The sequence below is a fragment of the Quercus lobata genome, chromosome 5 (genome assembly GCF_001633185.2).
Source record: "Quercus lobata isolate SW786 chromosome 5, ValleyOak3.0 Primary Assembly, whole genome shotgun sequence".
NCBI classification, from domain to species: Eukaryota; Viridiplantae; Streptophyta; class Magnoliopsida; order Fagales; family Fagaceae; genus Quercus; species Quercus lobata.
In genome coordinates, this window is record NC_044908.1 from 12,773,881 (window position 1) to 12,845,969 (window position 72,089).

General features: G+C 34.4%; 4 protein-coding genes and 1 long non-coding RNA gene across 8 annotated transcripts; 3 read left to right on the forward strand and 2 right to left on the reverse strand.

Moving 5' to 3' along the window:
• Nucleotides 1-11,605: 11,605 nt before the first annotated feature.
• LOC115988316 lies at nt 11,606-12,750 on the reverse strand. Its single transcript, XR_004091442.1, has 2 exons — nt 12,231-12,750; nt 11,606-11,844 (listed from the first exon to the last, which is right to left on the reverse strand). It is a non-coding gene; the product is annotated as an uncharacterized LOC115988316 (long non-coding RNA).
• Nucleotides 12,751-20,308: 7,558 nt separating this feature from the next.
• Nucleotides 20,309-21,139, forward strand: LOC115989974. The gene has a single exon (XM_031113837.1). The coding sequence runs from the start codon at nt 20,309-20,311 to the stop codon at nt 21,137-21,139; it is 831 nt and encodes a 276-aa protein (XP_030969697.1).
• Nucleotides 21,140-22,520: 1,381 nt separating this feature from the next.
• Nucleotides 22,521-23,054, forward strand: LOC115989975 (uncharacterized mitochondrial protein AtMg00310-like). Its single transcript, XM_031113838.1, has one exon. It carries the CDS (start codon nt 22,521-22,523, stop codon nt 23,052-23,054), a length of 534 nt encoding a protein of 177 aa, XP_030969698.1.
• An 8,807-nt stretch (nt 23,055-31,861) lies between these two features.
• On the reverse strand, nt 31,862-40,673 carry LOC115988318 (mini-ribonuclease 3-like). 3 transcript variants are annotated; one of them, XM_031111848.1, is made up of 7 exons: nt 40,381-40,673; nt 39,402-39,532; nt 38,477-38,566; nt 37,870-37,922; nt 34,436-34,538; nt 33,680-33,797; nt 31,862-32,094 (listed from the first exon to the last, which is right to left on the reverse strand). In XM_031111848.1, exons 1-6 carry the CDS (start codon nt 40,595-40,597, stop codon nt 33,684-33,686), a joined length of 708 nt encoding a protein of 235 aa, XP_030967708.1. In that variant the 5' UTR covers nt 40,598-40,673; the 3' UTR covers nt 31,862-32,094; nt 33,680-33,683. The 3 variants fall into 3 exon arrangements, with proteins under 3 accessions (XP_030967708.1, XP_030967706.1, XP_030967707.1); XM_031111846.1 differs by having other exon boundaries at nt 33,675-33,797; XM_031111847.1 differs by having other exon boundaries at nt 31,862-32,151; nt 33,675-33,797.
• Nucleotides 40,674-44,104: 3,431 nt separating this feature from the next.
• LOC115988317 (DEAD-box ATP-dependent RNA helicase 20) lies at nt 44,105-57,150 on the forward strand. 2 transcript variants are annotated; one of them, XM_031111844.1, is made up of 11 exons: nt 44,117-44,284; nt 45,203-45,468; nt 52,135-52,314; nt 52,428-52,589; nt 52,783-52,937; nt 54,794-54,886; nt 55,296-55,381; nt 55,484-55,710; nt 56,509-56,551; nt 56,645-56,742; nt 56,875-57,150. In XM_031111844.1, exons 1-11 carry the CDS (start codon nt 44,229-44,231, stop codon nt 56,931-56,933), a joined length of 1,425 nt encoding a protein of 474 aa, XP_030967704.1. In that variant the 5' UTR covers nt 44,117-44,228; the 3' UTR covers nt 56,934-57,150. The 2 variants fall into 2 exon arrangements, with proteins under 2 accessions (XP_030967703.1, XP_030967704.1); XM_031111843.1 differs by having other exon boundaries at nt 44,105-44,284; nt 56,509-56,742.
• The last annotated feature ends 14,939 nt before the right edge of the window (nt 57,151-72,089 follow it).

Consider the following 72,089-nt stretch of genomic DNA (forward strand, 5'->3'; position numbering starts at 1 on the left):
GGGTACAGAAGTCAATGCCAGTTGCCCAGCATCTCATCTGTAAACTGTCTTCCATAATATTTTGTTGGTGTATCCAATGCATTGTTTGTGGCTCTAAACTGTCCTAGTGAATGCTTCCAAAGGCAAAATTACAATTTGCATTCAATCAAAAACTTTACACCAACTTGCCAATACCCATTTACTTCAATTGAGTAATTTCATGACCCATATCTCTTAGTTCTTCTTAGGTGGTTTAGTTGAGGGTTGGTCCAATGGTACCATAATCACTTGACTTCTATCCATTAAACTAGTTACTATAAGCCTACAAACCTTATAAAATGAGTAATTTCAAGTACCCATTTACTTCAATTTGAGCAATTTCATCCTGAAAAGGACCCATATCTCTTCGTTCTCCTTAGCTGGGTTGATGAGGGTTTGGTCCAATAGTGCCATATTCACTTGACTTCTATCCATTATACTAGTAACTAAAAGCTTATAAACCTTATAAAATGAGTAATTTCAACTACCCATTTACTTCAATTGAGTAATTTCATCCTGAAAAAGGACCCATATCAGTTATTTCTTCTTAGAGCGCTAGTAATAGTAGTGCTAATTAGCTATATAGTTATTTTTAGCACCACTAAAACTCAAAATGTACAGTGCAATAGTGGAGTCAAAGTAATATTTTTTGGCTCCATAGCTACAGTGTATAGCTATTTTTGGTTGTGCACGGTAGCTGAAAGATAAAAAAAAAAAAAAAATTTGTGTTCACACTACTTTTCTTATTTTTTATTATGTCTTTTGCATTTCATTTTGTGTTCACACTACATTTTCTATCTCCGTGTCTTTGTGCAATGATTTCTATACATTTCATTTTGTGTTCACACTATTTTTCCTCTCTTCATGTCTCATGTCTCTGTGCAGTGATTTCTATGATTTTGATTGTGGTTGTGGTTGTGTTTTGATGGTTGAATGAAATATATATATATATATATATATATTTTTTGATACAAGATAGAATTCTACTCTAACCTAATCTAAGTGTATATGTGTGTGAAATATTATTTTATTGTTATGGTTACATTATTTTATTGTATTAAAAGTTAAAATAAAACTACTACTATTGTATGTAAAAAGGTAAAATAGATAAAGTGACTTTTTGTGGTGCTAAAAAGCTAAAAATTTGGCTCCATTGCTGTGGATGCTCTTAGGTGGTTTAGTTGAGGGATAGTCCAATAGTGCCATAGTCACTTGACTTCTACACATTATACTAGTAACTATAAGCCTATGACCTTATAAAATGAGTAATTTCAAGTACCCATGTACTTCAATTGAGTAATTTCATCTTGAAAAGGACCATGCCATCTTATTTCTTCGTGGGTGGTTTGGTTAAGGGTTGGTCCAATAGTGCCATAGTCACTTGACTTCTATCCATTATACTAGTAAATATAAGCCTATTAGCTTATAAATTTGTGGACTTTGCTTATGGCTTATGCCCCTTTGACCCTACTTACCATCAACAACCATAACAAATTGTTGAACAAAACATAAAGCCAGCTAATGTCTTTCGTCTCAATCATAATGGTATGTTTGATTTTGAACCAAACTCCATATATATTTTGAACAGCATTGTAGGCACTGGCCACTCCTGTTGTGTAAATTATTAGATGGCTAGTGTAGCGCACATGGTTCATCACTTGCGGAACCATCAGCAACAAATTATTATTTGAGATTTTATAATAAATTAGGACTCAGGATGCAGTGGATAACCTTTTGAATCTGCAAATGAATACTTTGACTTTGTCTCAAGAACCTTGTGACTTGGTAGTATTACCTAATTCACTGTACTTGCACTTATTATATTTAAAAAAAATGAAAATTTGGCAAATAATATAGGATAAATTATATTAAATTTTGAGGGAGACAAAGTGAAAATGTGGAAGTAAAGTATCACAATACATGTTTAAGAAAGAATCTGAACATATTTACAAATTAGAAGCATTTGACACTGCTGAAGAATTTAGAAATGATTGATATAATGATTGGATTGTGTTCAATCTGGATTTTGTTTGCTGGATGTTGGTCATGAATATATGATATAAAAAAAAAAAAAAAAAATTGATAAGAACTTAGGAAAAGCAAGCAAGTATTTACATTTGAAGGAGAATTGACCATATGGAACTATTCCTTTTTATTTTTTTGTTTAGTTTAGCCAATGCAATTACTTGACAACAATCATTTCTATAAAAATTTTACATATTTTTCAGGTTACAGGTTTGTAGTATTTGACTGCCAAGCTTGCCACTATGACATGTTGATGATTTTAGCAACTTTAGCACTTACCTTTTGTCTAGGATATCTCAGTTCACTGCTCACATAATATATTCTCTGCCTTTTAGTGGGTCAATAATATATAGCTGTGTTTGTTATGTTGTGGGTATCTAAGACTAAATCCACATTGGATTGTTGTACCGTATTTTTGATTTTTCACTGCAAGCTGGTTGCATGGTCCCCAGTCTCCAAAAAACACCTGGGCCAAGGCCAAGGTCCTTTTTCTCTAGATTGATTATGAAGCATGCTCATAAACTTTTATATTTCACCTGGATTATTTGGGCCTTTATGCAGTTTGGACATTGTTTTTTTTTTTTTTTTTTTTTTTTTTTTGAAGTGTCAAGTTATCGGTAATTTGTAATAAAATGGTGTTTCCTGTTAATGGTAAATCCATATAAAAATCAATACTAAATTGTTCTATTGTGAAAAGGATAGTATATATAGGTGTAGCATTACTTTTTTTGTTATTGTTTTGGAATGGCATTAATCTAGAATTTATGGAAAAGGAATTCTCATAATTTGTGCTGACCTTCACTTAAATTTGGTTTTGATAAAATGGGGATAACATATCTCTAGCCAAAAAAAAGAATGAGGATGGCAAGTCTGCCCAACAAGTGGAACAATATTAATCCATTAGAACAGTTTGATGTTACAACTTACCAAAAAGGATGGGATTTTTGGCAGCCAAAAGCCTAAGCCAAAGGAGGGACTTATCTAATTATGGATGAGTTTGCCACATATTTTGGCTAGCCATTACAGATTTACAGTCATCTTCTCTGGCTTCTGGATTTGGTGGACCCTCATACTCAATCCATCACAATAGTGTTAATGCTTCCTAGAACATCTGGGCCTCTTGCTTTAAAAAACATAAGCAAAAGAAATATGCATGCTTATCCATCCACATGTGGTTAATTTTTCATAATAGGATCATTTGATATTATGGCCTTAGTGGCATGTGCACATGCTTGGTTTTCACTATCAGGATGAAATTAGCTTTTCAATTCATCTACAAATTACAATGTGTGAAATGAAGAGGAAGTTTGCTGGTTCAATTAATTGATTATCCTTTCATCATCAACTAGTGTCATAGTCCACTCCAGTAGTTAAGAGTCTTGGACCCTTGGTTTGTGGTAGGTTAGAGTTGAATTTTTGGGGGTGAAAAGTGTAATGTTGGTTGGTTCCACTTGATACCATTGAACATAGACGGGATTGGGATTAAAATTACTGATCAACCCATTTGAGGGAGCAGTACACTTAGACATTGATTCCTTAATAAATAGGGAGTTATTATGATCACGTTTAGATAGGATCGTCACGATTGATCAATTATTTACCCTTCTAATTTTTTTTAAAAAAATACTAATCATCCTCCATTTATAAAACATTCTTTTTTTTTTTAAGAAGAAAAAGAGCAATTATAAGACATTCTATTGGATGAGAGTTTAAGAATACTAGAGATAGCTTTGACTTTTGAATTCGGCAAATCCAATGCATGCAACCTTGCAAGATTATGAAAAATTAGATGGTAGATACCACACCATCAATGCACTGCCTATATGGATGCCCCCCTCCCCCATCTAATTGCTCTAATTCTTGCTTTCTTCAAATGTGGTTTTTCAAAAACTTTAATTCAAAGTATACATGCTCAAAAGTGTAGGTCTCCATTGCATAGATCTCAAATAAATTAATGGAAAATGATAAAGGATTAAAAATTTTAATTACTTATTTTAAAAAATTCAATTGATAATTTGATACTATATTTTGACATATAGGGATCGTTAAATTGGCATAGGTTTTGATTTTTTGCTCCAAAATACAATTTGAAGCTAAAGTGCATCTAAATGAAACATTTTCATTTCTAGATAGTGCCCAAACGCCCCTTTAACTTTTTGCCTCTTATATGGTTTCAATTTTTAAAAGAGAAATATTCTGCTCACTATATGCATGCTTATAAAAACAATAAACAAATAAGTAATATTATTTTGAAAATGTGATTCCTTCGAACAAAACTTCATTTGTCTAATGTTACTTTTTGCACGAAAGAAACATTGGGGTTTTAGCTAGAGACTGCCAAATTTCTGGTCTAAGTGCACCTATATATGGCCGGTGAATAAACCATACTAGTTAGTCCAAAGGTCTCTAATAACAAATTGTCAGTGTTGAATACCTAATCAACTTATGCATTCAATTTCAATTAAGAAAAAAAAAAAAAAAACTTACGCTTACAATTGTACACGGCAATCAAATGGTCATAAACCATTAACATGATGGTGTTTGCCACATTATTATATAATGATAACATTAGTGACACATACATAGACCCATACGAAACCAATTAATTATTATTTGTCAACAAAAATGATAGCTAGAAATTTATATTAAACGCCAAGATTGTCTTTTGGGGGACCAACAATTAGTGATTCTTTTGTTCAAACTCATAAAATGTGTTTTCCCTTGTCAGTATCTTCTACTCCACGATTTCTCTTTAAAGTTGTGCATGCATGAACTTTGATTTAATTATGATAGTGTGGGGCTAAATTATAATCAGTAATATTACTAAAAGTGGGAAAGGAAAAATGTTCTATATATCAGACTCCATTTCGTGTACAATTCTCTCTCACCATCTCTTTAGTTTTAATTGATTCCATAATGACTCCATCAAGTTTTTGCTAGTTTTTCTTCCACTCAACTTCAAAAGCCTCATTAGTATGGCTATGGCAGATTAGTTTCTTTGGTTTTACTCAAACGTGTGGTCCAAATTTTAAAATCTCACCAATCGCCCATCATTTTTTTTTTTTTTTTTAAGTGCAAATTTTTGATAAAGTAGCAGCAAATTTGTAATAAAATATACTTTGGAATCATCATTTTTGTTATCCATGACAAGAAAAAGTCTCCATTTTAAAATATGAAATCTCACTTAAGACCCATCTGTTTTTAGACCAATTGAAACATTTGCATCAATATTCAGTGTATTCGGTGTATTATACATTCTTCTTACATAAAAGTAAACCCACGTGTGAATCTTGCACATGGGATCCAAAATTATGTAAGAAAGGTGTAGTACACCACAAGTGCGAAATAATTTCTCCAATCTTCTTCAAAAACTAAGGAACCCAAGTCATTGTTTTCCCTACTAAGCAGCACTTACTTACCAATTTTGACTCTAAATAATTGCTTTAGCTATAATGACATTGACATATAAAGAATTATTCAAACTAAGATTCATTTGAATCTCTCACTAGTTTTGTTTAAACCGCTCTCATAATATCTTTGAGTTACCTATGATAAAGATTATTATTATTATTAGTAGTAGTAATACTTCTGACTAACTAGTCCTGAATGAACAGGTAATCCTCATTAGAAAAAATATTTTGCTTCTTCTAGTTGAGTTCAATATATAATTTCAACTTTTTGGTTGTACTCTATAGGTTGGCTGTACTCTCAAAACACCTTTAGTATTAGTTAAGTTTTTATGAGACCATGGAGTTGCCTTTGGAGACCAATGGTACAAAGTAGTTTCACGCCACCAATACCTAATTTAACATGCATCTTCAATTTCAAGTTTTGGACTTCAAAGTTTAGGACTAAACTAACTGCATAAATGCTAATCAAACTGACCAGCTTTCTTCTCTTCACTCCCTCCTACCCATTTTTTATTGCTCAGGGTGTGGAGTCATCAGCAGCCAATGACCCCATGCCATGTTCAAAACATTGTGCAGTTTTGGTCATTGTCAAAACCATTTGGCCCCATGGTCTCAACCGCCAATAAGCAGAAATAAAACAATATTGCAGTACCCCACCTCCAACACAAGGTTGAAGAATTAGTTTGGCTAAGGGCTTGGCCACCAGAGATTCGAAGTCCTTGTGGAGCAAAGAGGGTCCAACCATTCAGCTTTACCTCCTCTAGGCCCTGATTGGTCCTAATCCAATCCTACACTTTTCCGTACTTTGGTACCTTACAAGAAGAAAGGGGCAAAAAAAGAGTGCATGCCTTTCATTGTCAAACTAGTTAATTTTGTCCCTTGAAACATTTTTTATACTTCTTCTCAATAGTATAAAGGAATTATCCAAGCCAAAATAATTGTTAAAATAAACATGAGTTTTTTGTTAAAAATTTTTTAATTTTATTTATTTATTATTTTTCGAAACTAATTAATTCAGCTGGACAATTATCTTTTATGAATATCTTTAATTGAGGTCCATTTAATTAGAGGATGAGTATGACAACTAAGCTTATCTATATTGCTTAGAACAAGCCTCTACTTCTATTACCAAAAAATACAATGCTTTTGCTTTCATGCAACATGGACATGGGGATAGCTATCCCTTTGAAAACCATAGATTTCAGTATTGGTGCCTAGTTATTAAGATTAAATGATAGGCCTTATCATCCTAGAATGCATGAGAGCTTTGTTATTTTCATTTCTTAAAAAACAAAAATAAATAAATATAGGACCAATTATTTAATTTATTGTGAGAAAATCAAGTAAAATTTTGTCTAAAATTCTAATTTGGAAAGGAACACAAGTTTAAATTTGCATAGATAATGTAGCAGCTTTTTTATTTTTGATTTTTTTAAACTGAAAATGAACAACTTTTAATCAAAACAAAAAAAATGTATATTTTTTCTATCTTAATCTTGTTCAAGGTTCTAATGTCCACAAAAAGGAAAAAAAAAAGCTTTTGTTAAAGGTTGGGATAATGATTCAGAAGTTCATGTCACCCAATTCATTGGATTAGTTCAGAGTCAGGCTGAGTTTTTGAAGCCCAGATATTTTGGTAATGCAAAAAATGAGTTATAGGAAAAGGTTCAGTTCTATCTTCCTTTGTGATCGGATTGCCACATATGAACCAGGGGCCCTTAAAGAAGAGCCATATCCATAACTCTTTTTGCTGGCCCTACATGATCCAATAGAACAGTCAGCCTTGTGTGTGTAGGCTCTTGCTAATCTGAGATTTTTGTTTTGGGCTGTCTTATCCAATTGCCTTATCTGTAATTTTTTTTTTTTTTTTTTTTTTGTATAACACTTTTCTATTAAGGATCTTTGTGGATGTAAATATTAGAAACCACATGCATTTGTTTCACACTTTGTATGGTGTTCATAAAGATAATAATGGACTGATTATGGAATTTTTGTCAACTTGAGCAATTATTCTACTTTAAATATTCTTTTCAAAAAGACAGGATAAAAGAAAATAAAAGAAGGAATAAAAAAAAAAATTCAATAAATGAATATCTAAACCTCAAAATTCTACTGTTTTTTTTTTTTTTTTTTTAATTTATTTATTTATTTATTTTTTTGGGGTTTAGTAAAGATAGTAGTAATCAACTAATCATTGCTGAAATTTTGCTAAATCCGCAAGTACATAAGGTTCAATTACATTAGGCACTTGGGGCAGACCAAATTGTTGACACCTCCAAGATTTGAACGGTAGGTGTTTCTATTAAAAATAGGACAAAATTTAGTTACAAAATTGATTGTAACCTGAGGCTATAAACTTACTCAATAAAATAAACATTACTATATATTTTGAAAATCTAACCGTTGAATTGTATATTCTTTATACTTTTAATACATACTAGTTGCTAACCCGTGTGATGCATGGGGAAGCTACCGAGTATATAACATGTACCCCATATATAATATTATATGAGACATTAGGAAGAAATACAATTCATTGAACAAACCTCCAAAAAAAATCTATAATTAAATAGAAAATTAAATTATTTTAGTAATACAAAACTATTCACTCACTAAAAACCAATTTGAAAACCTTTTTCAAAACCCAAGCCGCCTTCTGATAGAAAACACCATACAAACATATAAACAAAATTTAAACAATGGCTTTAATGAATTTAATTAAGAAATTTTTATTTGTTGAAAGTTGACAGAAGTACAGTTGTAAGTGAGAGTCTTAAAAATTGTTCAAAGTTGTACATAAGCAAATAACCAAATAAGCTAACGGTCATTAACTGCTAATTATTAAATGTTTGTCAGTAACAAATTTTTTTGGAATCAAATAATTTGTAAACACCACATTTATGAATGTAAAAAGACTAAGAATAAAGTACCATATTTTCTTTTTTCGTTTCTCTTTCTTATTCTTACACCACAAAAGGGTTAAAATACAAAATGTCGGATTGATTTTAGGATATTTATGTTCTCAATTTTTTTTTCATCTGTTCGTAATCATTTGATAAATTACACTAATCTTTTTCATTTGTTTGTAATTGTTAAATTACTAATTGTCCCAAAAGCTTAAGCTATTAGGATATGGTAGATTTAATCATTTAACCATATACCTCTAACACTCCCCCTTACGTGTGTGCTGAAACTACCTTTTAATAGGTGAGACCCAACACATGGGAATCTAAATCAGAGGTAGAATGGAGGAGACAGAAATCATACTTAGGACCTCCCACTCTGATACCATGTTAAATTATCGATTGTCCCAAAATATTAAACTATTAGTATAATATGTTAAAACGGTTCACAGATATCTGATGCCATTCGTACTAAAATGGATTTAGTTGGAAAGAGAGAAAGAGAGTGACCATCTTGAAGGAGTTGGTGTTTTGAGCAATATCATTGTCGAGGAAGAGAGTGGAGTGAAGATTGAGGACTTCGAAGTTCAGAAAGAACGGAAACTTTGACTTTGACTCTTTGTTTTCCTCATCAACAGCTTACTCTCCCATATCCTTCACATGCGTGTAAGATGAATTAGAAAAACCTGTTGCGTCATTCAAAGAATCAGAAGGGTAAGAAGGCTAAAAGCAGTTCTATCCATTCATTGTATCTATTGGTTTGAGTTTAAGATAGGTAGAATTAGATTACTAAATTATAGAATGAGAGAAGGGATCTGACCTTTGGTTTTTGGGCTTGCTTTGACAATTTGCTTAATTCTGAGGATTTCTGCAAAATGAGCAAAACTTTTATGAAGTTAAAGTCTCAAAATTATTATTGTAGGAAATAAAGTACAGCGGGAGGCAGAGAAAAGGAGAAGTACGTACAAAGATAGGGAGGAGAGAAGTGTTTGTGGTTTTTTTTTGGAAAGAAGAATTGCTATGAAACCTATAAAAATTAAAACTATCCAGAGCTAGGCAAAATGTTGCGTTAGTTTGCATTTTTTATTTTTTAGTCGTGTGATATTATTTGTAGAATTTAGAAATCAAAACGTTTCACATCAACAACCAAACGAAAAGGCACCTATTTATAGTTAATTCTTAAAAGGAGTATTTAAAAAGTATTGAATTAAACGGTTAGTTAAAAATGTAAAATCTTGAAAAGTCACAATGTTTGGTGTTTTTAAATGTTAATGTGGTTGAAATTTATGTAGCCACTTGGCTAAAATTTTTGTGTGTGTGTGTGTGTGTGTATAGAATTGTCATATCATACCCAATAAATGGAAGAAGTTACAGCAAATAAAGGATGTGAGGAGGTTGTAATCTTTTGGTGACTGTCAGAATTCCATATAATAGCGACATTTGAAGAGTCTTGGTTAATGGAGGGACACATGATAAAGTTGAAGATAAGAGTAACATCCGAATTTAAGGAGATGCTAAATAAATGTCAATTGGTAAATATAAAAAAAGAAAAGAAAAAGAAAATAAATGATGATGTGGTGTTGATGTGGCTTAACTGGAGCGTAGTAATAATAAATGCTACGCTTCATCTTTTAGTAATATATAAATAGATGTCAAATTTTGTGTCAATCAGATATTATTTAATATATGATCTATAAGCTTATATTTTATGTATAATTTTAAAATATAAAAACTTGCAATTTAAACAATTTATTGATAACATAACTATTGATCTTTAATTTTCTAGAAATTTTGCAAGTATGAAGAATATAAGAAGAAGATTTCATCCAATGGTAGATTGACTACAACCAAGCTAAACTTTGTCCTTAAAATTATAGTGTCAATTAATTGAATTACAAGACTCTTGCTCAAAATTCTGTTTTGATAACATGCAAACCATAGGTAAAAAACGAAAAAAAAAAGAGAGAGAAAAATGGTCACAACAAAGTTGATGAATCCAAAATGCAAACCATTGGGGTGGGCCACTTTCATTTTGTTTGACTGCAAGAGTATAAGTTTAACAAAAATAGAAAATGTGTCTCAGGAAAATATTCTAGTTTTGTTCACTTTAAAGAGTGTATTGGATTTAACTTTGAGCAGCCCTATTTCCATTCCACCCACTCGCATTTTGAACAAATTTACTTGAGCAAAAAATCGTTGCTTGTATTACATCTTGGACCAATAAATATTATGCATAACTGAAAACTTATTACGCGAGTATAAACATTTTACAACTAAAAATGAGTTTTTTTTAGTGAGTTGAACCCACGTTTTTAGTTATAAAACAAGTGTGTAACAAACAGTTAAAACACCTATGTAACAAACAGAGTTCTTGTGCATAACAAATTGGATCAATAACATTGTGCCATTCCAACTAAAATTCACCTTTGTCTTTTAAAAATGATGCCAAAACCCACCAAAATTTTTATCATTATCATTAGTCCAGATGCCATTAATTTGCTTTTGATGCCACTCAATTGCATTCATCGAAAGATGATTAGATGAAATAAGCTCCATATATGCCAATCCCAAATGTTTTGCAGCATAACTCTTAAGTTAAAATTTAGGCTAACATTTAATTTAGTCCCTTGATTTTTCCCTTACTTATCAAATTAACTCCTAAGATTTAATTGGTGTGAATGCAATCTCTCATTTTGTCCAAATATATCATTTAAACATTCAATCGCTATTTAACAAATCATGTTGTTGGCTCATTTTGACGAAGTGATGAACTAAATTAAGAAAAATTATATCTTTAAGGACTAATTTGAAAATTGAAATAGAAGTCTAGTGACTAAATTGAATATTAGCCAAAAATTTTTATTATATCCTTAGCCCAAAAAACATAGAGGAGATATGTAGCATGCACACTGTAAACTATTCCATCAATATGCTAATGCTAATAGAGTAACACATACAAGTTTTGCACTTCTTGTCACATAAATGTTCTCCAGGTCCCTATTTATTTCTCTAGGAGAAAAACCAAGTTTAGGACCTCGGTGGTAAATCAGTAGCCAAACTAAGTATATAATTGATTCCCTGTCAAAAGGCAAAATTAGCTGCTTGCAAATTGGATGTCCAAGGGCTCATACAAAAATATTGCAATAACATCCTTGAAGGTTGGCATTAGTTAAGTTGTATTACCCATTCAACTGCGACAAATGCAATTAGTAATTCCAATGAATTTTGGCGTGAATGCATTAACAACACTTCATGTAATATGAGAAATTAAGCGCTTTTCTTTAGATAAAATAGTACACAGAGAAAGTTTGATGCCAAATAAGCAATTTTGCTGGTTACAAACAGGTTCTAGCTCCAAGAGTGAGGCAACAAACTAATATTTTATCTGACCCTCTTCACCAGATGTAAAGACACAAAATGGGGTCTCTCAACATTCCATGTAAGCCTGGCTTCAATGCCATCTTCAAGTACATATACTCCTGGCTGGCCTGGACCAGGAAAGGAAAAAAATTTGAAGATTAGTGAATTGGAGAACTATTGACCACCTGAAAAAGAAAACATAAGACTGATGGAGTAGAACAGCCATGAGTAATAACACATGCAAATTCTCAGAAATTCCTTAAACATGATCCACCTTCTGGGAACACAGTGCAAATTCCATTTAATGTAGTTTTGCAGCTCCTCACATACATAAACTTTAAATAGATAATGCAGATGCAGTATTGTACTATGGTAAGTAACAGATAACATCACGGCTTATGAGGATATATGTGCAATGACGTGCACGAAAGCTTTTGTAAGTTAAAACACAATATTAAAAAACCTCCAAAAAAAGCCTTATCACCAGTTACCAAGATTGAAGAAGGGGGTTAACCTGCCACTGAAGCATCTTGATTCGCAAATCATCTATTAATGATTTTCACAATGTCCCAAAAACGGTGTTGGGAAACATTTTCAAGAGTCGCTTCTCTTTACAGACCATATAAAAGGACACTTTCAAAATTTATCCTCTATAATTGTTGACAAAAGAGGAGGAAAAAAAGAAAGATATAATGCAAAAAAGCCCCATATTTGTTGTGGCAGACACTCAGCTGATCTCCATGATTGCGTAAGCTAGCCATACTTTATCACAAATGGAAGTTTAATCATAACTGCATATTCCAAAAACGGATTTGTTAATATATGCCCTAAGGGTATACATTAACCGGACCCATTGATTTTAGTTGAATTTCCTAATGCAATTCATAAGAAACATTCCATATATTCAGTGTCTATACTCTATACCTCCAACTATGACACAAGGACAACTTAAGGTTCAACAGAACAAGGAAACGGCATCAGGATAGTTTATTAAAAATAAAAAAAAGTGTATACAGGGAGTATACAAATAAGAAAAACAGCAAAGCAAAACAAGAAAAGAAAAGGAAAAACATGAGGCCAGCTGTAAATCAGGAGAAAATAATGGATACATAAACATTAGAAACCCGAAAGCGGTAGCTACTATATAGGAGTATGTGATGCAGGAAGCACAAGGAAAGATTTATTTTAATTTAATTTAAATTATTTTTAGATTCAATTGTATTTTATTTTAGGTCCTGGTATTTAATTAGTTTTATTAGAATTTATATTTAAAGTCAAGGGAATTATTGTAATTTAAAAATAAGTAGGGTCTACTATGTGTTGAGGCTCATTTTTGACAAGCCCATTAAGAGGGAGTTTGAATTCGAATTATAAGTGGTTGCGTTTGCGTTTTCTGACTTTTTTTTTTGTTCCAGCCGCACTATTTGACTAAGTCAACCGTGAACAGTGCACGGATATACTGTTTACGGACCCACAAATTCTACTTTTCAGTCACTTTTTCATTAAAAATGGATCCCATAATACTATTTACACATTTAAAAATTATTTTGCTACAGTGTTTTCAGTTTTCAGTTTCAGCAAAATAAGTTCTATCCAAACAGAACTTAAGAGAAAAGGCCCAGCAACAAGGGCAGACCAAAGTTAACAAACAAGAAAAAGCCATTGAGCCCAAGTGGCAAGAATGAATGGCTCACGGAAATAAATAGCAGGCCCAAAGAGGCCCAGCAGGATTTAGTCAAACAACATTACAGCAGGAATAGCAAAGTGGTACGGCAGGAAAATACTAACAAGGCCATGGAGTGAACACAAAGTAGGCTGGGGGAAGGGAGGCCCATGATCCAACAAGGCCCAACCCCCAAAAGAAGCAAGTCTTAAAGAATGGCAGATCGGAAAACAACCCACGCCATAAGAAGCCAAAAGCACATGGCAGAACGTATAGACCAATCTCTAGATCACGGCAAATGCATAAGCAACAGGCAAAAAAGGTGAAGTACGCGCATGACCCAGGCACCACCAGCCTGTACCCAGCCAATATAGGAAGTGGTGGGTCATGGGTCAGAGGGCATGGTTTGGCAGTGGGGAGAGGGAAAAAACCTATTCTAGGGTTTTTGCTTAGGCTTTTTTGGGGGAAATGTCCTGCTGGGATGACATGCCACCCAAAAGAAGTAAAGATGAGTTGGAACCACCAGGTGCATGCCATGAGGGATAAAGAGCGAGCACACACATTGTAACGGGTAGAAAAGCCATAGCAAAAAAACAAACAAAATAGTTTTCTTTATTTGGCAGAGCGGAGCAGCACAGCCAGCACAAGTAAATGGTGGTGGCTGGACCACTGACGACCCATAAGTGGTCGACAAGGACACCCACACCAGACAAAGGCAATTAAGGGCTAAAACAGTAAATACTAATCATGAGAGGCTCTATGAAGGATCCCTTGCTGTGCACTGAGAAAGGGATTTGAAAAATCACAGTAATATGAATTTCTAGAAAAAAACATAACCTAGAAGTAAGCATTGAGAAGAAAAAGAAGTAAAACAAAAGAAAAAGAAAACTAAGAAGTAGTAATGAGAGGAAAAGAAAAACAGAGTTTAGAATGGCAGACATGCACCAATAGGTTGATTTCCTCTCTCTCTCAATAGCCTTGCTCTCTATAAAAGGCAAAATATCTGTATTTGGGCATAGACCATTTAGGCTTGTTCCCTCAAAACAATTAATTTCTCCTCTGAGATTACTCGTGTTGAGGGAACGATTGTCCTTTTCTTGGTTTCAATCCCGTGTATTACTTGGCACGGCAGACTAACACTTTGATTTTGCTAACTTTGTTTATCCTTCACTTAGCTTACTCTGTTTACAGAGAGCCTTTTGTTGCTCATTTTTATTTATTGTGGCTAAAAGTAGTGACTATATTTCCTTGTGTTATCCGTATTATATCTAGCTGCTATAACTTCTTTATAGCGGCTCTGCTTGCCATGGGCATGTAACCAAAGCCTGGCAGACATGGTCCTTTATCCAGAAAACTCAGGCCTAGTGCAGCAGGAAGCAACCCAACATTACAAACAAGGTCCACCACCTTACACCATGTCAGTTGGGATTAGGATTTAGTAGTCCAAATAAGCAAAGTATTGCACTCATATTGAGGGGGTTTATTTTGAATAAAATTTCTTTTGAAATTGTTCTAATTGGTGGTGTTGACTCCAGCCAACCCTAGGTGTCGACTCTGAGAGTTTTTCTTTTGCTTGGTGCTGACTCCAAGAAGGCCTAGATGATGACTCCTAGCTTCTGTATATTTATCTTCCCATTCTTCAATTTTCCTATTGTATTGTTTTGGTCTGTCTTGCGTTAGTATGTACAAATAAAACAACTAGAGGTATATTCATTGTCTATATTGACTTCTATCCATTATACTAGTAACTAAAAGCTTATAAACCTTATAAAATGAGTAATTTCAAGTGCCCATTTACTTCAATTGAGCAATTTCATCCTGAAAAAGGACCCATATCACTTATTTCTTCTTAGGTGGTTTAGTTGAGGGATAGTCCAATAGTGCCATAGTCACTTGACTTCTACACATTATACTAGTAACTATAAGCCTATGACCTTATAAAATGAGTAATTTCAAGTACCCATGTACTTCAATTGAGTAATTTCATCCTGAAAAGGACCATGCCATCTTATTTCTTCTTGGGTGGTTTGGTTGAGGGTTGGTCCAATAGTGCCATAGTCACTTGACTTCTATCCATTATACTAGTAAATATAAGCCTATTAGCTTATAAATTTGTGGACTTTGCTTATGGCTTACGCCCCTTTGACCCTACTTACCATCAACAACCATGACAAATTGTTGAACAAAACATAAAGCCAGCTAATGTCTTTCGTCTCAATCATAATGGTATGTTTGATTTTGAACCAAACTCCATTTATATTTTGAACAGCATTGTAGGCACTGGCCACTCCTGTTGTGTAAATTATTAGATGGCCTGTGTAGCGCACATGGTTCATCACTTGTGGAACCATCAGGAACAAATTATTATTTTGGATTTTATATTTGATTTTATAATAAATTAGGACTCGGGATGTAGTGGATAACCTTGTGAATCTGCAAATGAATACTTTTGTCTCAAGAACCTTGTGACTTGGTAGTATTACCTAATTCTACCGTAGTTGCACTTATTATATTAAAAAAAAAGCATTGAAAATTTGGCAAATAATATAGGATAAATTATATTAAATTTTGAGGGAGACAAAGTGAAAATGTGGAAGTAAAGTATCACAATACATGTTTAAGAAAGAATCTGAACATATTTACAAATTAGAAGCATTTGACACTGCTGAAGAATTTAGCAAATGATTGATATAATGATTGGATTGTGTTCAATCTGGATTTTGTTTGCTCGACGTTGGTCATGAATATATGATATATATAAAAAAATTGATAAGAGCTTAGGAAAAGCAAGTATTTACATTTGAAGGAGAATTGAGTCAATTGACCATATGGAACCATCCCTTTTTATTTATTTTTGTTTAGTTTAAGCTAAGTGATAGAAGAAATCATATTCCACATAATTCATGACCTTCTGGTCTCTACTCTTACGTGATTTTCTCAATGCTTTAAAGAGAGAGTGGATTTATATATATATATATATATATATATATAAATAAAATAAAATAAAAAATTTCTAGCTGAGGGTCCTAGCCAATGGAATTACTTGACAACAATCACTTATGTAAAAAATTTACATATTTTTCAGGTTACAGCTTTGTAGTATTTGACTGCCACTATGACATGTTGATGATTTTAGCAACTTTAGCACTTACCTTTTGTCTAGGATATCTCAGTTCACTGCTCAAATACTATATTCTCTGCCTTTAGAGGGTCATTAATAAATAGTTGTATTTGTTATTTTGTGGGTATCTAAGACTAAATCCACATTGGATTGCTGTACCGTATTTTGATTTTTCACTGCAAGCTGGTTGCATGGTCCCCATTCTCCAATAGACACCTGGGCCGTGGCATAGGTCCTTTTTCTCTGGATTGATAATGAAGCATGCTCATAAACTTTTATATTTCACCTGGATTATTTGGGCCTTTATTCAGTTTGAACATTAGGATTTTTTTTTTGAGGTGTCAAGTTATCGATAATTTGTAATAAAATGGTGTTTCCTGTTAATGGGGAATCATATAAAAATCAATACTAACTTGTTCTATTGTGAAAAAGATAGTATATATAGGTGTAGCATTACTTTTTTTGTTTTTGTTTTTTGGAATGGCATTACTCTAGAATTTATGGAAAAGGAATTCTCATAATTTGTGCTGACCTTCACTTAAATTTGGTTTTGATAAAATGGGGATAACATATCTCTAGCCAAAGAAAGAATGAGGATGGCAAGTCTGCACAACAAGTGGAACAATATTAATCCATCAGAGCAGTTTGATGTTGCAACTAACCAAAAAGGATGGGGTTTTTGGCAGCCAAAAGCCTAAGCCAAAGGAGGCACTTATCTAATTATGGATGAGTTTGCCACATATTTTGGCTAGCCATTACAGTCATCTTCTTTGGCTTCTGGATTTGGTGGACCCTCATACTCAATCCATCACAATAGTGTTACTGCTTCCTAGAACATCTGGGCCTCTTGCTTTAAAAAACATAAGCAAAGGAAATATGCATGCTTGTCCATCCACATGTGGTTAATTTTTCATAATAGGATCATTTGATATTATGGCCTTAGTGGCATGTGCACATGCTTAGTTTTCACTATCAGGATGAAATTAGCTTTTCAATTCATCTACAAATTACAATGTGTGAAATGAAGAGGAAGTTTGCTGGTTCAATTAATTGATCATCCTTTCATCATTAACTAGTGTCATAGTCCACTCCAGTAGTTAAGAGTCTTGGACCCTTGGTTTGTGGTAGGTTAGAGTTGAATTTTTGGGGGTGAAAAGTGTAATGTTGGTTGGTTCCACTTGATACCATTGAACATAAATGGGATTGAGATTAAAGTTACTAATCAATCCATTTGAGGGAGCAATACACTTAGGCATTGATTCCTTAATATACATAGGGAGTTATTATGATCACGCTCAAATAGGATCGTCATGATTGATCAATTATTTACCCTTTTAATTTTTTTTTAAAAATACTAATCATCCTTCAATTATAAAACATTCTTTTTTTTTTTTATCTTTTTTTTTTTTAAGTTTTTTATTTAGAAGAGAGCGCAATTATAAGACATTCTATTGGATGAGAGTTTAAGAATGCCAGTCTACCAAAGATAGCTTTGACTTTTGAATTCGGCAAATCCAATGCATGCAACCTTGCAAGATTATGAAAAAATAGATAGTAGATACCACACCATTAATACTCTGTCCCCCCCCCCCCCCCAAATCTAATTGCTCTAATTCTTGCTTTCTTCAAATGTGGTTTTCAAAAACTTTAATTCAAAATATACATGCTCAAAAGTATAGGTCTCCATTGCATCAATCTCAAATAAATTGATGGAAAATAATAAAGAATTAAAAATTTTAATTACTTATTTAAAAAATTCAATTGATAATTTGATACTATATATATTTTGGCATAAAGGGATCGTTAAATTGGTATAGGTTTTGATTTTTGGTCCAAAATACAATTTCAAGCTGAAGTGCATCTAAATGAAACAATTTCATTTCTAGGTAGTGCCCAAATGCCCTTTAACTTTTTGCCTATTATATGGTTTTAACTTTTAAAAGATAAATATTCTGCTTACTATATGCATGCTTATAAAAAAATAAACAAACAAAAGTAATATTATTTTGAAAATGTGATTCCTTCGAACAAAACTTCATTTGTCTAATGTTACTTTTTGCACTAAACAAACATTTTTTTTTTTTTTGGTGGAGAATACTAAGTATTTTTAACATACACACGGAGAGAGGGGAGAAGATTTTTTTAAAGAAATTTACCGTGGTGTATATCCAAAAGGGCCTTTAAACAAACATTTGGGATGCAGCAGTCTACGAGCTTTTTCTCTACGTTGTCTCCCTCGTGAGCCACAGTGATGAAACCCTAGTGCCCACTTTGTTGGTGGTCCCTCTTTCCCCACAGAAACTAGTAAACCTCACCCCAGAGATAGAGAATAACAGCAGAATGCTAGTGGCAAAGCTCTTCACCAAGCGTAGGGTCAACATTGAAGCCTTATCACGCACACTTCGGAGTATGTGGCGCTTCGTCCAGAATTTCGAGGTCCGCGACCTTGGAGCAAACACAGTGCTGATACTCTTTGATAGTGAGACCAATCCGCCGAAGATCCTTGCACAGGGACTTTGGTCCTTCGACAAATATCTGATCGGGCTCTACAAACCCAAGGAGGAAGAATTAGTGGACGATGCCACCTTCACCATGGCTTCTTTCTGGATATAATCCACGACCTTCCACTTCAGCTCATGAATCGGGCAAACGCAGAAGCCATCGGGACCACGCTTGGAACACTTGAGCAAGTTGATGTCTCCTCTACTGGTGAGTGTTGAGGCCGATATATTCAGGTAAGGGTAAACATTGACATCTCTAAGCCCCTTTGTCGAGGATGTTTTGTGAATATAGGTGACCTGGAGCCATAATGGATCTCCCTCCAATATGAAAGACTACCTATCTATTGTTACAGATGCAGCTTGCTAAACCATGATGAGCGAGACTGCAAGCTTTTGACTGACAAGATAGGTACATCACACACAGACAACCAGCAATACAAGCCCTGGCTACGTGCCACCATGACAAACATCCAATAGCCACAAGTCGTGTCCAACAAAATTCCACCACCTACCATACCTCCTCGTGCTCCCCGCCTAACACCATTCCCACTACACACCCCACCCTGTCCACCACCACAAAATGCACCACCCTTTATGCCCCCGCAAAATTCCCCACCATCTCCACCACCACCTCCAATACAACCCACCTCCACGATTGTTACACCCATTCCATCACCACAAAATTCCCCACCATCTCCACTGCCGCCACCTCACAAGTCAACTTCGACGCTAGAAAAAGAAACTAAACAAATCCTGATAACTCATAATGACACCCCAAATTTAACGGACATCCTTTCAAATCTGGATCTCTTTAATGCTCATATTTTGGAGATTGACCAAGCGTTGAAACGCTCACCTACGCATAATTCATGCAACACATCCCTAGACGTTACGCACAATGATAACGTCACATCTTCACATTCACTCCCATCATTTACACCACATGACGCTTTCCATGCACATGTACACACCTCCCATAAACATTCCCTCAACCATCCCAACATGTCAGACCCTATGATAACAACAGAAACTTCACTCTCCTCCACCTCAGCACCAAAAAATGACCCAAAACCAAAAACGTGGAAAAGGCTTGTCCCACCGACCCCACTAACTACTACACTACCCTCACAAACCCATGATTTACCTACAAAAGACCTCAAACATAAAAACTACTCTAAAACAACAACTTTGGACAACACCTCTCTTGACAAGAAACTACGCTTGGATGTGGAGACGAAAGCTCTCGGCAAAATTTTTACAGAAAACCTGGGATTGGCAATGTCTGCTACGCAGCACAGCCAGACATAATGAGTATCCTCAGTTGGAATTGTCGGGGGCTTGGGAACCCCTGGACAGTTAACGCTTTTAAACGAGCATGGAATAAAAAAGCTCCCATCTATGTCTTCCTCATGGAGATAAAACTCATCACTGATCAGTTGAATGCTAAGAAACAAGGTTGGACTTATAACCAAGGCATTGCGATCTCCTTTGAAGGCTCAAGTGGCGGTCTTGCACTCCTTTGGAAACCTGATGCAAAGGTATATGTAAAAAACTTTTCTCGTTGGTTTATTGATGCCCATGTTGTGTGTGAAACTACAGGTCTGACATGGAAGCTTACTGGCTTCTATGGACAACTTGACACAAGCAAACGTGAAGAAACTTGGACCCTACTTGAATCCTTGGGCCAATCTAACACTCTTCCTTGGCTCTGTGTTGGAGACTACAATGAAATTGTTAAATGCTCAGAGAAACTAGGTGGTGCTTTAAGACCAGCCCGACAGATGGATCGCTTTTGTACAGTCATCCACCATTGCCGCTTCCTCAAACTAGGCTATATCAGGTCTCATTTGACTTGGTCAAGAAATCATCTTATGGAAGTCTGCACTCATACTAGGTTAAACTGCACACTAGCTACTGTGGCTTGGTGTTCTTTCTTCCCTGGCACTACTGTTCATCATATCCCAATGTCCTCTTCGGATTACTCCCTGCTCTCTGTCTGCTTCCTTCCCTCCACCGCCAGACCACGTCCTCCTGGCTGGCTATTTCGTTTTGAAGCCATGTGGCTGTGTGACTCTCGCTATACTAAGGTCATCCAAGAAGCATGGCAAGATGGCCTTCTCAAACCTAACAATGCATAAATCACGAACTGCCTTGATAGTTGTCATGATAGGTTGACAACTTGGAACAAGCAAGAATTTGGCATGTGGGAATACAAGTTTCTAGGCTTGAAAAGAAGCTACAATCCCTTAAGTTGAATGTTACCCAGAACGCAGTGGAGATTCAAGAAGTTCGTTCCACTCTAAACTGCTAGTTGGACGCTAAAAACACAATGTGGCACCAACGGTCAAGAGCTTAGTGGATCATTGATGGTGACCGTAATAACAACTTCTTCCACCAAAGAGCCTCAAACCAAAGGGACCGAAACTATATTAGAGGCATCTATGACTCCAACGATGTTTGGCAAGAGGATGTCCAAATTATGGAAGGCATTATCCTGGACTACTTCTCCAGCATTTTCACTTCAAATGGGCCCACTAATATCTCTACTACTATTAACGTTGTCCAACCAGTAGTCACTGATGACATGAACAGTTCCTTAACCTAGGTTTTTCAAGCAGATGAGGTACATAGAGCTCTAAAACAGATGCATCCAAAGAAATCACCAGCTCCTAATGGTATGCCCCCTCTTTTCTCCCAGTATTTTTGGTCTTTATCTGGTGAGTGTGTTACAACTGCTATTCTTGACTTTTTAAATTTTGGCACCACTCCTCCTAAATTTAATGAGACACACATCACCCTCATCCCAAAGATAAAAAACCCCACCAAGATAACTCAATCCATCAGTTTAATCAATGTCATCTCTAGACTTGTCTAAAAAGTCCTTGCAAATTGACTAAAACGCTTCCTCCCACAAATCATTGGGGAAAACCAAAGTGCCTTTATGTCTAACCATCTCATCACTGACAACGTCTTGATTGCCTTTGAAACAATGCATCACCTAAACCAAAAGAGAACTGGCCGGGTTGGGGAAATGGCTTTAAAGCTTGATTTAAGTAAGGCTTTTAATAGGGTTGAGTGGGGTTTTTTGGAAAAAAATATGCATAAAATGGGCTTCCATAGTAGATGATGTAATGTGTTACATCTGTTACCTACTCTATAAAAATTAATGGCACACCTTAAGGCCATATCACCCTTACTAGGGGATTACGGCAAGGTGACCCCATATCTCCCTTCTTCTTCTTGTTTTGTGTAAAGGGATTTTCAGCTCTACTTTGCAAAGCCACTAGCACTGGTGTTCTTAAAGGCGTCGCTGCCTGCCCACGAGGCCCACGTTTCTCACACATCTTCTTTGCCGATGATAGTATCATCTTCTGTCAAGCAATCCTAGAAGAATGCAGCCACCTTGCACATATCCTTGAGACCTATGAACTTGCTTCAGGACAATAACTAAATAGGGAGAAATCTTCTCTCTCTTTTAGTCCAAACACACCACAAGCAACACAGGAGGATATCAAAACTATGTTTGGGGCAGAGGTAATCAAGCAGCACGAGACTTACCTAGGCCTCCCATCCCTTGTTGGCCGCTCTAAGGTGAACATTTTCCATGCACTTAAGGAAAGGCTTGACAAGAAACTATTGGGTGGGAAGGAAAAAAATTTTTCTCAAGCGGGGAAGGAAATTCTTATTAAAGCAGTGGCACAGGCTATAACCACTTACACTATGAGTGTCTTCAAACTCCCTGACACACTTTGTGATGACTTGACTAGCATAGTTCTTCGGTTTTGGTGGGGACAATCAAATGGAAAAAACAAGATGGCATGGCTTAGTTGGAATAAAATTTGCACTCCGAAACAAGATGGTGGCCTTGGCTTCTGTGACCTACCGGCCTTTAACTTGGCACTTTTGGCCAAACAAGGTTGGCGTTTGCAAACAAACACGCACTCCCTCCTGCATCGTGTCTTCAAAGCACGCTATTTTCCGAATAGCGACTTTCTCCATGCTGAACTAGGTCTAAAGCCATCGTATGCATGGCGTAGCATTATGGCAGCATAGAATGTTGTTAAGGAGGGCTGTAGATGGCAGGTCGGAGACGGAGTGTCCATCAAAGTGTGGAATGATAGGTGGCTGCCTCATCCGACCACCTTTAAGATCACTTCTCCACCGTGCGTCGTCCTACCCGAAAGCACCACTGTCAGCGCTCTTATAGATGACACGGTGGGTAAATGGAAACATGGCTTGATCAATGAAGCCTTCCTCCCACATGATGCCAACAAAATCCTAAGCATTCCCATCAACAAAAATCAGAATAGAGATCGGCAGGTTTGGGCTTACACGCCCAAAGGAAATTTCACCGTGAACAATGCCTATAAGCTCACCCTAACTCTCAACTCATAGAACACCACTAGGTCCCCCTCCACTAGCCGCGATCAGAGCACATTCTGGAAAAAAAATTTGGAGTTTGCATGCTCCAAATAAAATCAAAACCTTCACTTGGCAAGCGTGCCATAATATCCTCCCCACCAAAGAGAATCTCTGTCATCGACAAGTGCTTGATGAGCCCACCTATGAAGCTTGTGGGTTGGCCTCGAAGACTACTGCCCACTTGTTCTGGAAGTGCACAAAAGTAGTTGAACTTTGGGATATCTCAGGCATTTCTTTTGATACACATGGGGTCCGCCTTCAGGATTTTGCGGATTGGCTATGGTACCTCATCTACAAGCAGCATGTTAGAAATGTCCTTCTTGAACTCATTGTCACCATCACGTGGTGCATGTGGTTTAATAGAAACAAAGTGCGTGTGGGCCAGCTAAGACAAACGGCAAGTCAGATTCTCCACAAAACTCATGGCATGCTTAGTGAGTTCCAGCTTGCACATCATTGCCCACTATAACATAGGGATGCCATGGACTTTCACTGGGTCCCATCGTGGTACAAGATCAATGTGGACGCCACTGTCTTCAACCAGCTCAACTTTGTGGGGGGTGGGTGTTTAAATATGGGACCATGAAGGATCGGTGGTTGCTGCCATGAGCAAACACCTTCCCTTATCGCTGGGTCTATTGGAAGGAGAGGGAACAGCATTGGATGAGGCTGTCCCTTTTGCATGGGATATTAGGATTAGGGACGTTAGCTTTGAGATTGATTCACGGATAGTTTTGACGCACTTAGTGGAACCATCACTCCCCCAATAGCTATTGCGAACCTCATCGTCGGCATCCAAGACAAGTTGCACTCCTTCAGATCCACTCTTTTCTCCATGAACTATGAAGCGGCAACAAACCAGCTTATACTCTGGCAAAATATGCCAAGGGAATTAACAATTTTGTAACTTGGATAGAGGAAAATCCATCCATTATTGAGTCTCTTGTGATTCAAGATGCTATGTATTTCTCTTCACCTTAATAAAGTTGTCATGTTTTCCATCCAAAAAAAGAAAAAAAACATTTGGTTTGAGCTAGAGATTGCCAAATTTCTGGTCCAAGTGCACCCTTGGCCAGTGAATAAACTATACTAGTTAGTCCACAGGTCTCTAACCATACTAATAACAAATTATCAGTGTTAAATACTTAATCAACTTTTGCATTCAATTTCAATTAAAAAAACCTTCTCAAAAAAAATATGCAATTAAAAAAAAAAAAAATTATGCTTGCAATTGTACACGGCAATCAAATGGTCATAAACCATAAACATGATGGTGTTTGCCGCATTATTATATAATAATAACATTAGTGACACATATATAGACCCATACCAAACTAATTAATTATTATTTGTCAACAAAAATGATAGCTAGAAATTTATATTAAACGCCAAGATTGTCTTTTGGGGGACCAACAATTAGTGATTCTTTCGTTCAAACTAAAAAAAAAAAAAAAAAAAGTGTTTTCCATTGTCATTATCTTCTACTCCACGATTTCTCTTTAAAGTTGTGCATGCATGAACTTTGCTTTAATTAGGATAGTGTGGGGCTAAATTATAATCAGTAATATACTAAAAGTGGGAAAGGAAAAATGTTCTATATATCAGACTCTTCGAGTGCGTTTGGATTGGGCGTTTTCTGCCCAATCCTGCGTTTGCGTTTTTCCAAAACTTTTTTTTTTTTTTTTTTTTTGGAGCGTTTTGGGTGTTGCGGCTACTGTTCATGCACTGTTCAATGAACAGTAGCCGCAAACTTTGACTTTTCAAATTTTTTTGGACCAATCACAGCACATCGTGTACTGTTCACGGACCCACAAATTTCACTTTTCAGCAACTTTTTCATTAAAAATGGGTCCCACGATACTATTCACACATTTAAAAATTATTTCGCTACAGTGTTTTTCAGTTTTCAGTTTCAGTTTTCAGTTTTCAGCTGTATCCAAACGGATCCTTCGTGTACAGTTTCTCTCTCACCATCTCTTTTGTTTTAATTGATTCCATAATGATTCCATCAAGTTTTTGCTAGTTTTTCTTCCACTCGACTTAAAAAGGCTCATTAGTATGGCTATGGCAGATTAGTTTCTTTGGTTTTACTCAAATGTGTGGTCCAAATTTTGAAATCTCACCTATAGCCCATCTTTTTTTTAGTGCAATTTTTTTTTTTTTTTTTAATAAAGTAACAGCAAATTTGTAATAAAATATACTTTAGAATCATCATTTTTGTTATCCATGACAAGAAAACGTCTACTTTTTAAAATATGAAATCTCACTTAAGACCCATCTATTTTTAGATCAATCGAAACATTTACAATAATTTTGAAATTATTTAGTGCATTCGGTGTATTATTCATTCTTCTCACATAAAAGTAAACCCACATGTGAATCCTTAAAACACTATTGCAGTACCCCACCTCCAACACAAGGTTGAAGAATAAGTTGAGCTAAGGGCTTGGCCACCGAGATTCCAAGTCCTTGTGGAGCAAAGAGGGTCCAACTATTCAGCTCTTGGCCCTGATTGGTCCCAATCCAATCCTACACTTTTCGGTACTTTTGTACCTTACAAGAAGAAAGGGGAAAAAAAAGAGTGCATGCCTTTCATTGTCAAACTAGATAATTTTGACCCTTGAAACATTTTTTATACTTCTTCTCAATAGTATAAAGGAATTATCCAAGCCAAAATAATTTTTAAAATAAACATGAGTTTTTTTAAAAAAAAATTTAATTTTTTTTAATTTATTATTTTTCGAAACTAATTAATTCAGCTGGGTAGTTATCTGTTATGAATATCTTTAAATGAGGTCCATTTAATTGGAGGATGAGTATGACAACTAAACTTATCTATATTGTGTAGAACAAGTGTCTACTTCTATTACTAAACAATCCAATGCTTTTGCTTTCATATAACATAGTGATAGCTATCCATTTAAAAACCATAGATTTCAGTATTGGTGCTTAGTTATTGGGATTAAATGATAGGCCTTATCATCCTAGCATGCATGAGAGCTTTGTTATTTTCATTTCTTAAAAAAAATAAAAAAATCTAAATAGAGAACTAGTTAATTTATTGTGAGAAAATCATTAAATTTTTTTTCTAAAATTCTAATTTGGAAAGGAACACAAGTTTAAATTTGCATAGATAATGTAACATACTAGCATCTTTTTTATTTGAGTAACGTTATAAACACAAACTATAGGGGTGATAGGCCCAAGAGCACATATCTATGTATATATTGGGTCAGTGGCCCAATCCGAGGACATTAAGTAATCTAAGGACGGGTAAACACTTTCATAAGAATCCGTGTTAGTAAGTGAAGAGGTGAAGTCTGATCAAAATCATCTAGAGAGCAGTCCGAGGAGGAATGCCTCCTCGGCTGAGCAAAGTCGAGGTCAAAGGGTGCGGTTTGCCATCAAGAGTAACATTCCGGATCATTCCATGGATGAGGATAAGTATCAGGAAGGAACATGATAGAGGAAATCTACGAAATATCTAAAGGAAAGCTGCTACCACCGCGTTGAATGCCCTGCAGCTAACTCTCTGGTCGCATTAATGAGGAAGTGATACCTAAACAGTAGTTTTCAGCCTTACAGCTACTACTCAAAGACTTCAGGAAGGTGCTGATGGGACAAGAATCAATACCAACAATCTGATCTACACGTGGATGGTAGAGATAGAAGGGGAAGATAGTATAAAATAGAAGGGAGGCCCTAAGAAAAGGGGATCGGAGAATTGAGAAAGAAACACTGTAGCAATTAGAACTGTATTTGTAACCAACTTCAAGTAATATATACAAGAACTAATTTCCTCGGACTGTGCCGAGGACGATTTTCCTTAGATAAATCTAGTCTACTTTTACTTTGTTGTCATCTAGATCCATTATAATTGCCACCCAACTCATTAAAACCTAGTTTTCCAACCCACTCTCTACAAATTTATTGTACTAGGCTCTTTGGGCCTAAATCCTTTTATCATTTAGGCTTAGGATTCAAGTTGCGTCCTTACACAAACTATTTTATAACATTTTTACAAACTGTTGTTGTGGCCAACTTATTACTAGTTCTCATCTTGACCCATCACCGACATCATTTTTTTATTTACCAATAATCACTCACTACATCAATAGTTTGTAAAGATTTTTTGTAAAAAACTTTGTATCTCTAGCATTTTCCTTTTTATTTTTGATGTTTTTAATCAGAAAATAAACGACATTGATCAAAACAAAAAAATATACATTTTTGCTATCTTAATCTTTTTTTCTTTTTTTTTGAGAAGAAAAAAGTGACTAAACAATTGAGAATTTGCTATCTTAATCTTATTAAAGGTTCTAATGTCCACAGAGAAAAAAAAAAAAAAAAGAAAGATTTTTTTAAAGGTTGGGATAATGATTCAGTAGTTCATGTCACCCAATTCATTGGATTAGCTCAAAGTCAGGCTGAGTTTTTGAAGCCCAGATATTTGGTAATGCAAAAAATGAGGTGTAGGAAAAGGTTCAGTTCTATCTTCCTTTGTGATTGGATTGCCACATATGAACCAGGGGCCCTTAAAGAAGAGCCATAGCCATAATTCTTTTGCTGGCCCTACATAATCCAATAGAAGAGTCAGCATTGTGTGTGTAGGGTTTTGCTAATCTGAGATTTTTGTTTTGGGTTGTCTTATCCAATTGCCTTATCTATAATTTTCTGTGTATCACACTTTTCTATTAAGGATCTTTGTGGATGTAAGTACTAGAAACCACAAGCATTTGTTTCACACTTTGGATGGTGTTCATAAAGATAATAATGGACTGATTATGGAATTTTTGTCAACTTGGGCAATTATTCTACTTTAAATATTCTTTTCAAAAAGTCAGGATAAAAGAAAATAAAGAAGAAATAAAAAAAAGAAAAAGAAAATCAACAAATGAATATTTAAACCTCAAAATTCTACTGTTTTTTTTTTGGGTTGAGTAAAGATAGTAGTTAATTATCATTGCTGAAATTTTTCTAAATCCGAAAGTACATAAGGTTCAATTACATTACGCACTTGGGCAAACCAAATTGTTGACACCTTCAAGACTTCAGCTAAATGTGCCAAAGCACGAGTTGTACTCAAATTTCTACTTTTATGATAATTCAATAGTTGGAGTGAAAAAATTTGAACTTTGGGTGTTTCTATTAAAAATATGGTGCCAATTAATCGAGTTATAAGACTCTTAGCTACTCAAAACAGGGCCGGCCCTTCCACTAGGCCAATTAGGGAATTGCCTAAGGCCCCCAAGTGGAAGGGGGGCCCCAAAATTTTTGAAAAGAAGGGATAGTAGGGAAAAAAATGTTGGTTTTAGATGAATCTAAAAAAATTTGGTACATCCTTTTGACCAAAAAACAAAATTTCTGTTATACCCGTTAAACATTGGTAGCACAAAAAAAAGTTTTGGTCTAAATAAAATCAATTGTCCCAAAAATAACATCATTATCCTCTAGACAAACCAAAATTCAACCAGATAAACTACAAATACGGTCTAAGAAATTAACCACAAAACAATCAATAATTAAAACAAATAAAAAACCTCAAATCCCTAAAATTTTTACCATTTCTCTTTCTCATTCTTGCTCTGCTTTTTTCTCTCAACTCTTGCTCTCTGCCACTCTCATTCTTTCTCTCCACTGTTGCTAGCTGCCTGGCTCAAGCTTCCTCCGATCTAAATCATCCAATCGCATCTAATCTGAAAACTCTTGAGTGAGGACTACTGAGCCGATTGCCTTTTTTTTTTCGCTCCTACGTTTTGATTCTACATAATGGGCTTTTGACTTTTGAGGTATAACTTATAAGACTTGGCTTTCTCTATTTTAGATTTGTTAAAACTGGGCTTTATATATTGAGTTATGGCTTGACATATCATGTTTGGGCCTTCAAAATTTTTTTTTTGGTTATAGGTGTAATAGGATTTGTTTTTTGTTTTTTGTGGGAGGGTCTTATTAATAAGACTTGTGTGGCCATCTTGGCATCTTCTTGGCTGGGCGAGGCTTGTACTTTCGTTATGGCTATGCTTAATTTTTTTTTTTTTTTAAATTTTAATCTTGTGTTTTATATATATATATATATATATATATATAGTTAGCTATTGGTAATATAATGAATAAATCTTTATTTATGCAGATTGAGATTGCTAAAAACTTGTTATTATTTGGTGAAATTACAACAATATTTTTTATATAAATCAAGTTCTATTTCTTATTTGCTCTACACTTGAAAGTTTTTTTTTTTTTTTTTTTTTTTAATTTTAGTCTTTATAAATATATTGTTTGATTAAAAATATCTACTAGAAAATATGCATCTGGATATGAAAAACTTAAAAAAAGAAAAAAAGAAGAAAAATTAATTGAGTCTCAAAAAGGATCAATAGATAAATTTGTTATTAGTAATAAACAAAATATAACACAAAATTTAGATGAAAATATCACAAATGTGCAAGAAATTTTACAAAAATTGAAATCACTAGATAATGATAGTTTACAAAAATACTGACTTAAACTTGAATCTTTTCTCAAACATGATGTTAATTATGATATTGATGGTTTAGATTTATTTTCAGAGTTAAAGGTTTTAAAAGAAATTTTACAAATAAAAGATTACACTCCAATTGACATACTAAATTATACAAATAGATTAGATTCATTTCCAAATACATGCATTGCTTATAGGATTTTGCAGAAAGAAGTTTTTCAAAATTAAAATTAATAAAATCATATCTAAGATCGATAATGTCCTAAGAAAGATTAAGTGGATTATCTATATTATCGATTGAAAAGGAGATATTAGAAGAACTTGAATACAAAAATTTAATTAGCCAATTTGCATCTCAAAAGGCAAGAAAAATAGATTTTAAATGAAATATATTATAATATAAAAATATTAAATAAATATTAATTTAATTAATACATAAGTATAAAAAATGCTCCATTTTAGTTCTCCCCTTAGCCTCCAAAATATCTAGGGCCGGCCTTGCTCAAAATTCTATTGTGATAACATGCAAACCATAGGCAAAAAACAAAAAAATGGTCAAAACAAAGTTGATGAATCCAACATGCAAACCAATGGGGTGGACCACTTTCATTTTGTTTGACTGCAAGAGGCAAGAGCATAAGTTTAACAAAAATAGAAAATGCGTCAAGGAAAATATTCTAGTCTTGTTCACTTTAAAGAGTGCATTTGATTTAACTTTGAGCAGCCCTATTTCCATTCCACCCACTCGCATTCTGAAAATATTTACTCGAGTAAAAAATCGTTGCTTGTATAATATCTTGGACGATACCTATTGTGCAAAAGCGAAAACTTATTACACGTGTATACACGTGTTTTATAACTAAAAATGTGAGTTTTTTTAGTGAGTTGAACCCACGTTTTTAGTTATAAAGCACGTGTGTAACAAACAGTGCTCTTGTGCATAACTAAAAATGTGAATTTTTTTAGTGAGTTGAACCCATGTTTTTAATTATAAAACACGTGTGTAACAAATAGTGCTCTTGTGTATAACAATTTGTATAAAACACGTGTGTAACAAACAATGCTCTTGTGCATAACAAATTGGATCGATAACATTGTGCCATTCCAACTAAAATTCACCTTTGTCTTTTAAAAATGATACCAAAACCCACCAACATTTTTATCATTATCACTAGTCCATATGCCATTAATTTGCTTTGGATGCCACCCAATTGCATTCATCGAAAGATGATTAGATGAAATAAGCTCCATGCTTCCATATATGCTCAATCCCAAATGTTTTGCAGCCGAACTCTTTAAGTTAAAATTTAGGCTAACATTCAATTTAGTCCCTTGATTTTTCCCTTAATTATCAAATTAACTCCGAAGATTTACTTTGTGTCAATGCAATCTCTCATTTTGTCCAAATATATCATTTAAACATTCAATCGCTATTTAACAAATCATGTTGTGGGCTCATTTTGACGAAGTGATGAACTAAATTAAGAAAAATTATATCTTAAGGACTAATTTGAAAATTGAAATAGAAGTAAAGTGACTAAATTGAATTTTAGCCAAAAATTTATATTATATCCTCAGCCCAAAAAACATAAAGGAGATATGTAGCATGCACACTGGAAACTATTCCATCATTATGCTAATGCTAACAAAGTAACACATTCAGGTTTTGCACTTCTTGTCACATAAATGTTCTTCAGGTCCCTATTTATTTCTCTAGGAGAAAAACCAAGTTTAAGGACGTTGGTGGTAAATCAGTAGCCAAACTAAGTATAAAATTGATTCCCTGTCAAAAGGCAAAATCAGCTGCTTGCAAATTGGATGTCCAAGGGCTCATACAAAAATATTGCAATAACATCCTAGAAGGTTGGCATTAGTTAAGTTGTATTACCCATTCAACTGCAACAAATGCAATTAGTAATTCCAATGAATTTTGGCATGAATGCATTAACAACACTTCATGTAATATGAGAAATTAAGCACTTTTCTTTAGATAAAATAGTACACAGAGAAAGTTTGATGCCAAATAAGCAATTTTGCTGGTTACAAACAGGTTCTAGCTCCAAGAGTAAGGCAACAAATTAATATTTTATCTGATCCTCTTCACCAGATGTAAAGACACAAAATGGGGTCTCTCAACATTCCATGTAAGCCTGGCTTCAATGCCATCTTCAAGTACATATACTCCTGGCTGGCCTGGACCAAGAAAGGAAAAAAGTTTGAAGATTAGTGAATTGGAGAACTATTGACCACCTGAAAAAGAAAACATAAGACTGATGGAATAGAACAGCCATGAGTAATAACACATGCAAATTCTCAGAAATTCCTTAAACATGATCCACCTTTGGGGAACACAGTGCAAATTCCATTTAATGTAGTTTTGCAGCTCCTCACATACATAAACTTTAAATAGATAATGCAGTATTGTACTATGGTAAGTAACAAATAACAACACGGCTTATGAGGATATAAGTGCAATGACGTGCACGAAAGCTTTTGTAAGTTAAAACACAATATTAAAAAACCTCCAAAAAAAACACAATATTAAAAAACCTCCAAAAAAACCCTTATCACTAGTTACCAAGATTGAAGAAGGGGGTTAACCTGCCACTGAAGCATCTTGATTCGCAAAACATCTACTAATGACTTTCGCAATGTCCCAAAAACGGTGTTGGGAAACATTGTCAAGAGTCGCTTCTCTTTACAGACCATATAAAAGGACACTTTCAAAATTTATCGTCTATAATTGTTGACAAAAGAGGAAGAAAAAGAGAAAGATATAATGCAAAAAAGACCCATATTTGTTGTGGCAGACACTCAGCTGATCTCCATGATTTGTAAGCTAGCCATACTTTATTACAAATGGAAGTTTAATCATAACTGCATATACCAAAACAAAAAGGAATTGATTTTATTCAAGATAATAGCTATTGATTTTAGTTGAATTGCCTAATGCAACAATCATAACTTAATAAGAATATTCCGTATATTCATCGTCTATACTCTATACCTCCAACTATGACAGAAGGGCAGCTTAAGGTTCAATAGTACAATGAAACGGCATCAGGATAATTTATTAAAAATAAAAAAAGGTGTATATAGGGAGTATACATATAAGAGAAACAGCAAAGCAAAACAAGAAAAGAAAAACAAAAACATGAGGCCAGCCGTAAATCAGAAGAAAATCATGGACACATAAACATTAGAAACCCGAAAGCAATAGCTACTATACAGGAGTATGTGATGCCGGAAGCACAAGGAAAGATTTATTTTAATTATTTTTGGATTCAATTATATTTTATTTTAGGTCCTGGTATTTAATTAGTTTTATTATAATTTCTATTTAAAGTCAAGGGAATTGTAGTAATTTAAATATAATTAGGGTTTACTATGTCAGTTGGGATTGGGATTTAGTAGTCCATACATGCAAAGTTTTGTACTCATATTGAGGGGGATTATTTTGAATAAAATTTCTATTGAAATTGTTCTAATTGGTGGTGCTGACTCCAGCCAACCCTAGGTGCTGACTCTGAGAGGTTTTCTTTTGCTTGCTGCTGGCTCCAAGAAGGCCTAGATGCTGACTCTTAGCTCCTGTATATTTATCTTCCTATTCTTCAATTTTCCTATCGTATTGTTTTGGTTTGTCTTGCATCAGTATGTACTAATAAAACAACTGGAGGTTAGCAGCATGGTGCAAAAGAAGCACCAAAATATAGGAAGGATACAATATATATTCCACTATTAACCAAAAAAAAAAAAAAATTTGAGCTCTGTACCTAACTATTTTACTTGCTCTTTGCTTCGTCCAAAACCAACTGCATAGAAGAATCAATTGAGAATCCCAACTTTAGCATGATTTCTTCCAAGCGTTTCACATTTGTTAGGTAGAGATAACCAACCTACAAAATATTTAGTCCATAAGTTTATGTTAATAAGCAAAAATCAACTTCCTAAATCATGATTCATGACTTCCTACAAGGATATCATACATACGAATTGGACAAGATAAATCAATTAAACAACTAGATGTCTATATAATACCATGCTGGACTGCCGAAGGTCACAGTCCACTGAGATAACAGATTGTATTTACATTAGAACTCAAAACATACTAATATGGTCATATGTGCCTTTTTTTTTTGGGTAATTTACACACGCATTTAGTGGGTCTTGAACCCAGCACCTCAACCTCCACCTAGCAGTTGCCAGGAAAGGAGGTGCCAACTGAGCTGAAGTTCATTGGCTCATATGTGTTTTTTTCTTTTTAGATAAGTATGAAAATGCTTGCCTTTCTGCTCACTATGAGAAGAAAAGATGTCATCAGGGTTCATTAACAAAGTTGTGTGGAGTAAGAGTAAAAATCTAATATGCTACTAATAGATATATTTCGATACAAGTTTTCATGGTGAAAATGTGTTAATTGTCAGCTTCCTCTCTGAACTAGCAAGTTTATATATAATAGAGCCCAGAATAAATGAATGTTCAGTTTAACATAGATCAACATTATGTGAAGAACACATAGGAGCATAGAACGTACTAATGTCTCCAGTGAAGATGCTCTATTATAAACTGCTGCACCAGCACGTTTTTTTGTACGTGTTTTAGCTGAACCAATGTTCTTTCCCCAGCGAAGAACATTCCTGCAATATAAATCATAAATACTGTGGGTTAAAATAGCAACTTCTGCACACAAAGAATCTGCCTGAAAAGTTTTATTGGTAAATTCATAAGAGCTTTAAGCAGATATCTCTTCTATTAGAAAAATTATACAAAGGGGTAGAACATGTACAAACGTTCTTATGGAAGAACAAATACGGGTTTGCTGGTAATGGGATTCACTCCTATTCTTGAATGCCTATTCACCTTCCACACAATCAGGTTTGCCATTTTTGTTCTATTGATAAGAGATCTAAGTTACTCATGGCCACACCATACTTGTTCAATACTATGGAACCCCCTTAAACGCATTTGTCCAACAAATCTATTGAACCTTGTACTTGGTGCATTACCCTTAATGACAACCTCACACTAATAAATGAAGTCCTTGTAATTAGTAGGTGCTGGAACAGCTTTGGAGATGTTACTAATTGAATTTTAAAGAGGAACACTGCTTGAATAGTTGAATTACAATCTAAATATTACACACAAATCACTTGAAGCTTGCATAAGATGCATGATAACTTTATGAGGTAGTGATGAAAACCCTTTTAATTGCTTCTGATGAACTCAAATCAGAAGTGAAACCATTGAGCTTAAAAGCCTGGATTCACTTCTTTTTTATTGTTTTACAAGTAAAATAATTTTATTAAGAAAAAGGTAGCAGTTTGAATGCATAATATGCATACCAAACTACACCAGAAGGATTACAACCTCAAGTTCAAAGAGTCTATAAAATGACAAGGAAAACTACCAAAAGCAGTCATCCATTCGTATAAACATCTCAGTCTGAAATAAAGATTTTTGATAACGTGATTCTGATACTCGACCCCTTCAAACGTTATGCTATTACACTCATGCCAGATTGCCCACATAACATTCAATGGAACCACCTTCAATATTTGAGCACTTCTATGATGATGGAATTTCCGTTGCTAAAATTAAAAAATCTGAGTCACCATCTTTGGCATAATCCAAGTCTTTGAAAGTTTACTTCAATTAATCATGTCACTATGTAAAATATATTCCTAAAGCACCATCTAAATGAGTTCAGGACTATCTACTTGCTTATGTAAGCAAATTTTTGGTGTTGACAGATGCATTTATAAACAGATTATCTAGAAGAATTCCATATATAATTCTCACTGGGGCTGATTCATATCTCAAGGTATTCATGTCTCCTTAAGCCACAAGACACTTAGCATTACATGATCTCCTTAATTCTAAGTCTATCTACTAACGAAGTGCCTAAGCTGTTCATTCATTCAGTTCCTACTTATTTTCATCTTCCACAGGAGAGCCCAAATCCTTCTCTTTTTCAATTCCTTGACCTCAGCAAGAATCTCTGAGTCTTTGGTAGTAGGTGCAATATCGAAGGAGTTTGGGTTATGGGCTGGAGCTTTATTCCCACTCCTAGTAGTCTGTCTTTAGTAGTTCTCTTGCAGAAAGGATAGAACATGATCCTAATTGTTCTTCTTGGATTGCTCCAGTACGATGGATCAAGAGGCTGCAGCTACACACCTAAGCCAGCAGAGGAAATGCAACATGATAGAGGAGTTTCCTACACCTTCTAATTGACCAGAAGCATCCAGCAGTGTTGTGCCAGTTTAAAATCTGATTCTAAGGGCTAAGGCTCTCCTTTTACCCCACCCATGACGGCCACAATGCACAATTATTGCCGATCCCAAAGACACATTTGGTTGAATGTCCACACCTGATCCACCTTCTTCACTTCCTACATTCACTTTTCTTCTCACCATCAATGGCCAAATGGTTAGCTTGAGAGGAGAGAGATTGAAGACAGAACAAGCAAGGGATGTCCATTTGATGCTAGTGCTGGGCATCAGACTGCTAGCTAGCTAGAAAGGTAAGGCAGCAAAACTGGGCTGTGAGCACGATGGCACTATGCAGTTGGGCAGGCTAGAGTCAATCTTGGTGGAAAGGCACAATGACATGTGGTTGGGGCAATTCCCCTTCTTCCTCTAATGAAATAGATTGGTCTTCCCACGTAATCAGTACTAGCACTTTTTATTTTGAAGATCTACTTAAGTACCAAAGGAGGACAAGGCTCCCATGCAAGGACATATGGCAGAATGCCAGTGTAGGTTTCAATTCAGTCTATGGTCTTGCCACTGGAAGTCGGAATCGGATAGCTAATCACTTACCCAACTTTAGTAAAGTGAGGAGTGAGTCGACTCAAATAAAATTGTCAGGAATCCGAACGACAGCACAACACAAGCCACCATAACTTTGAAAGCTCTGCTTTGCTGCAGATCCAACCACTTGACAAGCAAGCTATTACAACAAGTACCTAGAGCTTAAGGGAGTTGCGGAGTGGCAGTTCTTCTAATCTAGAAATCTGAATAAACTATACCACTACTAAATATAGTCAGACTAGGTCTTTGAGAGTAATCTAGCATAATGTGGGACCAGGAACCTTTTTTCTAATAAAAACATTAATTGCTTTTTATTTTTTTATAACAAAAAACTACAGATTTGATATTCTTTAAGAAGTCAAACATCAAATCAAAATAGAAGGAAGTTCTAACATTCACTCTTCCATCTTCAGTTGGTGTATTATGCACATCCCTAACAGCATTTGTGTGAAACATCAGCTAATCAATCCTATCAAGTAGCACTGAAAATAATATTCTATATTGGATGTCTTACTGCTTTTGCTGTCATTTTTCAGCACACAATGATTCCTAAGTTTTGTCAGTCAAATAGCCTTTTATGTGACCTAGAAAGGCTGATTAAAGTGCCTTAAAGTGCTTTTGTGCTTCGCAACTGCTCCTACCATTTACTTACCAAAGATTCTATGTTTAATGTTTCAAATATTTGTGTCCTTGAAAGTTCACACGAATGCATCCCTGCATCCTCATACCATATTTTCACTAGAATCAACTTTTCTCCTTCAAATGGCACGGCCTTGAACGGAAACCGAAACCCATTTAAGGCACTTACAAAGCTTTACAAAACATAAAAATATGTAGTGGCAACATCTAGGGTAGAAAACTTCTAGAATATTGGACCTAACACGTGAAAAGGAAGTTTCGTCTACATGGCATTGGGAAATGAGTAAAATTTTCAAACTGAAGATGGCTCCCAATGCTTAATTATTAAAATCAAGGATTGCAAGCTCACTAATTGATATAAAGAGCCCTATTAGCTACTGTTTTTTATGCTTCCAGCCCTCCACACAGAGAACAAAAGGCATATTAAAGAAGTTTTTGTATTTCATGATTCTTTACAAGATGAAGATTCATAGAGAAAAAAGTAGATAAATATTAAGAGGACCATAAACTCTTCTGTTACCTTTCTTCTTCTGATAAGTAATTATCATTAAGAAGTTTCTGGAGCAATGCATCCTGAAATGCAAAAAAAAAAAAAAAAAAAACAAATATTAAGAAGAAAAGAAATTATCCATTTCCATCTAACAAAGAAGAGGCAGAGCTTACAAGAACAACAACAAAGCCTTAGTCCCAAAAATTTTGGGGTCGGCTACGGATCCTCAACAGATTAGTTAAGGTCAGTCACATGTATTCTTTTTCCTCAATTCTATTCTATCTAAAGTCATATTCTTTGTACTTCCTTAATTGACAACCATACAAAAAGATTCTAGACTAAGGAAATAGTCCTACACATGTATATAACAAAAAAGATATCACTTCCATAAAAAAAAATAATAATAATAATAAATAAAGATATCAGTAACAGTGTGCCATGAAGATACAAAGTACTGCATAACACAGCAACATCATCTTCAGCACAGAAAGGTCCATGAAGATAAGTAAAAAATTACATATAAAAAAAACTCAATCACAACAATGACAACATATGGAACAAAGTCCTCCTAACACCATGAGCCCATGATAACGATTAATTAACTCAAATGTCCAGATGATGCAGGAAAAATTCATACTTGAGCTTCGCAACGTACAACTGCAGTCACTCGATCATTGAATTCTTCAATATTCAGAGGAGGGAACAAAAAGTGCCTGCGAGCATATAGCTGCATATTTTCAGAAATATTGGAAGTAAGACATGTAGGAAGATTAAGTTTCCATAGACAAATGATCGTGCTAGTCATTATATTTTAAACTAGGCACCTAATTGTTATGTATTTAGATATAGAAGCAATCCCTGACAACATATGCTTTCACAAGAAGGTATCAACTATATATTTCTAAGACCCCTTACATTGATGAGTTGTTACATAGGCGTCAAATTGCCCGCATATCTTTAAGATTGCAATCTATACTTCCCAAGGTAAATATACATCATAAATGCCTCCGGTTGAATTCCTTATCATGCATATACTGATGTGTGGTTCTATATCTCACCTCCACTAAAGCCCTTTGCACAACATCGTTCCTATGCTTCTTCACATATTTATCATTCATGTTATAAAACTATATATCTACGTCATTTGCTTTAGCATACACCACAGTTTGTTCAGAATTTGGAGGACAAAGTAAAAGGTATTTTTCTGTAAGCTCACATGAGCTGAAAGTGTAAAAGTCTGTTGCCATTACTGACTAGGATTTCATGGGTAAAATATTATTTACCAACAATCTGCAATAAGTCATAGCAGTAAGGTTGTATGGATCTGGTCAAGTCAAAATTCCATTCCAGGTAACATTTTCATTAAATGTGCCTTTAAATTATTTTCTACAATAGCAAATGGTTGTTAGCTCATGTCATCAACAATCTTTGTGCACCATGCAGTTCCTCATAACACACAATTCTAAAGACCTATTTCAACATTGAGCATATGTAACCACTGGTCCAGTTATAGTTGTTCACAAGTGGAGTATGGTACTACATAACTTGAGTCGTAAACAAACCTCATAGATGCAATCACCGATATATGCTAATGATGCTGCGTTGAACACAGATTGAGGCTTCTGCACTTTTGGAGGACTTGGCAACCATCGCTCGTAACCCAGATAAGATTCATCTGGCTCCACTTTTTCTTCTACAAATCAGAATTCCAATAATTTAAAATAAATAAATAAACCATTACAACAATGCTCAGTTCAAATACAAAGAAATCTATTGTTACTTTAAAAACCAGTACCATTGTTTTTTCCTTTCTAGAAATTGCCAGTAATATAAAAAAATAAAAACAGTTTCAAACTTCAAAACATTTAATTTTTAGTCGGAAAAAAATTGAATTAACATAATGGAAGAAATTTCTTAATATTTTCGATCACATGGGACTTCGCCAAAACCACCAAATTTTCATTCCATCTCCTCTGGTTTTTTTTTTTTGGGAATGAATATTTCCTCTGGTTTCTTACTAACCAAACCGCATTCTTAAGCACCCACCAGGGCCACCACAACAAAACTCCATACAATAAATTTGCTTGGAATTGAATTTGCCATTTTCCACAAAACCAAAAAAGTAACCCTCACTTCTCTCAGTAACCAAATAGAGCACATACAAAACAGATACCCCTTAAAGAAAATGTGAGTAACAAAAATTAAATACACTTTCATTTCCAAAATTTTCAATTTTTGGAAAGAACAATGGAATAAACAAAACAGAGAACTTTCTTGGATTTTTTCAATTTCATGGGGTTTCTCCAAGACCACCCAACTTCTCATTCACTTTCCTCCGGTTTCTTACTAACCAAACAAAATTCCTAAAACCCAATAAAACCCGGAATTCCATTCAAACAACTTGCTCTAATAGACTTAAATTTCCATCCCACAGAACCAAAAAAAAAACTCCAACTTTCTCAGCAACCAACCAAGCAGCGCACATGCAACAAAAAACCCATTAAAATACATGAAAATCCGGTACAGAGTGTAATAATATACCTACTGTGGAGCGTTTGAGAAGGTCAGCAGTTGGGACAGTTAAAGTGACAGTTGGTGGTGTCTGTGGTTGTGGGGTTTTAGCTTTGAGAGTGGTGTTGGGGTTTTTGGGGGGTTTTCGTGGGGCATTGGGGTTGTATGTAAGCCTCGGTTGCGTGTCCCATGAAGCTCTAACCGCTACTCTCACTCTCAGTGAAGGCACTGATGATAGTGTCTGCATTCTGTCTGAGTGTTTTGGAAAATTTGTGGGATAAGACTGGACTGAGTGGGAAGTGAGTATACGGGTATCCAGAATTTTACAGAAAATTATATTTGCACCAACAAATATAGTAGTATATATTATTACCAAAAAAAAAAAAAAAACTAGTAACATCAAAGAAATAAAATTTTCTAGTGAAAAATATAAAATTTTAAAATTCTAATCACAAAATGCTTATAATTTAAGCACAAATGGCCTATTCTAAAGTTATAGATTTTTTTTTTTTTTGTTTTTTAGTAAAAAAATTTTATTCAATCTTTTATTTTGAAAATATGCTTTATTTTAATATAAGTGTGACTGTGGCTTTGTTAGTTAAAATAAAATTTAATTTTGTGTCCTTAAATTTATTTATCTATTTTTTTTATAGAAAAATGTGCTTAATTTATTTTATTATTCACTTCAGTTAGCTAGAAAGATTTTTTTTGGAAGCATAAAAAATTGGTTATATGTATAAATAGATTATTATATGTATTTGTCTCTCTGGATAATCTTATAATTAAGCTAAAATACTAATTGGTTTCACTAAAAAAAAGACACCAACTAGTTTATAAAGTAAGTTTATTTGATGTTGCCTAGAAAACATCTTCACTCATTCAAACAGACACTAAATTGCATTAATTAATATTTGTTTAAATGTTTGTTAACATAATAAAATTTATTTTATATAACAATTAAACAAAAATTATATTCCCTAATGAAATTATCATAACAACTCTAAGCCCTTGTTTGGGATGAGAGAATTGAATGGAATGAAAAGAATAATTTTAGAATATTTTTCCATTTTCTTGTTTGAGAGTTTTAATAGAGAGAATGAGAAGTCTATTCCCTCTTTTAGGAGTTTAAGTGGAGGGAATGGAATGGGTAGGAGAGATCACTCATTCTTCTCTTTTCCCTTAAAATCTCAAATTTTTATTCATCTTGAAATTTGGAAGAATGGAAGGAAATGAAACTATATTTAATGAATTTTTCATTAAAACTCCCAAAATACCCTTATATATTCAACCATTTATTTTAAAATAGAGGTCTAATAGTAATATTGTCATAAAATGAATCAATTTCATTCCCTCTATGTTACTTCCAAATAAGGTTACTTACATTCCATTTCTTTATTTTAAAACATCCAATTAAGGTTACTTAATTCCATTTCATTCAATTTTTTTTCTCATTTATTTCCCTTATTTAAATACATTCCATTCATTTTTATTCTCTTATGAGTTATGATCATTCCATTCCATTCCCTTAACTCCCAAACAAAGGAAAAGTCATAATCCTGAACTATGCAGCGCACCATTTCACCCCACCCCTAATTCACTTACATTATATCATATCATTCATATGTGACAGAGCATATTTGTCACCCATATTTAAGCCTTTGATGGCGTTAAATATGCTCTATTTAGTCTAAGCCAATAACTCAAACACTCATCTCTTGAAAAAAAAAAAAAAAAAACCTCATACACTCCCATGAATGAACTAAGCAATAGTTGTGTGAATCACAAGTTCACAACATGCACACAACACATAATTTACAAGGGACAAAATTTAGTTACAAAATTAGTTATACCTTAAGGCTATAAACTCACTCAATAAAATAAATATTACTGCATATTTTGAAAATCTAACAATTGAATTGCATGTTCTTTAAACTCGTAATACATATGTCAAATTTTGTGTCAATTGGATATTATTTACTATCTGATCTAAAGCTTATATTTTATGCATAATTTTAAATTATAAAAACTTACAATTTAAAAATTTTATTGATGACATGGTTAGTTATCTTTAATTTTTTTTGAGATTTTGCAAGTATAGAGGATATAAGAAGAAGATGTAATCTAATAGTAGATTTGTCAAAATTCTCCTCTAATAAAAAGATATAAAGTAAAATTATAGCCTAAGGTTATAACCAATTTTATAAGTAAACTTTGTTAATTTTCAGGCACTTTCAACTTATATCACTTTACCATAAATCACAAAAGACATTAATGGGTCTCTTGCATTAAAACACTCACTTGGGATATGCCTTGTCAAATTCAACCACCAAAAGGCTTACAAAGCACACATGATTATGGAGTATATCCCACGGAAAATTATTAGGTATTCTGAAGTACCATAAATGCGTTCTCCTCCCTCTTACATAAATAGTGGTTTCCTTCATCAATTTAATTAGTGGGATCCATCATTTATGTAAGAGGAGGAATTATGCATTTATGGTACTCTGAGAGTACACAATAATTTCCCATATCCCACACTGTACACTTTGTTTTTTCCTCTTATAATTGTTATTGACACCTTCAACAGCTTAGGGATAATAATAATATGCAAGAAATAAATGTCAATAATGGTTACCAAGTAACTGTTCCTTGGACTTGCTACACAAATTAGTGACTTCCTTTGGGAAATAATACTTGCTATTCTAGAACATTTTCACATTGCCAAAACATCAACATGGTTGTTCCTACCATGTAATTTCACGGTAGCCAGAGCAGCTTATACAGTTATACCCATTGAGCAACTGATAAAGCCAAAAAAAAAAAAAAGTATTCCTAAATTTGGTATAATTGTATGTGACCACAGCAGTTTATACCTATTTAGAAATCGATAATTATGGGGTTTAGACGACTAGAAGTTGATAAATTCTTACAAAAGATATAATTCTTTATAAATTATGAGTAATATCACATACACAACCATTTTTATATATATATATATATGTTTCAAGGGTCATGCTAATGAATACACTTAGAGCAATAATTAATAATTTATTTTAGGAAAGTTTTGACACTATTTTTATAGAAAATAAAAAAAGTTGTAAAAACATTAATTTTTTTTTCTTATAAAAACTTTATTTAAATGGATTATTGACTATTACCGTAAGAACACCCATTAGCATTTTCTTTTTTTCAAAATGATTAATGTGGTAAATTAATATAATTTTTTTATGGGAAATTAATATTAATTTACTGCATAAACCAATCACCAACACAATTTATGTATTTACCATTTAAAAAAAATTATAATTTATATATAGACTTATTGATAAACTACATGGACACAAATTTTTTGACCTACACAAAGGTCAAAACTCCTCTTATATCATTTGACTGAAGGTAAAATTTGAAAAATTAAATATTAAATTATATGTTTTATTAATTCAATAGTTAAATGTTTAAATTTTAAGTTTTTGTGGTATAAAATTTTGTATAAAAAATAAGTTTATTGATTGAATAGTAAATAATATTAGATTTGAACGAAATTTGATATGTGCATTAAAAATTTAAAAAACATATAATCTAATGGTTAGATTTTCAAAATTAATGGTTTAAAGAGATTCATTCAAAACTATTTTTTTTTTTTGTTTATTATTACTTTTAAAATGATTATTTTTAATGTGTGACGGTGGATGTGAGTCCCACTCACACATGGCATGTCATTATTGGAGTATTCAGCCACAAGATACACAAAAGCGTAACTCTATCATCCAAAGTAACTCTCTTTGTCTCTCTGTCTCTCTCCCTCTACTCTCTTCTTCTTTCTTCTGAAACCCCTTTTCCTGATAACCTCACCGGCAGTAACACCATCCCCACACATCATGAGCCGCTATGACAGCCGCTCCGGTGACCCCTCCTCCTACCGTGACCGCAGAAGGTAACCCTCACCAACCCCATATCTCTCTCTCTCTCTCTCTCTCACACACACACACACACACACACACACAGACACACACTTGTATATTTAACTGTGTTTATGTGTTGCTTTGCTTAAATTCCCATGTGAGTTTCATTCATTTGTATCTAATTTCATTACATTTGAACCTAAATTTTGCCCCTTTACTGTGTATATCTCTAACAGACACAAAAACACACACATTCATATGTGTATGTATGTAAATTCATATCTGGGTTTCATTCATTTTTGCCTAATTTGATTTTATTTTGAATTTAAAGTTTGCCCATTTATTATCCCTCTCTGTTATGTGTGTTTGACTTGTTTTACATAATATTTGTTGAAATTGAGGTTTTTTGTTTTAGTGTGGAGTTTAAGTTTACTTAGTGATTCTGCCTCTTGTGGCTCTCTCAATTAGGCCCAGAATTAAGGCTCACTGTTTTGCTTTATCTTAGTTCTTATTAGAGTTTGTCTAAATCTAGTGTTAAGTCAATGGCTCAATAACAATCATTGGCTAGTTTTGTGAACTTTAGGTTTTGTTCAATGATTCTGCATTTGCTCTCTTTCCATTGTGTCCAAACTATGGTCTGTTTGGATTGAGGGGGAGGGAGGGGGAGTAGAGTAGAGTAGAGTAGAGAAGAATTGGCCCAAAATTAGTTTATTTTCAACCAACTCTACTTTACTCCCCTTCCTTCCCCCCTCAATCCAAATGGACTGTAACACTTATAACTTTCTTCAAGTTCATTTAGCTTTTGTATATATATTATTTTGTTGAACAACCCATTTTTGTAAACTGCTTTGTTTTGATACTTGTTTCTTATATTGAATTTTATATAAATATGCCCGTATGTTGAGTTAATATCATGTACTGATCAATTCTCTACAAATATATTCCTTTAGTGATTCGGGTTTTGGTGCATACACGGGCTATGGTGGCTCAGTTCGGTCCTCATCGAGCAGAAATAGTTATGAAGTTGTAGAGTCACCAAGGAAGTTGGATTTGGATGGGTTGACTCCTTTTGAGAAGAACTTCTATGTTGAGTCACCAGCGGTGGCAGAAATGTCAGATAGGGAGGTTGAGGATTATCGGCTGCAAAGGGAAATTACTGTTGAGGGCCTTGATGTTCCAAAGCCTGTCAAGAGTTTTCGTGATGTTGGGTTTCCAGGTAACTTAATTTAGGACAAAGACCCTTTCTTCATTGTTTGAGGGTTTTTAAATGTTTCATTTAGCATATACATGAGTTAGAAGAAGCACAAAATTTCAAAATAAGACATCGAATAACTTTTTATCTTGCGTGTCCATTTGGCATGAGCTTATTTAGTTTTTTGCTAAAAGTGTGCTAAAATATACTTGTACTTTGAAAAAGTGAGGTTTTAAAAAGTTGTACATAAAAGCTAAAAGTTAGCCAAATAATCTGGACATAAACGGACTCACAACATCTGTCTTTCACTTCTACCACCTAGTCTGGATAGTCCCTTGATGTGATCCTGAAGAAAACGCCAAAGATGGAGTAATTGAATGACACACCCTCTTAGTGAAAAGTAATTTCTTCACTAAAAAAAACTTCATAATCCACATTGAAAATTTTGGTAGGAATACAAACACATGGTTTCTGTGTCAGGATATTTCACCATATTAGTTCTTCTGAGATTGCTATTGCACTGTCTAAGTGTTAATCATGGAGGTTCCCTGCAAAATTAATCATCTAATGCATCACATCTGCTTAGTTGTATCACCTTCTTGTTTGCACCAACTTCTTGATTGGTTATGTCAATTCTTATGATAACTAAGTTGTGCTGAAAATTTACTTATCAAGAAAAAAAGTTGTGCTGAAATTTTTTTTTTTGATAAGTAAGAAGAAAATATTATTAAAAAGGGAAAAGCATTAAAATACAAAGGGTTCACGGTAGTGAACAAAAAGACAAACAGCCACTAAGAAAAACTAAGAAAAACTAATAGACGAAAGGAATTCCATAAGGGTAAAACAATCCGAAAAACCCCAACACCGAGACCAATCAAAGAGGGTCCGTTGGCACAACTCTATTAACTGAGCCACAGTTTTCCCCTTATTCTCAAAAGAACGCCGATTCCGTTCAGTCCAAATATTCCACATTAAACAACCTGGAACTAGATTCCAAATATCGGAGCTATGCTTCCCAAGCCAATGGTACCAACAAAATAATAAGTCCGCTACTGAACCTGGCATGACCCACTCAATCCCAAACAACCGAAGCATATGAGTCCACAGAGAATGAGTTATCAGACAGAAAAGTAACAGGTGATTCACAGATTCCTCGTTACAACAGCACATACAACAACGATTCACCAAAGGGCGACCACAAAGCATAAGGTTATCCAAGGTAAGGATCTAACCATGAGCTGCTATCCACATAAAAAATGCCACCCTTTTAGGAACCTTGACTTTCCAAATGCCCTTCCAAGGGAAAATGGAAGGAGTTGCATTTTGAATCTTATGATAGAAAGACCGAGTATCAAACTTCCCATTTCCATTAAGCCCCCAACGAAGCCTATCACCCCCATTACCCCTAGGGATCCGGGTTTGGATGAAATGAAGAAGGGAATAAGAAGCTGCTAACTCCCAATCATTGAAATCCCTAAAAAAGCTTAAACTCCACACTCTGTCGTTATCACCCACTAAAGGGCTTAACACTTCAGAAACATAAGCTTCTTTATTAGCAGAACACAAATATAACTGGGGATAGAGAATCTTAAGAGAGACATCTCCAGTCCATTTGTCATGCCAAAAAAGAATACGGGAACCATCCCCCACTACAAAAGACAAATGCTTAGCAAAACTTTCCCACCCTTCACTAATACTCCGCCATAAACCACAACCATGAGCCCTTCTGCAAACTCTAGAACACCAACCCCCTTTCGCCTCCCCATATTTCATGGCTATGACCCTTCGCCATAGATGAGAGATTTCATGGCCATACCTCCAAAGCCATTTCCCTAATAGAGCTTGATTAAAATACACCAAATTCCGAATTCCCAGACCACCCAACTCACGCGGACGGCATACCTTTTCCCAAGCCACCAAAGGATATTTGAAACACTCAACTGACGAACCCCATAAGAAATTCCTCTGAATACATTCCAACCTAGTCGCCACAGCTTTAGGGATAGTAAAAAGGGAAAGGTAATAAGTCGGAAGGCTTGAAAGGGTACTTTTCAACAATGTGAGTCTACCACTCTTAGACAGGTAAAGCCTCTTCCAGCCTGAAAGCTTCTTTTCCAACCTCTCAAGAATCGGATTCCAGATAGCAGCTGTCTTATACAAAGAACCCAACGGCATACCCAAGTAAATTATAGGCAAACTGCCCACCCTACACTGAAGAATAGTAGCCAAAGACTGGATGTTGCTCACCTCCCCAATAGGGACAATCTCACTTTTCCCCACATTCACCTTCAATCCAGTAAAAACTTGAAAACAGGTCAAAACCAGCCTAATGGAAAAGATCTGCTCTCTTGAGGCATCACAAAAAAGAATAGTATTATCAGCAAATAGAAGGTGAGAAATACGAATACCAGTATGATTATTTGGACCCACATGAAAACCCTGAATGAGACCACCTTCCTCAGTTTTCTTCAGGATACGACTTAAAACCTCCATGATCAAAAGAAAGAGGAGAGGAGACAATGGGTCTCCTTGTCTTAGACCTCTAGAGCTACCAAAGAAACCAGTAGGAGATCCATTAATCAAAACTGAGAATCGAACGGTAGTGATACAAGTCTTCAGCCAACTCCTCCATCTACCCCCGAAACCCATCCTCTCTAACAGATAAAACAAGGAGTCCCAATTCACATGGTCATAAGCTTTCTCGATATCTAACTTACAAACCACCCCTGGAGCACGACTCTTCAATCTACTGTCTAGACATTCGTTAGCAATAAGCACTGAGTCCAAAATCTGCCTGCCACCAACAAAAGAATTCTGCGATTCCGAAATGAGTTTATCCAACACTAGCCTCAATCTGTTAGCCAGAACTTTAGACAAAAGCTTATACACACTTCCCACTAAGCTGATAGGCCGAAAATCTTTGATATTCAAAGCATTATTCTTTTTGGGAATCAAAGAAAGAAAAGAAGCATTCAGAGACCGTTCAAACTCTGAGCTCCTATGAAAATGATCAAAAAAAGCCATAACATCTGATTCCACTACATTCCAGCATTTTTGGAAAAATGCCATAGTGAAACCGTCAGGACCTGGGGCTTTATCGCTCTCCATCTCTTGAAGAACCTTAACTACTTCCTCCTTAGAAAAATCCCTCTCTAGAATAAGCCTCTCATCCTCCTCAATGCAAGCAAACTCTAAGCCGTCCATAGAAGGGCGCCAAGTATCTGACTCAGAGTACAAACTCTGATAAAATTGAACCACCTTAGACCGCACCACTTCCTCATCCTCATAAAGAACACCATCCACCTTTATACCCCGAATATGGTTAGTTCTTCTATGGGAGTTAGCAATCCGATGGAAAAAACGAGTATTATTGTCCCCCTCCTTCACAAATAAAATCCGGGACTTCTGTCTCCAAGAGATCTCCTCCAAAGAAGCAAGATGAGCAACCTCACTTTTAATCTGACATCGCCTAGTTTGATCCTCTTGAGAAAGGCCTAACGAGTCCTCCTTAGCATCCAAACCCAACAGTTCAGATAAAAGACATTTCTTCCTAAAGGCCAAATCCCCGAATTCCTCCTTATTCCACCTTTTCAAATCTTCTTTTAGAGCTTTTAATTTTCGAGCCAGAATAAAGCTTGGAGAACCCACAAAGCAATACCCATTCCACCATTGCCGAACCCTCTCTACAAAACCCTCTTCTTTCAACCACATATTCTCAAACTTAAAGGCACCACGACCTTTATTAACACTACCAGCCACCACCAATAGAGGGCAATGGTCAGAAACAACACGAGGGAGTACCCTTTGAGACACATTCCCAAAATGATCTACCCAATCCACCGATGCCAAGGTTCTATCGATTCTTGACATACATTCTATCCCTGAATCTCTAAACCAAGTAAACGATGCCCCTTCAAGAGGTAAGTCCACAAGATAGTTAGCCTCAATGAAATCTGAAAAAGCAAACATAGCCGGGCTAAAAGCCTCACAGCCAAGTCTCTCACTCGGATATCGAATGATATTGAAATCCCCAATCACACACCATGCCGTATCCCACCTAGAGTGCATCCTAGAGAGTTCCTCCCACAGAGCACCCCGCTGACTATCATTATTAGGACCATACACTCCTGAACAAGCCCAAACAAAATCATCTACAACCCCCTTCAATAAAACATTTACAGAAAACTGACCAATAGCACAATCAACCTTTTCATAAACTCTCTTATCCCAGACCAGTAACACCCCCCCTGCAGTGTTGACTGCATCTAGAGCAACCCAGTCTAGGAACGGACTACCCCAAAGGCTTCGAACAATAGAAGAGCTTATAGAAGCCAGCTTTGTTTCTTGATAGCAAACAATATCACACTTCCACTCCTTAAGAAGATTTTTACAAACTTCCCACTTCTGAGGATTGTTTAATCCCCTAACATTCCAAGATAAAAGCCGTAAATTCATTTAACACATGTACTCAACCCCATGCCTACTGAGGAATCTCTGTTCCTCCCCTTAGATGCTGCCCCCTCATAGTTGACAGATGAAAACAAACCTTTAAGTTCCCTTAGCCCTTTCTGCCTTGAACTCACAATATCATTGGAAGTCCCAACATTTACAACATCAATGCAATCTTGTTCAAGGAGACGAAACAAGGCCAGACATTGATCTTCATGCTTTACAATAGGAAAACCCACTATTCTACAAAAACTTTTCATCAGGCTGCATACCCATTTCGAATTTTTTACCTCTAACCCCCGAACCTCTTCCTCATCGACTTCCTGGATCACCTCTAACTCCTTATGTTCCATGGGATCCCATTTAGATATAGGTGAACACTCCAAAAAGCCACTCTCATCCTCCCCTTGAGAAGAGCCACTAGGATTAACTTCCCTTTGCTTCCACTGAAGCATAAAGCACCCAGACCCATCTTGAACCTGCTCAGTCCCATCCTGAACTAGTTTTTCTCCCTTCTCCCTTGATATCTCCATAGAATTTTTTAACTCCCCAAAACACAAGTCCATCTCGCTAACCAGGCCCAACAGAGGAGAAAACTAGTTTTGGGTTGCTCCCTGATGCCATTGAGGCGAAAAAAACTCCTTCCCAGATTCCGTCGGCCTCGACAACCTCCCTCCGACGAAATCCCCAGCCATCGGAGACTGGATCTCCTCGCCGATGAACCTAGTCTCGGCATTTTCCGGCGCACCGGTCGCTCTGGTCGACGGTGAGACCACCGAGACGACATGCACAGGGTCGCCGGTGAGGGTAGAGGCGGCGCGATCCAGTTCCGGCACCGTTGCTGACACCGGTGGCTCTGGGTCTCCACCCCCTCTCCCGTTCGAGCTCTCGCCCGCTACCCACGAAGCCTGGGCATCAGACTCCACATGAAGAAGGCTGGGCTTGACCAAACTACCCTTCAGTTGAAAAGCCTTGTGCACCTTGGGTTGGGCTACAACAGGCCCACCTGGCTGTTTTGTTACTTCTGGCCCATCACTAAACACCTTGGGCCAGCTGTGCACCTTATCACCCAGCCAAGTCACAGAACGTCTACCATTCTCAGACTTACACACTTTCAACGCCAAGGTAGCAGGAGTCATCTTAAATTGAAAAGCCCGCATGGGTCTGCCAGAAAAAGCTGAAACATTGCCTTTTATAACTGAAACATTTTCTATACGTTTTCCATGCATCACGTTCTGCCCCAAAAATGTTTCAATTTTTTCAAAATTTCTGATCTTTTGCTGATTTCCATAATTAGATAAAAACTTCCCACTCTGGTCACCACCAGCAAGTTTACCACCCCTACCACCATTATTAAAAGAACCTTTGGCCAGAGATAACGGTTCAGCACCAGAGCAAAAATTCCTAAGCTCTTTCTGAAACAAAGACCAGCCAGCTCTATTAGAGCTTGCTGGTATCATTATACAACCTCTCCTAGATCCTCCGAAATAAACTGTAATAACAACAAACAGACCAGCTTTGTTAGCTTTCCCACAAAACTCTAATAACTTCCCATTCTCCCTAAATCTCTTACAAAGTAAACCATGGCCAGGCACCCAATCTCGTATATCCTCAAGACAAGTAAGTATCCACTCCAAGCCCTTACGACCAACCCAAATCGAGCTCTTAACATTCCTATGTGTCTCAAGTAAAGAATACGAATCAGACCACCCTCCATCAAAAGAAAAAGAAAAATGTTTAGCATCAATATGAAAAGAGCTCTTGCTGCCTCCAGAAACAGAGGATATAGGTTTGGGTGGGATGTTAAGAGAGGTTTCAATGGTGGGAAAACTTGGTGTGGTAAAAGGTGCAGGTACAAGAGTAGGCCTTTTAGGCAAAACTTGGTTAGGCCCCTGAGGTGGTGGGGAAGGGGAGGGCAAAGGCAAAGGTGGAGGAGTGGGATAAAGATATGGAAAAAACCCAAACTGTGGAGGGAAGCAAAAGGGGGAGGGAGAAGGAAGATGTGAGGGTGGCAAAAAAGGAAAGAAGGAAGTTGATGGTTGAGGGAGGGGGAGAGGGAGAGGTAGAGGGTGGGGTGGAGGAGGTGGGTGGGGGGGAGCAAGATTCATGACTCAAAGCTGAGAGTTTCTGTTTCTGTCTAGTTTACCCTTTCTGAAATTTAGTTGACTTATCCTCAACTTGCAAGTTATTTTTTTTTTTTTTGACATTGGTGAGATAATGTTTATTCCTACTTGTCAACAGATTATGTTATTCAAGAGATTACAAAAGCTGGCTTTGTCGAACCTACCCCTATTCAAGCTCAAGGATGGCCAATGGCTCTAAGGGGCCGTGATCTAATTGGTATTGCTGAAACAGGGTCAGGGAAGACACTTGCCTACCTGTTGCCTGCCATTGTCCATGTTAATGCCCAGCCTATTCTTTGTAAGGGTGTAATGTTTGGGTTGATTTATTCTTAATATGATCTTGATATGCCTCTGTTTATATTTTGTCAATCTCTGGAAATATGTTTCATTGATCACCATTATATTTTTCAGCTCCTGGAGATGGCCCAATTGTTTTGGTATTAGCTCCAACCCGTGAACTTGCTGTTCAAATACAAAATGAATGTACTAAATTTGGTGCATCATCAAAAATTAAAAATACATGCATATATGGTGGGGTTCCAAAGGGACCTCAAGTTCGTGATCTTCAGAAAGGTAGGTTGTCGATTGAGTTTTAGAGAACTTTTCATTTCTTGCTGTATTTTGATTTCCATAGACTCTCTCCTGTGATAGGTAGTTACTATGTGAGTTGACATAGCTATTTTTTATTACTTTCATGTCTAGGTTTATATAGTTGCTTACTCTTTTTGATTTTGTTAATGTCAAATTTATTCCTTTTCTGGACCAGGCGTTGAAATTGTAATTGCGACACCTGGGAGGTTGATTGATATGTTGGATTCGCATCATACAAACTTGCGAAGGGTTACATATCTTGTGTTGGATGAGGCAGATCGGATGTTAGATATGGGTTTTGAGCCTCAGATTCGAAAGCTTGTTTCTCAGGTTTGAATTGTGCCTTGCTGTTTGAAACTTATGTCATGATCATTACTGTACTTTTATCTCTGTTACAAAAATAATTTTTGACAGATGATTGTTTCCCCTAGCTCTCATATTTCCTCTTCGTTATGCCTTTCTGTCTCCTGCTTTCATTTATGGATTAGATCTGTTAGAAAAGAAGGGCAGATTAGCAGATGTCTGATCTGAAATAGCTTGGCTGAACTGAGTTCTTGAACAGTGTGGAAGTTCTAATTGTTGGTTTAGAATCCCAATTTGACTTCTAGTACTTAATTGCAGGTCTTGTCCAATAGAACTTAAACTTGTAACAAGAACTTATTAGATTATTTTTTGTGTATATATATATATATATTTTTTTTTTGGAGTTTTTGAAGGCCATATCATTAATGAAGCCTCTTGCTTACTTCCCTACCAAAGAGAAGATATGATATAGACAATAAAGAGATTGAGGAAAAGCAAGATTAAAAAAAAAAAAAAGATAGATTTGTGGTTTCGTTTAGATGTGGGACCTTCTTGGAACATTTCATAGGCTACTTTAATTAGTATTGAGTTTTAGTACTAAGTTTCTTCAGGATAGAAAGCTATTGGTTTAGTTTTAATTAATTTTTACTGGAATAAATCTTATAAAAGAATACATGTGGCCTACTTTGACTAATCTATTGAGAATCCGTAGCCAATCCCAAAAAGGGACTAAGGCTTGCTTGTTGGTGTAGAATAAGGGCAATCTGTTAAATTCCATTTTTTGAGGAATGGCTGTTCTTGTCTCTACCAAAGGCCTACGAGTCTTATGTTGTGTTTTGAGTCATTTTTGTATTTGGTTTAGAAGTTCTAAAGTACCTTTTCTAGTTATTAGTAGTCATAGTGTTTTTTTAGGAGTCCTAGTGTTTTAGGAAAAGATTTTGGATTTAGTAATTTCCCTTATTTTAGTCAATAGCATTCATAGTGAGATTGATTTTAATAAAATTCCAGAAGCTTATTTTAAGGTTTAAGGAGTGTTGAGGGTGTGATTGCCTTGTGATTGTTTCGGACAACATAGGTATGGTTGCCTATGTGGTTGTGTAGTGTTTATCTTATTTCTTGTTCAACCCACTATTTTAACACCTAACAGCCATCAAACATATTCAAAATTCAATATTTTTATTACTGAAACCTACCTAAGAGAGTGTAAATCATTGGTTGAATTTTCAAATTTTCACTAACAAGGGAAAATCTCTAAACACTGCTTACCCTCCAGTATTTTGCTTAATTTTGTTGCCTATTCATGATATTAGCCATATACTCTTGTTTACTTGAAAAGCCATTGGCTTTAAAGACCATAGTTACCAACATTTAATTATATACATGCACATACTTGTTAGTATTGTGCAATATGTATAATATGAATAGTAGGTATCATAGGCGTGTATTGACCATGCTTATGAATCTGAGGATACATATATATGTATTGTATGAATCATATTGATTGTGTACGATTTATAGACATGTGAGTTTAAATTGGGTTTTTTTCTTAAAATTTGTGCTTTGACTCGAGTCCAACTAGTGATTGGACTTGTTTTTAACAAACAATTATGGGATACTTGGTTGAGGCCAATAAAATAATGTCCATGTAGTTTTTTAAATTTAATTTAATTTTATAATTGTTTATATTTAATAAATGCTTCATTCTAGGATTGACCCTGGTCCTGGGATACCGATTGCTTTAATGATCACTTTGTAATGTTTATGCCCAGTTGCAAGTAGTACAAATGTGGTATTTTGAAGATGCCAGCTAATCCACTGTTAAGTATCACTGATGGCAATGCAATGGGCCCTTTACTTCCCTGCTAATGTTTTGTTCAATGCAGATTCGCCCAGATCGTCAAACTTTGTACTGGAGTGCTACCTGGCCTAAAGAGGTTGAACAACTTGCTAGGCAGTTTCTTTACAACCCGTACAAAGTAAGGTGCTCTAACTTAATTTTGCTACTGCCTACCGCAGTTGTGGGATTCTTTCTGTTAGGATATATTCTTTTCTGTGTTTCGTTTTTATTTTTTACTTTTGATGTGTGTAGTTGCCAGTCATAACTCATATGTCATTTTACTCGTTTTGAGGCAGCTTGTTTTTTGTGAATTTTCTCCTACTCCTCCCCCCTCTTTCCTTTTTCTTGAAACTGAGGGTAATTTCCACGGTCTAATGGCTTGGTTTGTAATTGCTAGAGTTCTGGAGGGCATATGCCCTTCTTTTCTTTTCTTTTTTTCCAAAAAGGGCATATGCCCTTTTTGAAAGTTCCTGCTTTTGTGGTATGTGTATCTGTTTGTAATGTGCGATTATGTTATGTGATTGGCTCTTATCTTGGACTTTGCATAGGTGATAATAGGATCTCAAGATTTGAAAGCTAACCATGCTATACGCCAGCACGTTGACATTGTTTCTGAAAACCAGAAATATAACAAGTAGGCCCCATTTCTATTTTGTTCTTGTATATTCTAATTTCTTCAAGATCTCATCATATGAGATTTGATGTGGTCATTTTACTGATAGGTTTGATTTTCCAGATTGGTTAAATTGCTGGAGGATATCATGGATGGCAGCCGAATATTGATCTTCATGGATACCAAGAAAGGATGTGATCAGATTACCCGGCAGCTTCGCATGGATGGCTGGCCAGCTCTTTCAATTCATGGAGATAAAAGTCAAGCAGAGAGGGATTGGGTCCTCTCAGAGTTTAAAGCTGGCAAGAGTCCTATAATGACTGCTACGGATGTTGCAGCTCGTGGTTTAGGTATGGAGATAAAACTCTTAAAGCTTGTTCAAAGACTTGATAGAAATTCTATTTTAGTACAGGAAATTGTGTTGGTAAACGATTTACTAATAGCACTCATCATCAGCATCTCATTTTGGAAGGAAATTATTATCTGATCTTCTTGTTGTCCCTAATTTAAGTCTTCTTTTAATTTTATTGGATGGGCTTTATGGTATAATCCACCATTGGATTTCTTCCCTTTGAGCTGTATCTTACATTATTATCTTTCAAGCGGTTTTTTAAGGAACATTTTTAGTATTAATCATGTTTTCATTGATAAAACAGATGCAAACCATTTCACTCAGCTCTTTGCTGCGTATGTTGGATATTTACCTTTATTTTTATTTGCACTCATTTGTTATGTTTTCTATCCTAATGCCTGTACTCTGTTATTTTGAAAGATTCATTTTTTTAGTTATTGCTTTGCTATATTTAGTGGTCTCTAAATTGTCTCATGAACACCTTTTTTTTACCTAAGTTGGTGTTATTTGTCACATGGATCCTACTTGTATGTTTGTTTGAGCCACTTGTTTTCATGTCTATGGATGTTGGATATTGCCCTTGAACACTTCCCCTCTGTGCATAATTGTTGCCAGAATATGGTTTATGGGGGTATTCATCTGACATTTTGTGTTTATTTGCTACAACAACACACTAGCATACATGCAGAAATGTGTTGAGATCATAGATTCTCTTATCTAAGTAAGCTTCTGATGTGAGAAATTGTTGGCCTAATGCATTTCTTATAACTTATAATGCTCTTTTGTTTTGTGGCAGATGTGAAGGACGTGAAATATGTGATAAATTATGACTTCCCTGGATCCCTTGAGGACTATGTTCACCGTATTGGTCGAACAGGAAGGGCTGGGGCAAAAGGAACTGCATACACTTTCTTCACCGCTGCAAATGCTAGATTTGCAAAGGAACTCATCAGCATACTTGAGGAAGCTGGACAGAAGGTCAGTCCTGATTTGGCTGCAATGGGGCGTGGTGCTCCTCCTCCCCCGTCAGGTTAGTTGGCTAGCTTGAATATTCTTAGACGTGCACACATACACACGTGCACGCTTGTCGTGGTGTTTACATGTATGAGTGCATGAATTTGATTACTAAAACTGACTGTTTCAATGAATATCAACCAACCAGGTCATGGGGGTTTTCGAGATCGTGGGAGGGGTCATGGTAGTGGTCGCTCATGGAACTAACTATTGAAGGTAAACCAGTTCTCACGTTGTATTTTGGAGGGAAACATTTAACATGTATGATTAGACGATAGGAGTTTAAATGTCTTTTTTCATTTATGTTGAATTTTTGTTCAATTACGTAGAGGACTAACTGTAGTTAGTGTTGGACTATGTAAGATAAAACATTTGTTTATATCATTAAAGGTTTTGAGGAAGAAGATAAACAATTGTATTTTCATTTTGCTTTGCCCTAAAGTAGTGGAAGTATGCACAAAAGAAAGTTTACTTCAACACTAAGCATCTCATTAGGTTGGTATCAAAGCAACCCTGGTTTGGATCGTTGGAAAGTTGCGAAAAATGTTGAGATACTTACAAGGAACCGATGATATTACAGGTTGACTTACATGCATATTAATCAGTTGGAGGTGACTGGTTACCCAAATGCGAAAAAGGTCGAGATACTTACAAGGAACCAATGATTACAGGTTGACTTACATGCATATTAATTAGTTGGAGGTGATTGGTTACCCAAATTCTGATTTTACCGGGATGTGTAGACACAAGAAAGTCTTACTACAGCATATAATTTATTTTTTATGTTTTGGAGCTGATATATCTTAGAGAATTACTAAACACAATTGTTGCTTAATCTACCATGGAGGCTATTGAATACTACCATGGAGGCTATTGAATACTATGGAGCTACTACACACGCATTATAGTTAAGCAATTTTATCACAGGTCTCAAAAATTTAGATATTGAATACTATGAAGCTACAACACATGCATTATTTATGTTTAAATTTTTTTTTATCACAAATCTCAAGATTTTCAATTCTATATCGAGACCTTCCAAAATTTTCCGTGACAATTTGATTGCATTTTTCTTCTCTAAGAATAATAAAACTATAAAAGTGGAAGCCAAAAGTAAGCATATTCACGAAAACTACACTAGTGTTAGAGAGAATGTTAAAGAAACAAAAGGTGTCCAAAAAGCATATTACCATTGAGCTATTGATTATTGATCCCGCAAGGCCATGACTAAAGGTTTGTTGGCCAAACAATAAAAATCACGTTGAACACGTGGGGCTTGTTAGCTTATTTGATGTTTAATTTCTCTTTATTTGTTTTGTATTTGAGAAGTGTTGTGTTTCGCAATACTTTCACAACAAATTATAGTAATAAGTTGTTATTGGTTCTTACTAAAACATATCATTGAAATTTTTTTATAACCTGTCAATAATAATCTGTAACACTCTGTTACTTAAGATTTATTATGAAAATGTTGTGGATTTAACATTTCCTTTTATATTTAGACACTTATTTGGTTATTCGTAGAGAATAAGATAGAATATTTATTTTGTTCACATATAGTATAAATATAATGATAGTTTTATTCGTGGTGGATATATGAAAGGGGATTTGAATGGTTAATAGGTAGTCCATTTATTAAGAATTAATAGCTTATAAAGTATTCACATAGTACCACACATTGTAATACATGGAATGGTAATTTTAATTAAGAGTTTTACCGCTGTGTTATATGTATTGTATAGTTTATCAGAGTAGGAGAATTTCACAACTAGACGATAAAAGTAATATCCTAAGTATATTACAATGACAATCACTCATTAAGTTATTCAAATGCCATGTGGGCTTAGTGAGAGAATGTAAGGAGGCTTATTGTTGCCCCCACACAATTTCTAATTGATTAATTACAATATACTTAGATTTATTTTAGAGTGATAGATAAAGAACACTTTCTTGGAGTATGTTAACATCACTTGAAATGTCATTTAGTAAATAAACACTATAAAGTAACTCTTAATTAAACTTTTTGACGGCAGGAGTATTCTAACCTTTAAAAATATACATTCTCGGTTTAAGGTGTAGAGTAGTTTCTTTCACAACTCATTCTTTTGCGGTGAGATTTTATTTAGAAATCATTTGAACAACATATCTGTAGGTATTATTACTATTATTATTATTTCCTTCCACTGCTTTTGATTTCATACATCCAATTGATGCTTACCGTCACTGCATTGGGTTTTGGTCATTGGATTTGAAGGAATTACTCTTTTTATGCATTTTCTTATTTACTTTAATTGTGGGTTGTTTTGGCCTTGCCCACTTTGATTTTGATTTTTATTTCTGGTGAAATGTGAGATGGGTTTTGATTTTGTAAATTAATTTGAGTGGAATTTATTTTTTACCATCTTCCAAGAGGGGCTTAGTTTTATCTTCTTATTTCTTCATTTTCGATCTTAATCTTATGTAAAATATATCAATGGGAGGGTTCAATATCATATACTATATAATAAAAGTTGGACTTAGATGCTGTGGTTGAGCTAAGTGGTTTTATCAAATTGCAGAAATTTTATTAAATTTCTGCTTAAAAAAAATTAAATTTAGTTATTTGGTGGCATACAACTATTGTACCTAAGAGACCTAATCAGTTTGAATAGCAAAAACCAAACTACAATCAAGAATCCTAACTTGATTATAAAACCAAATCGTGAAAATTTATTAATTTCTGTTTAAAAAAAATTAAGTTTAGTTATTTGGTGGCATACAACTATTGTACCTAAGAGACCTAATCAGTTTGAATAGCAAAAACTAAACTACAATCAAGAATCCTATCTTGATTATAAACCAAATTTTGCAATAATTTTTTAGATAAAAACAAATATTTATTTGTTCTTACTACAATTTCTAATTTAATAAAAAATTGCAATTGAAGTGAAGTTAATTATATGAATAAGTCCTTATTGGTTTCTTTACCAACAAATAAATTCATGAAGGGTGCTCAGTTATTGGTTTAATGTATATATTAGAAACCAACTAAACAATTTACGGTTCTTATCAATTTTTATATTCAGCAATCAGTTTGGCCTTTTGCTTTTTCGTGTATAAATTATCATCAAATTTTTATTTTCATATTTATCTTCAAGTATATCTAATAACTTTATGAGATTTTATATCAGAGTTTAACTTGAAACTCTACTATCTCTAAATGGTAAAACCAATCGAGAAAAAAAAAATTAAATTATATATTTCTATTCGCCCAAGAGCAAGGAGTAGTAGAGCACGATGAGAGAAAACAATCAAGTAGCACATGAACTTGCATAACTTCAATTATCTATTTATATTTTTGTTACATTTGTTTTCCTTAGAATAAAACTATAATGAAGAGGATGTTTGTATTAAGTTTATGCTTGCAGCAGCAGGTGGACATATCAATGATATCATACCAACTAATCAAAAAGTCATGTAATCAAGATAGCATTGTTTATCCTTAGGAAATTTTTATTCAAGTTTTCACAACCCCGACTCCCACATCAATATGTGATCCCTCCTTATAATTTTCTAGAATTTTTTTTTTAATTTTTAGGTTTTTTGATAGAGTTTTAACCTATGGAGACCGTTTCTAATAATTGTGCCCTTTATCATTGGATCTAGACACCAATGAGTTTTTGGTGTAGACGGATATTGAATCCTAGATGTGGTACGTTTTTATTGTTATGTTATATTTTTTGTGCTAATGGATTATGGATGTGGTACGTTTTCTCTATTGTTAGTGCAGTCTTTATCAATTTCAATCTTAGACTCTCAACTAAAATATCCTTCCAGTGATACCCTTTCTCTTAGCTTATATTGTTTTTTTTTTTTTTTTTGTTCGTTTTTTTTCCTAGAATAAATTTCTTACTAAAAAAATACATTGTTTGCAGTTTTTTTTTTTTTATTTTTCCCTATTATTATTGATTCTCAAATATGATAAGGAGATTGTAATTTTTGTAGTTAAACAATACGTTAAGGATGCCTACAATGAATGCTACAAGTTCTCTTTTTGTACTATTTTAATATGTTGTATTTCAATATAGTTTTGAAGAATCTGAATTCAACCTTGATGAGAAAGAGAAAAAGATTGAGTCATTGCATTTTGTTAATTTTGACATTTATAAAGATTGAAAGAGAATAGTTTAGAATTTTTTTTTTTTTAATTTTTTGTTAATATTAAGATTTATGTTAGAATGATAACATTTACCATTGGTTAACTTTGAATATATATTTACTATTGGTTAACTTTGAATGTATATAAATACAAATTGATATAAATGGAAAAATTAATATTTTAGATACATACTGGACATGCAAGTTGGAGACACAATAGAACTTGCAAATATGCAAGTCTAAATAAGCATACAAATATGCCAAAGAATCAAATGCAAGGCATAAAAACAGAGAGAGACATAGAGAGAGAAAATTACTTGCTATGCAACTTTCCAATATGGAAGAAGAGATAAGAATAATAGAAATATGTTATTTATTTAATTAAAATAATTCTATCAAACTTTGATAGGTTTCTCACTATTGTTTTGAATATATAATTTTTATGTATATATTCATAGAAAACCTTTAAGTTTTCTCTATTGTTTTCCATTCTTTGAATATTTTATAGCTTTAAATTCTTGATTTTTACTATAAATCCAAAATTTAAGTACTTGGAAGAATAAAGAAAGAATGTTGCATTTAAATTTTTTTTTTTTAAAAGAAATGAAGGTGGTGAGATTATGTGTATACAACTTTGTAGGTATATTACTATACTTTTAACATCGTTTAATTTTCTTAATTTATTTTAAAGTTAGATGTTTAAAGTTTGTACATTTAAATTAAGCTCTTATTTTTAAATTATTTTTTCTTTTATACTTTGTTTTACAATCTTAATATTTTACACCTCTAAATAAAAATTCTAGCTCCACCACTTCCTGATCCAAACATATTAATTGTGAATTAGATGCAACGAATAATTTCAAGAAAAAATTGATAGGAAACAAATGTCAAAGCAGCATCATTTTCCCATGCTTTTTTTTCCAACCAATTGGCCCCATCATACTACAAAGAGTGGGAGGGTGAGAGAAAGGGCTAGATAGCAACATTTCATTAATAAAAACAGACCATTTTAATGGCACTAACAGTTATGGAAATGGACAAGCAACAAATGGCAAAACACCACCACTTTCATTGGAATTTCTTTTCCAATATGTTGGCAGTTGGCACCTGTAGGGGCGTTAGGCCCAGCAATATACATATGTATATATTTGGCCGGGGGCCCAATCCAAAGACATGAAGTAGTCTGAGGAGGTGTGAACATTATTAGGAGAGTCTGTGTTAGTAAGTGAAGAGGTTAGTCTTGATTGTAAGAGTCTATGAGGATGGTCCGAGGATGAATGTCTCCTCGGCTGATCAAAGCCGAGGTCCGAAGGGGTGGTTTACCACCCAGGGTAACATTCCAGGAGATTTCATTGATATAGATAAACATCCTAGAAGCACAGGATAGAGGGAAGTCCTAAAATATCTAAAGAGAAAGTTGCTACCATTGCATTGAATGTTCTGCACCTAACTAACTGGCCGCATTTATGTGGAGGTGATACCTGAACAGTAATTTTCAGCCTTATAGCTACTACCAGGGACTTCAAGAAGGTGCTGATGGGACAAGGATCAACACTAGGAATCTACCTTACACGTGGAGTGTAGGGATGAAAGAAGGAAGGTAGTATAAAACAGAAAGAAGACCCTGAAGGAGGGGGATTGGAGAATTGAAAAAGAAATACTATAGCAATAAAAACTATATTTGTAACCAACTTCAAGTAATATACACAATAATTGATCTTCTCGGACTATGCCGAGGACGATTTTCTTTAGATAAAATCAGTCTTCTTTTATTTTATTGTCATCTACAAATTCATTGTATTGGGATTTTTGGGCCTAAATCCTTTTATCATTTGGGCTTGACTCAAATTGCGTCCTTACAGCACCCATTATTAGAGAAAGAGATGGTTTATTTTCTAGTGAATTGGCAATGAAACTAATTTTCAAAGTAGGCCATTAGCAAAAATTGATATTAAAAAAAAAAAAATCAATAAAAGTCATTCATGAGAATTTTTTGATTTCAGTCTGCTCACATAGACAGACTCACGCCCAATTTTATAACATATTTACATGTCAATTTGTGATGATTACAGTAGCTGCTGAAAAAAAAAAAAAAGTACACCAATTACAAAATAACACTTAAGTATGTTGTGAATTTAAATATATAATAAGGTGTTCCTCATTATTATTATCATTATTTTAAGAAAACTAGCATTATTGTTTTAAAATGTTGATATTTTATTTGATGGTTGAATAGGAGATCTGGGGTTCAATCATTGCCTACACTAAAAATTGATTGGTGTCTTGGTCTGATAATAAAGAGCTATCAGTAGGAACATACGCCATAGGTTGAAACTTTCTTAAAAAAAAAAAAAAAAGGAAAAAAACTAACCCATTAGTCCTTGGCCTCACCAATCATGCAATTAGCGAAAACAATATGTGAAGGCAAAAAAAAAAAAAAAAAAAAAAAAAAAAAAAATCTCTTGTACAAGATTCTGTAAAACATATGATGAAAAAGAAAAAAATTTCTATGCAAACTAAATAACAAAAAAAATATTTTCAAGCTTATTTTAAGATTTGCCAACCAAACACAAGAAAACAAGGGATTTTGTTTATTTATTGTTTTGGTTTTTGATATAGGTATAAAAAAAATCGCTTGTACAAGATTCTGTAAAACATATGATCAGAAAGAAAAAAATTTATGTGCAAACTAAATAACAAAAAAATATTTTCAAGCTTATTTTAAGATTTGCCAACCAAACACAAGAAAACAAGGGATATATATATATATATATATATATATTTGTTTTGGTTTTTGAGATAGGTTTTTTAATACATATATTTTCTATTGAAACATATAGTAATAACCAATAGTAGAGTTTAAAATTTAAATTCAATAAAGATCTGGTGTAATCACATACATTTACAATCCTCAAATAATGTATTGCCAAATTAAATTATTTCACAAAAATGAATAGAGAGTATTAAACATTATCATAATTTCCTTAAATATATCAAAGTAAAAAAAAAAAAAAATCAGAGCAAAGAATCGTTAGGAATTAGTGGGGGTCATCATTAACAACCAATGTTAATATATATGTCGTCGGAGATGAACTAGCAAGACCAGTTGTTGTCTTGTACATGTTGTCATCGAAGAGGAAGCTAGAGATGAAAAACTCCTAAGCCAAAGGCTGAATGATGATGAAATGACTTCATCGAAGGTGGTAGCTCTTAACTCTAGCATCGTCTCGGATAGTTATGGTGGTTCTCCTTCTGGCACTTTGTTTTGGCCTTTTTGTTTTTATTTTAATATTTGAATATATTTATTAAAAAGGATTGTGATAATATTTGTTATTTTTTTTTTTTGTAAAAAAATTTGATGTAGCATGACATTATTGATGGTAGTAAACTTCTAGGTTCACACCACATTCTTATTAAATTTAAGCTTATATTTAAGACATTTTCTTTGCCAAGCGTCTTATAGTAAAATTGATAGAAACTAACAATTTTCCATTTCTCTTTGAGTTTACAATTTTCTATTTTATACCGTTTGTAAAATCCAAAACACATCCAAAAATTTTTATTTAATATATATTACTTATAATATATCTTAAATGTCTCTAAATTTGGCCAAAATGGGCTTTTACCCTTTTTTCACAAATTTTCCAGCAAAATGCCCCATGTCTGAAACTAATTAGGGAAATGCCCTTGTTTTGAAACTCGATTTTCTAAAAATCGAGTTCCAAATGCAAAACTTGATTTTTGGAACTTGAGTTCCATTTAAATTTTTTCAAGGAACTCGAGTTCCATGAACTCGAGTACTTCACACGGTACTCGAGTTCATGGAACTCGAGTACTTTACATGGAAATCGAGTTCCATAATTTTTTTTTTTTTTTTAAAATTTTTTTCAGTTTGCTTATAACTCGATTGTCCAAAAATCGAGTTTTAAATTGAAACTCGAGTTTTAGAAAATCAAGTTTCAAAACAGGAGCATTTCCTTAATTAGTTTCAGACATGGAACATTTTGCTAAAAAGTTTTGGCGAAAGGGACAAATACCCATTTTCTTCCTCTAAATTTACTCATGTATCAATCAAACCAATTAGTCAATACGCGGGATTGCAAATTTATCTTGGTTTTTCTTTTTATTATTCCAATGAATGTTCCATTTCTTTTTTTGGTCACAAAATTCTAATTTGATTGGCTAACAAAAATCGATTGCATTATCTTGAAGATTCCAATATATATTTAAAGAAAAACAGAATAAATTTATATAATATTTGATTGCATGATAGATTAGGCCCCAAAATCGAATATATATATATATATATATATATATTTTTTTTTTTTTCACATGTTAAAATCAATATTTAGGGAAATATTTTTATATTTATAGATGTGAAAGGATTTTAATCTTTGGCGCTTGATCCATTATGATTGTTTTTTATCATCATGCCACACTAATTGGTTTTCAATATAATCGAAAGTTGAATCTTTAGCATCCTCTCTGTTATAATTCTTCTTTATTATCAGGTTAAGATCTTAATTGCTTTTTGGCAAGTAGCCAAGATTCGAATCTTAGATCTCTTTATTCAATACAAAAAGCTTTACATGTTAAGCTAAATGAAGAAACTTTTTTTTTTTTTTTTGAGACATTAAACATACAATCATTATCAAAATTGTTAATTTCTTACCATCATGATTCATGGATATGATAATTTTCATACAAGTCATCAGACTGATACGATAAATTCCCCTACAACACGTCAGATAAAATTCGAGCCATTCAGCAAATTCTGCCAGTCAATTTCGCTTGTTTGGAGTAGCTGGTCAAAAATCTAAGTCTTCTATTTCTGTTCTTTTCCTCTTTTTCTTTTTCTTCTTAATTTGTCCCACTATCCACGCACACGATCTTCATTTTTCTCCTCTGTGTTCTATCATCTATGTCAAATGGTTGGTTGGTATGTAAATGTATCATTGTATGATCTTTCAATTTCCTTCTCTCCCTTCACGTCCACATGAATTTTCTTTGAAGTGTTAGATACGTTGATTGATTAGGGCCACATTAGTTGGCCAATATATTATTGGCCAAGATTCTCAATATTTATATATATATATATTAGAGACAGAGAGTAACTGTTATCAAAATATTTCATTTTTCATTCCGTTAATCATATTAAAATGAGGTTGGGTATGGAATTCACAATATGGTTAATAAAACACTGTAAATTTTCATAATGTTAACACTTAACAATTAATATCACTTATATCTTCCTCTCTAAAAAGAAAAAGAAAAAAAGAGGATCAAATCGTGACAGAACCCAAAAGAAATCCCATCACCCTGTTCAATATTGGTCAAATTACTTTCGTCATTATCAAGATTAATACCTGCATCATCACTCTTTTCCAAATTTCAATAATAGCTAGGTAAACAAAAGGTGTAACAGGAATTTGACTGAACCTATTAAAACAGAAAAGGATAAGGCTGTGTTTGTTTCCGAAAAAAATATTTTCCAACCACCATAAAATGTTTTCAGGTGATAATATTTTTTGCAAAAAAAAATTATTTTCAAGTATTTAGTTGTTGTGGGGGTAAAAGTTCATCAGTCAACGGTGGACCTTGGCACCCATGCGGGGCCCAACCATGACAAAAAGTGAAGACATGGCCAGAGGACTTCCGGCCCAACCCTGTTGGGCCGGGCTGGGCCTGTTTAAGAGGCGTCCGAGGAGGAATGTCTCCTCGGACGCATCAAATGGGAACCCAACGCACACCCTTCACATAGTGGGAAATCGTCCCAGATCGAAGGAAAATGCTGGATGCGCAGGGGGCAACCACAACTGCCGCATTAAATGCAAGGAAGCTACTTTTCCAGCCGCATTAATGTGGAGAGGACAGGAGAACAATATTATCTTGGCTAGTGCAACTCACAGAAAAGGAGGATGATGTCCTATGGGACAGACACTCAAGTAGAGGCCTAGATGATCAACAAGTGTAGGGCCATCATCATCCGAAGGATGCTATATAAGAGAAGAAAACCCCCATGACCAGGGGATCGGGAGCTGGAAAGCAAAAAAGTAAGGAAAAGAGAGAGGTTCTGTAAGAAAAGTCTAAGCTGTTGTTCCATGAACTGTTATCCCAGGAGGCTCAATAAAACGTTCCTACGTTTAGATGGTTGCATGGCCTACTAAGTATTACGCACACTCTGTCTTGACCTAGTTCTTCGACCCACTCTCTACAAATTCATTGTTGAGGGTCTTTTGGACCAGAGTCCCCTGCTCACTGGGCCTGGGCCCCAAAAATCCGCCCCTACAGTTGTGTTCGTGAAAATATTAGGAAAAATAACTTCTTTACCCATACCTTCAATATTTTTCTCTCTACGTTTATTTTTACAAAACGAAATAAAATAAAGGAACAAATATACATAATTCTTTATAGTTTTCCCATAAAACACAAAAACTCTATGAAGTTTTGATTATAATTTATAACATAACACTCAAACCTATAACTATTTTAAATAAATATATATATATATATATATATATATTAGTGGCAAAGTTAGGATTTCAACTTAGGGGCAAAGATTAAATGACACCTTGATACTCATTATTATGATCATGTTTCTTCATAAGCTCAATTAAATACATGTGTATATATATATATATATATATTTTTTTTTTTTTCATATAATTCAAATAAAGAAAACAAAAATAATCAAGTTATAGTAAATAAAAAAAATCTGAATACATAATTTTGAAATTAAAATAAATTGAGAAAATAAATTAATATAGGAGTGTTGGGAATATAATAATATACCTAAAAGTTGTATTAATGTTTCAGTGCCTTGAATTCTTTTAAAAAAATTTGTAGAATTAAGCATATGTTTCTTTATTTGTTTAAGTAGTTAAAATTAAGATTTATAGAAACAGTATGAAACTGTGAAAAATTAGAAAAAAATATGAGTCATGTCAAGGACACAATAAAAATTCACAACAATTTCACAACATTCCTCAAATTAGCACATCATCTCATACATGTGGGTCATTAAAAAAATTTAAATCATATATTGTGGTTGACATCCTAAATGGAAAGAACACAAAGTAGATTTTTTAATGCTCTATACACAAAAAGAAGGTGATTTCAATTTTTTCATCATTGACATTTTTTGTGTCTAAAAAATACAAGTCTGTAGTTTGTACGTGTGGGGCCGGAGAATTTGTGGTCCCGGCCCACTTTACATTAGGGCCCAAGACCCAAGCCGAGGAGACCTATTGTCGAGGACGCATAATGAAAACCCCAAAAAGGCCCAAGGATGTGGCCGAGAACGATCTCACGCTCAGCATCCCACAGGACACCTAAAGAAAAAGGATGAGCTCAGTGCAGGAGCAGGTCAAGGGAAAAAGCTGTCAATACAGCAATAAAAAACCTTGCGTCTGACAGGTCTATGCCTTGGACCATGCTATCCAGTTTTTACAACTACTCCCAACCACTCTAGGTATGGGCTGATAGGACAAGTCTCAACCCCAAAAAATGGAGTTGACACGTGGACACTAGAAGAGGGGTAAATACTAGTATAAAATGGAAGGAGAACAAGAGGGGAAGGGGGAGGAAGCTCCTCGGACAAGGTCTAAAAAATGGGAACCATTCATTGTCGCCACCAGAAGAAGATCCCGTTAAACTCGTTAGGATTCGCCTTCATGTAAATTTCCATAATTAAACACCATGGCTGACCATAGCTAAACCACTGTTCGGTGACCAAGGCCTAGCCTCACAAGCCCACTCTCTACAAATTGTATTGTTCGGGCCCTTAACGTGCGAACCCAACACTATTTTGTGGGTCGTTACAAATTGTGTCCCTACAGTACGATATATATACTATGACCTTGTGAGAAGCAAATAAATTCTATAATAGTGAATTTAACTATTTTAGTAGCCCGCTACGAAAAGACGAAAACGTGTATGATGATTGTTTTTTTTTTTTTTTCTTCTTAAAGTAGCATGCTTTCTGATAAGTGTAGGGAGACAATTTAGGCTTCTAATATCAAACTCTAGTATTATACTATAGATGTGTGTTGTGAAAGGATTCTCATGACACTATCTCATGAGTTTCCATCTCTGTCGTCCAAGTCAGTCTTTCATTCATATTTGTGAAATGATGCTTTCCCCTAATGCAGGGGAAGTTGGTCACAGCTAAGTAGCCCTCTCTAATGCATGACCAAGTCTCCTTCTCCCAAATACACGGCTAGAACAGTCCTTTTTCCTGATGCAGTCAATCCTTCCCTTAAATACACGGCCAGTAAGTCAAGAAAACAATTGAAAGAGAAGCAAACATCATCACCTATTAGTTTTCAAGAGCCTCTTCACTAGTGAATCATAAGAGAGAAAATAAAAACAAAAACACAAAAATATCCAACAATCAAGTGTTCGAAAAGCTTTGAACACCTATATATATTAGCTCAAAAATAAAAAAGTATTCAATAGAAATAGTGCCTTTGTGACTATCACTTGTAAAGTTTTAAATTTGCTTCAAGCGTCTCTTTTTATAAATTGAAATAGAGTATTTTCATACCAAAAATGGTTTGGTTAGCTAAGTAGTAAAGTTTCACAATTGATAGTTATATATATATATATATATATATATATATAGTTAATATAACATTATAGTCGAAAAATATTGACTTAAACTTTTAAGTCAAGTGATGTACTTATGATAGTCATCATAATTTTTTTTTTAAATGGATAGTTACAGCGGGGAGGAGATTTCAACCATAAATGTCCTGAAAACACCAAAAAGTGCTAACCCATCTTATTATTTTTTTTTTTTGAGAAAGAATACCGTGATTTTATTCAACTAACCAAACTTTGGTCAAACAATACAAGGTGGTGGGCCTCTCTATGGATGTCTTCCATCCATATCTGAGTGCCATTACAATACTTGGCCAATTTGGCCAATTTATCAGCTACGCAATTACCACTACGCTTCACATGACTAAAGGAGTGGTATCTAAGAGAGGAAGCAATGGAACTAATTAGTATTTATCAATACTAAAAATACTGGTGCCAGTAATAATTGACCTACTATGTCAATAAAATATCAAGCTTTCGTGTGTGTATATATATATAGATATAAAAGAATATGCCAACACTACACACTTTTGCTGTAATGGTCACTCCATAAGTATAAGTGCTTGTGGGATGTTTGTGGGGAGTGGAGGGGCAAGGGTTGAGATTAAAGTTTCTAGGAGGGAGTTTTACACACATATACAAATAATAATAATAATAATAATAATAATAGAAAATAATAATATGCTGATGTAGTTTATAGGAGTTCTTTTTAGGAAGCAAAAATTTTTTACAACCATTTTAAATTAGTCTACCATCTCGCATATGGGTCATTAAAAAAATTTTAATTGCAGATTGTGGTGAACAGGGGTAAGCTAATTTGAAATGTTGTGAACTGTAGTAATTTTTTATTGGCTCCCTAACTTTATTATGCCCATAATTCTTGAGGTGTTTGAATGAAAATGTTTCCAAAATGTAGCTGATAAAGAGAGAGAGACTCGTGAAAATGACCACCCATTCTTCTTAACATATTCCACAAAATTTGCTTTCAATTTCTTTCCACATTAAACATGGAAGAGTAAGCAATAGTAGGGACAGTTAAGTCAAATCATGTTTCTACTCACTTCAGTTTCGTCGAAAGTGAAATGATTCGTCCCTCTAATGCACGGCCAGATAGAAAAATGATGATATGTATTGAAGTGTCAAGTAATGTTATAAGGACCGATCAAATATTTCCTCCAACCCATTTGATAAGCAAAGTTCATCCCACACCCAACTATCTGCCAAATGAAATAAGCATTAATCTATCACCACAAAAAGACACAGAGCTATGACTATGAAAGAATGAAAGGTAATTGCATGTTCAAGATTTAGAGCTGCTACGTTGTCAATATGATCAATTGATCATCGCTGCCTTTGCCATCCATTTCCTTGTCACTTCATGTTCATGGTCACAGTTTGAATTGGTACTCAAAATGCCAATCAAGTATTCATCATGATAGGCTCACCAAGATTGTAACAGCTAAGAAGTTCAAAGTTGGAAGCAGCAGCAAAAAGAAAAGAGAAGGGTCGCATCTCTTTGTCCATTCATTCAGTTGGGTTGGTTTATTCGGGCTGATATTTTATCAACAAGAAATCCAATTGGGCCAGCTTTATCAGGTACATCACGTTTGTGGCCGTAACTATATTCGTGGTTATGCTTTTAATTACAGGATTTTTTTAAAAAATAAAATAAAATAAATTAACTTAATTGTTGTCAAGTTTTTAAGAGGGAGTTTCACACATATACACACTTAGATTAGGTTAGAATAAAATTCTATCTTATATATATATATATATATATATATATAAAGAATCTTGTAATAAAATTGGTGCCTTTTTATGATTTAAACAACAACCTTAATTAGAGTTTAAACTAGCTTGTAACCTCATGCATATGCATGGATACACTTAAAAATATATAATAAGATACATGATATAATTCATATATATATATATATATAATTTAAATAACATTGATAGTTATTTTTATATTTTATTAACTCTTTAAAAAATTTTGTAAGGATATTATTAGGTATAAAATGTAAATTGTCTATTTATTATTATTATTATTGTGAAGCACTTTTTTTTTTTTTTTTTTACAATTTATTTATTCTAGACTCTTTGGTTTTTGTATTTAATAACTCACTTGGATGAATATTTATGATGTGGTCCCACATTTGATTCTAAAATTAAGAAATAAAATTCTTTAAGAATAAATAATTTAGGACATATGGCGCAAAATTGAAACTCTAATTTAAAATTCTAATGTGAGTATCTCTCAGTTTCACCTATTATTATTACCAGCTTGTAACCCCATGCATATGCATTGATATACTTAAAGATATACAATAAGATGTATAATATAATTCCTATATATATAATTTAAATATTATTGATAGTCATTTTTATATTTTGTTAACTCTTTAAAAAAATTTGCAAGAATATTATTAGGTATAAAATGTAAATTGTCCAATTTTTTTTTTTTAAAATTATTGTGAAGCACTTTTTTTTTTTACAATTCATTTATTTTAGACTCTTTGGTTTTTGTATTTAATAAATAACTTAGATGAATATTTATGATACAGTCCCATATTTGATTCTAAAATTAAGAAATAAAACCTTTTAAGAATAAATAATTTAGGACAC

Excerpts from the sequence above, each read along its gene's own strand:
- LOC115988317 (XM_031111843.1), top strand. The coding sequence starts at position 44,229 with ATGAGCCGCTATGACAGCCGCTCCGGTGACCCCTCCTCCTACCGTGAC. Across the intron at positions 52,590-52,782 it reads AGTTCGTGATCTTCAGAAAG|GCGTTGAAATTGTAATTGCG; the intron begins GTAGGTTGTCGA and ends TTTCTGGACCAG. Across the intron at positions 55,711-56,508 it reads TGTTGCAGCTCGTGGTTTAG|ATGTGAAGGACGTGAAATAT; the intron begins GTATGGAGATAA and ends GTTTTGTGGCAG.
- LOC115988318 (XM_031111848.1), bottom strand. The coding sequence starts at position 40,597 with ATGCAGACACTATCATCAGTGCCTTCACTGAGAGTGAGAGTAGCGGTT. Across the intron at positions 39,533-40,380 it reads TCTCAAACGCTCCACAGTAG|AAGAAAAAGTGGAGCCAGAT; the intron begins GTATATTATTAC and ends TCTGATTTGTAG. Across the intron at positions 34,539-37,869 it reads TACTTATCAGAAGAAGAAAG|GAATGTTCTTCGCTGGGGAA; the intron begins GTAACAGAAGAG and ends TTTATATTGCAG.
- LOC115989974 (XM_031113837.1), top strand. The coding sequence starts at position 20,309 with ATGAGTATCCTCAGTTGGAATTGTCGGGGGCTTGGGAACCCCTGGACA.
- LOC115989975 (XM_031113838.1), top strand. The coding sequence starts at position 22,521 with ATGTTTGGGGCAGAGGTAATCAAGCAGCACGAGACTTACCTAGGCCTC.